We start from the raw sequence: 66,897 nt of genomic DNA, 5'->3' as shown, positions 1-66,897 counted from the left end.
GACTTATTTGTGATAAAAGGGGGGACTGTTAGGGTTTTTAATATTTTTATATTGTTTATCACTTGTGTCTGCTCTAAGTGCTTTCTTCCCCCACATGTCATAGATAAGAGAGAAGGGTGAGTTATGCTATTATCAGCAACATCTAGGGACTGGCACCAATCCTCACTCCTTTCTCTAAAATCAAGACACGTGAACCCTAACCTTTCACTCACACACACACACACACACACACACACACACACGCACGCGCACGCACACACACACACACACACACACACACACACACACACACACACACACACACACACACACACACACCTTGAATGTTGTTTGAACTGTGTGTGACCAAGCATGTATAAATAAAGAGGGAGGAGTGTTAATACTTTGTAGTTTTGCACTACAGAGTGTGACCTACCCTTGCCGCAAGTATAACTGACTCTGTGTCGTTCCTTACCTCTGAGTTAACTAAATAATACCTATCAGTTCCAAATGGTCTTACAGCGGCGAACATGTTGGTAGACGGATGACACAGTGATCTCTCTTTCATCAGCAGCAAACAAGGGTGGGTGATAGCCCAGTGAGGCCTCAAAAGGCGAACGTCCAATGGCAGAGGAGAATTTAAAGCATACTCTACCGAAGGTAGATATGCGCACCAGTCAGAAGGGTTAGTGGACATTAGACTTCGTAAGGTTGATTCTAGCTCCTGATTTAATTTTTCGGTCTGACCATTAGACTGTGGGTGGTAACCTGAAGTTAATTAAATTTTGGCTCCAAGAGCTAAACAAAACTGTTTCCAAACCTGCGAAATGAACTGTGGACCTCAGTCAGACAAAATGTCCTGTGGAATTCCATGGAGACGAAAGACGTGTTAAGTGAGGAGTTTGGCAGTTTGAAGGGCTGAAGGAAGTTTTCTGAGAGGGATGAGATGGCAGGCTTTAGAAAAACGGTCTACAATAGTGAGTTGTCATACCAGAAGAGTGGGGAAGACCAGTAACAAAATCCAAAGCTATGTGAGACCACGGACAACTTGGGATGCTAAGAAGTTGGAGAAGACCTGCAGGGGGCTGGTTACAAGACTTATTCCTAGTACAAGTAGCACAGGACTGAACAAATTCCTTCACATCTTTATGTAATGTTGTCCACCAAAACCTCATTTGAACCAATGCGATAGTTCTACTAACACCTGGATGAGCTGAAAACCTTGCTGTGTGGAGCCAGTTAATTAATCGAGCTCATACTGTAGATGGGACGTAGATACGGTTAGGTGGCCCATTTCCAGGATTGGGCTCCTGTTGTTGAGCCTTTAACACTGTGTCCTCAATCTCCCATCTAAGTGCCCCGACCGTCCAACTGGGTGGTATGATGGGTGTGGGTTCCTTCACTGAATCGTCTGTGGCAAATTGTCTGGAGAGGGCATCAGGCTTAGTATTCTTAGGTCCAGGCCTGAAAGAAATACATAAGTCGAAACGAGAGAAAAATAAGGACCAGCGAGACTGACATGGGTTTAGCCTTTTGGCTGACTGTAGGTAGGCCAAATTCTTATGATCAGTCCAAACTTGGATGGGATGTTTGGCCCCCTCAAGCCAGTGGCACCACTCCTCAAGGGCCAACTTTATTCCCAGGAGTTCCCTGTCACCCACATCGTAGTTCCTCTCTGTATTGCTGAACCTGCGAGAAAGAAAGCACAAGGATGAAGTCTTTCATCTGCAGAATTTTGCGACAGCACTGCTCCGACCCCAAAGTCCGATGCGTCGACTTCCAGGAGGAATTGTCTTGCAGAATCCAGATGGACCAAGAGAACTTCTCCTTGAGGGTACAAAAAGCCGTTTCAGCTTCGGATGACCAGGAAAAGGAGATCTTAGAAGAAGTTAGAGCTGTTAGAGGTGCAGCAATGAGACTATAGTCCTTGATGAAATGTCTGTAAAAATTGGCGAATCCCCAAAAAAACTGCAAAGATTTGTGTGAGTCCGGCACCGGCCATTCTAGTACAGCTCTTATTTTCTCTGGATCAGAACGTACCTGTCCACCCTCAAGAATGTAGCCCAGGAAAGTAACTGGTGAAACTCACACTTCGAACAGGCGGTTCTCCAGGAGATGTTGAAGAACTTGGTGAACGTGTTTGCGATGCTCCTGCATATTCTTAGAGTAAATCAGAATATCATCTAAATATGCAAAGGCAAAAATTTTCAAAAAATCCCTGAGAACGTTGACCAAAGCTTGAAAAACAGCTGGAGCATTACACAGCCCAAAAGGCATGACCAAATATTCGAAATGACCCAACGACGTTTTAAAAGTCGTCTTCCACTCATCCTCCTGGCGGATCCGGAACAAGTGTTAAGCATTACAAAGATCTAATTTAGAAAAAACCGAGGCACCATAAACGGGTTCAAAAGCAGAAGTGATGAGGGGAAGTGGGTACTTATTCTTAATGGTGATCTGATTTAAACCCGTATAGTCTATACAGGGACGCAATGAACCACCCTTCTTCCCTACAAAAAAGAAACCCGCCCCTAGTGGTGATGAGGAAGGACGAATAATACCTGCTGATAAGGAATCATTGATATAGTCTTCCATAGATTTCTGCTCAGGACGTAAAATGTTGTAGAGTCTGCTAGAGGGCAAAGGTGCGCCGGGGAGAAGGTTGATTGCACAATCATAGGGTCTGTGAGGAGGTAATGATAGAGCCTTATTCCTGCTAAACACTCCCTTCAGGTCATGGTATTCTTGAGGTACATGAGTCACACTGATTCCTTCGTCCTCACAGCTAGCCTGTGGGGGTAGATTTGGTGTGAACACTGATCTTAGACAAGATGAATGGCAGTTAGCTGACCAGGACTCTATACAACACCTTGACCAGTCTAGATGTGGATTATGTTGTTATAACCAGGGGAATCTTAAAACCAGAGAACCTTGAGATACTGGAAATACAAAAAATGATGTTTCTTCCCTATGATTGCCAGATAACTGTAGTTCCACTGGCTTGGTTAGTTGTTTTATCTGTTGTAGTCTCTTTCCATCTAAAGCTAAAACTGAACATGGTGATTCAAGGGACTCCACTGCTATTCCTGCCTGGTTTACCAAATCCAGATCTATGAGATTCTGTTCGCAGCCGGAGTCTATAAGTGCAGATACAGTCAATGTACGCTGATCCACTAAAAGAGTTGCAGGTAAACTCAATCTGGGGGCTTTACTATTCTGAGCTTGGTCCATCAACCCCCCCTTCAAAGCCGGTGGACCCTGTCTTTTAATGGCCCAGGACAGGCAGGACAGGTGTCTACGAAATGATCTGTGGAACCACAGTAAAAACGCTCAAATTGTTATTTTGATACTGAGATCGGCTTACTGAGTTATGATGGTCAGGTCGCCAGGGGTAATGAGATTCAGGATCCAGGTCTTAAGCAGGTATATCCATAGAGAGCTCACTTGGTGCTGTTCTGCGGAGCTCAGGTTACAGTAAACAAGTTCTATGTGCGGTGGCTTAAGTACTCCTCCTGGCAATCAATGGAGTAAGTCCCACCTGTCACCAGGACACCTGAGAGCTCCAGCACCACCTGAGAATAAGCACATGTAGCAAGCACAAAAACACAAACACACACCCAGATCCTGACATTGGTCACATTCTGGGATTTGATGTGATACATCAAAGAAAAGTAGAAGATATCTATAGAGTGTAAAAAGATGAAACATGATTTTTAAAATGTTTTATAAATAAAAATCTGAAAAGTGTGGTGTGTATTTGTATTCAGCCACCCCTGTGTCAATACTTCGTAGAACCACCTTCTGTTTCAATAAGAGCTGCAAGCGTCATGTTTGGTATCATGTCACTGTCAGCAACAAGAAACCATGGAGTACAGCAGGAGTTACAGAAATCATACATGGAGGGAAACAGAGGAGGAAAAAAGAGGATCTAGTAAGGACTTAAAGAAACAGGTCAGCTCAAAATACAGGGCAGGTGATTATTGGAAACCAGGACCAGATGAGTCTGATCTACTGCAGAACAACGCTAAGGGCCCAAGTGAACTTGATAAATGACGCAGAGGTATGAAATTTATACACAAAGACATGTGGTAATAACCGATAAACATCGGAAAACCACAACTAACCACATACAAACACAAAGCTAAATATAAAAAAAAGAAAAAGGCTGGGAATACCACAACTAAAGAGTAAACCAAATATGGGACTGCTAAAATGACAAACAACATCAACAGAGATCAGGACAAATTATTTTGATGTTTGTCTTTACCAGCTTTGCACATCTAGAGGCTGACATTTTTGCCCCTTCATCTTCTACAGCTTGGTTGCATGGAGAACATCTGTCAACATCAATTTTCAGGTCTTTCCATAGATTCACAATGGGATTTAGGCCTGGACTTTGACAGGGCCTTTCTAAGACATGAATATGTTCTGATTTAAAAATATCTAATATAGCTCTGGCTGTATATCTAGGATTATTGTTCTACTGGAAGGTGAACCTCTGCCCCAGTCTCAAGTCTTCAGGATGTTCTAACAGGTTTTCTTCCAGCAATGCTCTGTATTTAGCTTCATCCATCTTCCCACTGCATGCTGCTACCACCATGTTTCATCATGCAGGACATTGTACTCAAGGTGAAGGCCACTTTCACATGTTTGCTGTGTCCCCTACATAGCTTGGGGCAAACTTTAAAGGAGACTTCTTATGACTTTCTTCAACACCTGGTTTCTTCTTGCTGCTCTTCGGTAGGAGAGCATGATGGATTAAATCTCTCCTTGCTGACCTGTCAGTTTAGTTGGATCTCCAATGTCTTGGTTGGTCTGCAGTTTGTCCATCCTCTTTCCATGTTCAGATGATAGATTGAACAAAGCTCTGTAAGATTTTCAAAGCCTGGTATGTTGTTTTATAACCTAACTCTGCTTTAAACATAGCTTGGGGATATGCTGTGTTCCTCAACATGATGCTGTTTGTTCACTAATGTTCTCTAACAAACCCCTGAGACCTTCACAGAACAGCTGCATTTACACTGAGATTAAACTACACACAGGGGAACTTTACTTCCTATATTTGTGACCTCTGAATGGAAATGCTTGCACTGGGTTTTATTTTGGAGAATCCGATTAAACGGGGGCTGAATTTGAATGTACATCTAATTTTTCACAACTTTCACATTTGTAAGGAATACATCAAGAACGCTATTCCGAATGTTGAGGCCAATCTCTGATGCTCCAGATTGAAATTGTCAAGGCACACACCTTATGACTTAGCTTATAGAGGCAACTCCACCCTCTGTAGCTTTAGATCTTTATGTTCTGAATTTGTGTTTGTGTTTAATTGATGTCTGTTTTCTTTTGTCAGAACATCATGCACTGTTGTCTCATGCAGCACCGCTTTGCCAGGGGCGTACATTTCTCATTCGCAAACACAAACCGGTCTCTCCAACCTGCAAAGCCGGAATGGAGCTGAGGAAATGGAGCATGAAGAAATAATTAATTCTGATTCAAGCCTTTTTCTTCCTGTGAAGAAAATGTTAATGCAGAGAGTAAAACAAAAATGCTGTTAGTGAAAAGTGGTCATAATTGGGTCTTTCAACAGGATAATAAACCAAAATATGTTGCCATTTCAACACATAAATGGTTTAAAATACACAAAATCAACCTTCTTCCATGGCCCTGGTGAGTCTAAAGTGCAACCTGGGAACCATTTGCAACCCCTTGACTGAATTTGGGCGGCCCACAAACAGCAAAGGTACAAATTTGATGGAGGCAGCATCTATGAGGCAGCGAAGGTGGTTGATGCTGATGAAGACTTGTTATTTTTGATTAGCACAAAATTATTGCTGGGCTGCATGGTGTCGCAGTTGGTAGCACTGTTGCCTTGCAGCAGGGAGATCCTGGGTTTGAATCCCGGCCTGGGGTATTTCTGCATGGAGTCTGTATGGGTACTCCAGCTTCCTCCCACAGTCCAATAACATGAGTGTATCTTGCCTGATGACTGCTGGAAAAAGGCACCAGTTCCCCTGCAATGCTACAAGGACAAGCAGGTATAGATGATGGTAAATTACCAACAAATTAAAATGTTCTTACAATAAAAAATATTAGGTACAATATGAAGTGTCTTCTATTTGGAAAAACACACTTTTTGCAGTCTCTTTAACCTCCTAGTAAATAGGACCACATCTATCCAGTGACTATCTTTAAAATCAGACTTTGGTGCACCCAAATTGACTTTTAATTAATCTATCAAACTTGACTATATGCAGGAAGTATTTTAAAGAAAGAGTGAACCAAATCTTCTTGTTGCTAAGAATAGACAAGGATTTTTTCAATTTCTTTTTCAGTCGAACCCAGAGGAATTTGCAAACTTGATATCTAGGCAAACGTGCAAAACCCCTTTTAAGCTTTGGATGTACAATGTTTTACACATCCATTTCCTACAAAAGAATCTCACAATTTGTTTAATTAAAATAACAATATATTTTCTGTGATTTTAAATAAAAACAACATACGTATTTAAAAGTTTGGAGGGAACTGATCCAGAGAAACTATAACAAAGACCATCTAAAAACCTTATTTGTGCTCTAAATTTATAAAATATTATATTCTGTTAGAAAAAGAGGGCAGGAGTTAATAGAACACACAATATTTTGTAAAAATACTCAAAGTACTCAAATTAAAGGTTAGAGATTTCTAAAAAGTTCAGAATGAGAATATGCCACTGCAATACAAGATTAAATCATCTTTGAGGATTTTTACAACACTTTACCATGATAATGAAGCATGGAGAACATTTTGTTTTATTTATAATATTTGATTGTTTTTTTATTATTTCATTGCAACATCACAGCTGCACAAACTGAAAAAAACAGAAACAAACCATTGTTCTTATTAATTGTACAACTTGATGATTCTCTTACAAACATTACGTATCAAAACAAAATTAAACAAACTTTCACAGACAACCAATCTAAAATCCCATTAGTTAAAAAAAAACAAAAAAAAAAACAATATTAATATAATAGTAAATAGAACACATATTTACAGTCTTCTGTTGAAAGTAGAACCACAGTTATGTACACAGTCGGCGGTCAGTGCTCCCTCTTTGAGAGAGACAGGAGAACTTTCTTCCTTGGTGACAAAATAAAAGAAAAAGTAAAAGTAAAACAATCATACTGCTGAAATAACAGAAGGGGATTCACTTAATCAACCAATCAAAAAGCCAGCCTCCATCGAGTGAAACCTTCAGCTTTATTGGGATCAATCAGCGCATACGCACTCATTTCTGTGTTTTTCTACTGATTACATTTATTCTCAACTACTCATGTTTTGAGCCACTAATTTCATTGGGATCAAGATATGAAGTCAAGCAGCAGAAGATGTGGATATATAATTAAGAGTAGAAGTAACTATAAAGCTCTCAGAATTCTCAGACTCAAAAAAACCCTAAATACTCATGGACGAAGAGGTAAACTTGATGCTTGATGTGGTGGATGAACCTAAAGGCTGCTTTTCTTTTGTGTATACAGTCTTACATATTCTTCTGTTTTGTGTAATTTCTCTAAAGATAATCAAATTTTTCTGGTAATTTTTCCATACTCTTCCAGACAGAGTAGAAACCCTGAAGCTAATCTACCGCATAAAGGCGTCCTTAAAGCTGAAGAGGCCTCATCGATCAGCTAGTCATACAACTGAGTGAACGTTAACCAGCCTGAGAGTTAATTTCCTGCCACACGGTGCATTAAAACAATCAGGAAGAAAAACATGATTATATAAATGCCCCACCCGCCTGCGTCTATCTTTTCTGAGCCAAAGTGTTGAACAAATACAGGAAGCATTAGAACAAAACAAACAACAGAAAAACTAACGTTCAAGGAAAAAGGAAAGCAAACCATAAACTGTTGTCAGCCAAATCTGGTTGCCGTGGCACCAGATACAAACACTGGCAAGCGCCTCCATTCTTTGAGCTTGACAGGTATAACCTGCGCTGAAACAGGTATAATGAGTTGATGTTTAACTCCTCCTCAGATCTCGTCAGTTGGTTCCTTTTGCTTTTTTACTCTCTTTCAGGCCGTCTGCTGGGGATTTTTATCACAAGGAAGCTACAACATGGACACTCAGGATCTCGTTCAGCAAAAACAAAAGTCAAAAGTCATTCGCTGTATTCTCAAAAACAGGCGCACACACGGACATATGTACAAGTATGTACACAAGCAGGACCTGTCTCTTTAAAAAGCTCATACCTCAGAGAGCTGAAAGATGAAAACAGTCATTTTGTAGGTAAAAGATAATTTTTCCAAGATAATCAGGAGTTTGAAGTCCATTCTTGAAACCTGGAAGTGATGTTTAGTGAACATCTATCTGTAAAGAGATTAACCTGTATGTTAAAATCAGTTCACCTCAGATATTCAGTAATAGGTCCTTTGGTTCAACTCAAAGTTTTCTTTGGAGTGTTTCGATAAAAAAAAAAAAAAAAATCCAAAACCCACCAGCTGAGGTACCAGAGCCCACAGAGGTGGTTGTTATGCATGCACACTGCTCTCTATATGTGTTTGATTGTTTTCGTTTGGATCTATAGGCAGTTAGGTGCTAGTTCTGGTGGCGCTTCATGTGCAGAGCCAGGTGGTCCGAACGTGAAAAGCAGCGGCTGCAGGCCAAACACTTGAAAGGTTTGGCCCCGGTGTGCTTCCGGTAGTGCCGGGTGAGTTCATCCGACCGGGCGAAGCGCCAGTCGCAGTTGTCCCACGTGCAGCGGTACGGTTTCTCGCCTGGAAGAGAAGGGAAAACAGGAGAGCGTGGGGTCATTAGTATGCTACAGGATGCTCTGTCGTCATTACAAACTTGTAGACTAGAACAGTTAAGCACCCAGAGGGAATGCTCAGATTTGGATGCAACTTCAGACCAGTGATAGAGCTGTAAATGGACCAAAGTTTATACATTTACGCTGTGTTACAGGCAGTTACTGGAGCACCCAGTAGGCAGTCAGACCAGTGAGTAGAGCATTAGCAGAAGGTCTTAAAGATCGATGGGTGGTATGTGTAGCAAATAATGTCCAAATTGGACCATTCCCATCCCATGCTCTGTAGATCACAATAACAGTTTTACCCTCGAGTTCAAATGAAGCTACACGGATGAAGCTTCAAGAGAACTGGGTGTTCCATAAGGACAACAGTCACATCCAAACTGGTTTTAGAGTAGTAAGCTTTTACCTCAACCCTTTTCAAAAACTTAAAACTACAGACTATAAACAGTGAGCGGCACAGTGGAGGAGTTGGTGGCACTGTTGCTTTGCAGCAAAGAAGGTCCTGGGTTCGACTCCGGGCCGGGGGTCTTTCTGCGTGGAGTTGCATGTTCTCCCCATGCGTGGGTTCTCACTGGGTACTTCGGCTTCCTCTCACAGTCCAAAGACATCCCTGTTAGGTTAATCTCTCTAAATTACCCTTATGTGTGTAAATGAGTGTGTGCATGGTTGTTTGTGTGTTGCTCTGTGATGGACTGGCGACCTGTCCGCCTATAGACTGCTGGAGATAGGCACCAGCTTCCCTGTGACCCACTAAGGAAAAAGCGGTAGAAAATAACTGACTATGAATGGTGAAATATCCAGCAAATAATGAGCAGCATTCATCTTGTTAGCCAGACAATAAAAATCCGCATGTGAACAGCTTCTAATATAAAAAAAGAGAAAAATCACATGTAGCGTGTAGAACAAAGATAATTTAAAACAATATTGTCTGACTGTTGTAAAACCTTACTCTACTTTAATGCTGATTCTATGAAACAAGACACATCCCACTGGTTTTACAATAAAAAGGCTGATATGAGTAAGAAGGTATGATGACAAAGAAGCTGTGAAATGGGTTCTAAATGTAGCGGAAAAACAAGCCGAATAAATCTAAGTCGACAGTTATCCCGCCCCACCCAAAAACTGACATTTCTCTGCTGTGCCACAACGTGCCAAAACCAAACACCTGAGGTAATCATCAACAAAGAGAAGAAAAATAGCTGGTATGCACATGGCAGAGAGGAAAATATGCCATAGTCCATAGCTGTGACTGAAATTAATGTCTGGATATCAATGGAAGGCACAGAAGGGAAATAAACAAACCATAGAAGTCTACTACAGGCAGATCCCTTGGGCTTGGGACTTTCCTGCACCCAAAATCTACAAGCTCCATAACTTAAATGTTTCTAAAATGCACTTTATCTATATTTAAACCCATTATGTGTAAGTTACTCCATTAAAAAATGTAAACCGAGTTGACCCTGTTTTGTCATTAAGTGCTCATTATTAGCATAAAGCCTGATAGGTCTGATTAGATATCCTCCACTCTACAGAGCATCAATCACTTAGTGACAGCCATTATGGGTCCAAAGAGCAAACAGTGGGTGGCAAGGAACAAAAGAAGGTTTTAAAGAATTGGTTTGGTATCGTTCGGTGTAATCCAAAAATGTTTTAGCAATAATGTTTAACATTTCCAAAAGTGCCTTAAAATGCAGCATCTAAACTCTCAAACTGCACTCCAGTCTTGTGTTGTGGAGGACATCCTGACGCTAGTGTGTGTGCGAAGTTGGAAGTACAAATATCTCCATATGAAAAGCCCAGCCCCTTCAATGCCACAGGTGTATTTGGTTTTGCTCTTTCGCTGTGCACAGTCGGCTCTCTAAGACTATTATCCCCGAGAGCCAGTGAAATACAACACATACGAGTGCAGAACAAACATACTTGACTGCTATATGTTCTTCGACAAGCTGCCAAAAGGGCAGGTGAAAAGCCATCCATCTGCACCTGCTTTCATTTGTCTTCAATCCTAAGAGAAACGTGAGGTTTCCTGCAGATTAGCAACACAATTTATACAATATTTCAAAGTTAAAAAACTGTATTAAGCTAAAAAAAACAAAAAACGCAGGTATTTTCTTCTCTGGAGATAAAGGGCATCAGCTCTGAAAAGCCTTTACAGACGTTGATAAATGGAAGCAAGCAGCTGCTTGATCAGGTGGCCGATTAGAAAACGGTCAAGCTACAGTATTACTTGCCTCCCTCTTTTAGTCACAAGTACACTAATGAGTTCATGAACTTTGACCACATCATAAGCCATGATGGATGAACGGAATCACAACAAAACACACATCAGAAACGAACGGCGAGAGTGCATCAATCACTCTGAACAAAGAAAGGCTTTTAGCCTGCCGTGGACTTTATATGGAAGATACATATTTACTTTCCGATAGACTTCAGGTCTTTCTCACATTTTGAAAGTGCAGCATGAGGAATAAATAACTCATTTTCTTCCCTTTACACTTCAGTTGAATTCATACCAGTAAGATCCTGTTTGTCCTTCTCTTTAATTCATTTAGTTCAGCTCATTTCGTACATTTGGTGTTAATATATTTTGTAACTTTAAGATATTTGACTTTTTCTTACAAAATTTGCCCCATTCAAACACATTGAAGATGTTAGTAAGTTTCATGAAAACTTTACTAACTACTACAGCATACTTTCAGCTAGAGACAATATTCAACAATTACAAGACATTAGGCATTTTATATTAAATGACCTGAGCTTTTATCTTTTAAGATTTTTCTAAAATAACAGTGTAAGTTTTAGGTAATTATTTTTACTAGTAACGGAGTCTATAACATCATGTACTTTATTTTTAAAATGTTTCTGTTCCTATTAAGGAAATTTTAACATTCCTTGTATTTCTTTCTCATTGAACTTAAGATTAAAGGCTTTCAGTTTTTCTGCTATTGCTACGCTTTTCTGACTCAAACCATGCACGACTATTCACAGTCTGGTATAATACGAATCAAGTAATCATTTATTTTTACAACATCTCTGCCTGGTTTTTACAGAGTCAAAGAGCAAACACTTTCAGGCTCTCCAGGACGGCCATAAACTTCAGCTTTATCAGCTCAGTTAGTGTTTGTGAAGAGGGTTGGAGGATTACCTAATCAGGCTGATTGTATTCTTTAGGCACCAGCACAAAAGAACAACTTAAAGTCATAGTGAAGATCTCAAGTGGTCACTGTGACCATGGTCAAGGTTGACCCCTAAACCCTCCTACCCTCCTTCCTTCTTAGAGCTCTTGGGGGGGGGGGGGGGGGTTGCTGGCACAGATGATGGTGGACATTATTAACATTTTAACTCCTATGCATGCGTAAAATGGTGACTAGTGTAATTATTAACTATGATTTAGCTCTTGTTCTTAAAGGACCAACATGTGTCGTTTACCTAAGCTAAGTAAAGTGTCTTTTTAAACCTGGGCTATAGGCTTTGACCGTTACTTAAGGAGTTGTGAAAGACAAAAATCTCTCGTTTCAGTTGGATGCTGGGTAAAAACATGTCTCTTGCTAAACTGAGGCCTGTATTATGAAGAAGTACCCAATGTTTCACTGAGATAACTCAGTAACTGATTCGCTCACATGCATATTGACATATGAGAATCTGACATGATAAAATAAAAACAAAAAAGAGAGTGGTGTGCAAACAGCTTCTTATTTTTCTCCTCCTCTTCATTGACTTGCATACATACACACAAAAAAATTATCATTAGAGATATATCAGCATGAGACAAATTTGTTTAAAGTTTGTTTCTGTTCAGAATGGAAGATTTCCTGTCTTCTTATCTGAGATTAGGGGAGAAACCCAAGCATTCATCTCCTCTGCAACACTTTCCGGCTCCTTTTGGATTACTTAAAATATTTATATAGTCCCTCCACTGAGTTCTGGGTTTACTTCTGGGTCCTCTCTAAGTGGGAAATGGCTGGAAAATCTCCAAAGAGAGGCATCCAGTAGGAATCCCGATCCATTTTCCAATTCTTCCAGCTTACTCTTCTTTTTGGTATTTTTAGTAAAAAGAAAACATATAAGGATCAGGGCTGAAATTCCTTTTAAGATAACATTTATAATGCAATAAATCAATTGATTTAACAGTCTTGCAGCCATATTAATGAGATCAATAATGATGATCTTCAATTTGAAGGTAAAAAAAATCCAGAGGATTATACTGAATCTGAAAGGTGGTACAGACCTCTGGACCTTCACTGTAGGTCACTCCACATACCCCACAATAGGCATGCCTGCAAGGATGCAGCATATAAAAATAGGGCAACTGTCAATGCTGAAGTGCTGTGTTTTATCTCTAACAGCCTCACATAGTTCTTAAAGGTTTCTGAACACATTGCAAAAAGGATTTTCAAGCCTGGATCAAGACGTTTCACTGAAATCTTCCATTGCTGGAAAACAAAACAAAAAATGTCATGCCAATAACTGTAGTTACTAATGAGCCATTATTTTCTCTCATGACCAAAACAAGACAAAAATATCTCAAACAATGATTATCTGCTCCTGTCCTTGTCAGACCGGTTACATGCTGGTGACGCGACCTGTTATTTTTTTGTCAAATCTCATGAAAGCATGAAGCCAAAGGATTTCACCAGAAAAACAAAACAAATCAACTTTGGTCATATACACACACTTGCGACTTCACAAAACTAATTCGGGAAGGAAAAATCATCTAATAAATTCAAACAGACCTAAACGAGCAGTAATTGTTCGCTGCAACAATAGAAAAAAAAAGTTATCTTTTAATTAGATTTGAATATGGGTCAGATGACAATTCTGCACGGGTTACCTGGAATGTAACCCGTGCAGAGAGCTGATCTTATCAGCAAGTTGATCAATCTTTGTCCACAGAACAGAAATAGGGATGGAAAACTCACACAAAGAATGTGTTTTGAGACAATCTGGAAATAAAAAGTAAAAATAATGGCAATAGATGGAGAAGAACAATGAATCAGACTTGAAATACAAAAAGGTGGAAATTTGATGAGAAGATGAAATGGTTGATTTAGCAGTGAATCAAACAAAACAAAATTAATCATCTTCTGAAAGATAAAGAGTGAGCTACAGTCGAACATATGGAAATATGTTGCTTTTTTAGGGAAGGGAGCTAATGTGTACAGTGTTATGAATCAAGAATTCAGTGAGCCATGTGAAGCCAGCTTTTCACTGGTTCTTTGTTTCTGTGTGAAACAAAAACTGCAGCTATTTAATACTAAGCCCATACAGTTTATATAAAATACAAGAGGCCAAAAATAGAGCCTTGAGGCACTTCACAGTTCAGAGGATGCATTAAAAATATGATCCAGTGAAATCCAGTCAGTTGTGGGTTGAAGAGACAGAGATGGAGGAGTGGATTCTTATAAAGAGCTTCATATTTATCAAGATGGGAAGAAAAATGGATATAGAAGTCAAGTCCTGTCATGTTTTTCAGTAATATATATATATATATATATATAGACACATTTTTTAATGAGTAGTTGGTAGCACTGTTGCCTTGCAGCAAAACGGTCCTGGGTTCGACCTCCGGCCGGGGGTCTTTCTGCGTGGAGTTTGCATGTTTCCCCATGCATGCGTGGGTTCTTTCCAGGTTCTCTCTCTAAATTGCCCTTAGGTGTGTGAATGAGTGTGTGCATGGTTGTTTGTGTGTTGCCCTGCGATGGACTGGCGACCTGTCCAGGGTATACCCCGCCTCCCACCCATAGACTGCTGGAGATAGGCACCAGCTCCCCCGTGACCCACTATGGAATAAGTGGTAGAAAATGACTGACTGACTGATATTTTAAAGTCTGTTTGCATTGTGCTGCTGTATCCTGCTGCTTTAACAGCCAAACTTCCCCACACACATCCATAAAGTCTCATTTTATCCATTTATGGTGCGTTTCTGTTTGCCCGTCCATTTGCTCCACATTCAAACCTCGACGTTGAAGGAGCCACACAGCTTTTAAATCGCATGAGTAAACCTCTAAAACACAGGTTGAGCCAATGCCGCTGGGAATCAGCAGGTTTCACCTTACAAAAAGAAAACGTCGAGACCAGTCCGCCCCAATCCTGCAAAGCCCCTTTTACCTTCCTACTTCAGCTTATGCTGAAAAGGAACTGAAAAGCAGGAGGAACTGGTTTGGTCTTCGTTTAATCGCGTGTCTTCCCTCTTTTTTATCCTCTTTTCTTCATTTGCACTCCTCCCTCCCTTCTTTGTTCTCCCTCTCTTGGGAAGTTCAGTGGACAAGTATGAGCATGTACAAATGGGCTGAAGACAAAAAAATACTAAAGAAAACCAAAATTGCCTGTATGTCATATGCCTTTTAATTGTGTTTTTGTTCCCCATCTATTATCGTTTGAGGGCGTATCGAAACTGGGGACAAGACAAACTTGCAACATATGAATAAATAAGCTTAAAGCAGCTCAATAATATGCATAATGGCTTCAGTATGACTGAGCGGGTGTTTGCTAGGTTGAAATTAGACATGAGACAGTTGGAACAGGAAGAAAGAACTATAACGAGCAACAATAAGCAAATCTTAAAAAAGAAACCCTTTTGGATAAGCTTCTGCAATAACAACCAACATTGCAGGTTTAATGTTGATGCGAAGAACACATAATGCAAAAACAAGATTGTTCGGTCCTAAATCTTTCTCATCAAATTTATCTTGAGGTGTTTTGTAGTTTTGAGAGACATGCTGTGACTGATAAAACCAGAAAATCCAGTGGCTTGCTACTGGTGTCTCTGTAATTCAGTCTTGAACCATTCTTCAGGTCATAATATAGTATTTCAAGCAGCAAGGTGTGACTTTAAAGTTGTCCTGATAAGCTCCCCCTACTGAGCCTACTTTTGTTAGTGCTACCATCTCCAAATCGTAAATCAGCATGTCTCACCATCATTTTGTAAAACTTGCCTTTCACTATTGTAAATCATCCTGACATCTGTCTCCAACCCTCCACCCTGTCTGCACTAATTCCTGCTTTGGGTGATTGTCCACATGTCCTTAAACTCATTCTCCTTCTGCTACTCCTTCCCTGTGTCCCTCTCATTTACATACATGTTTTGTGTCCTGCTTCTACTTGCTTTCTCCAGAGCATACATTCAACCCCTGCATGCACTGCAAACAACAAGGAGCAAAGAGTTGATCTCCGATGTATCCCCATCTTGAACCTATCAGTCACATCTACCACACACCTCACCACTGTCCTTGTACCTGACATTTTGGGCCATTTGTGCCCAAATGATTCAAGTGGTACATGAGTAAAAGACCAGTCACTTTCAAGATTCCTAGAAATGTCCACAAACAAAAGTTTTTAGAGTTCTCAATCAGTTTTTGGTCTTTAAGAATAAATAAAAAAGAACAGCATGGATTTATTGAGGATATTTTTGGTGGAGGTCAGAGTTTTAAAATAAAACCTGTAAAACCTCAGGAAGGATTGAAGGAAAAAACTGAGTGAGGGTGTGAAGGAGGCAGTGAGGGAGGGTGGACGGATGGAAAGAGGATGGGAAGATATAAAGAGAAAGGAAAGAGAGAGCTTGGAAGAAAACGCCAGAAAGCAGGATGGAAGAAACATAGGGAAAGGACAGCGATAAAGAAGAAATGGAATAAATAAAGAGAAAGAATACTTGGAAAGGAATGTAGTGAGGGGACAGAGGGAGGAAGGAAGAACAGACAAAGGAAGGAAATAAAGAGAAAGGAGAGAGGGAGGGAGAAAAGGACAGTAGGATGGGAGGATAGAATGGCATGAGTAAGGAAAAGACAAAGGAAGGAAGAGTAGGTAAGAAGGATGAAAGAAAGCAAAAGAGAAGGAAGGAAGGAAGGAGAGAAGCGGAGGAAGGAGAGAAGCGGAGGAAAAGAGGTAGGGAAGGAGAAAAGCAAGAAAGAAGCAAAGATGAAAGGAAAAAACAAAAAACAAAGGACAAGAAAAGGAAAGAAGGGAAGAAACTAACATTTTACAGATTCGGTGGAACTCTTGGCTTCATAAATAAAAAAATTAAATGTTCGTCAAAAAACAGTCGGGTACCGGACAAACAAATGAGCTGCATGAGGAATTGAAGACAGAAAAAAAATACACCCACTTGCTGTTGTATCAAGTGTCTAATTCTGCTCGTTGTGTTTGGATGAGTTTTCTCACCTGTGTGTGTCCTTTGGTGTGCCTTTAGATGCGAACTCTTTGTGTAAACTTTGGTGCAACCTGTGAAGAAATTATGGAGAAGACTATGAGCAAGGCGGGCTGCAGAAACAGGCTTACAGTCTGTCCTCTAACAGCCAGCATGTGGACAAACATCAGCACACCCAATGAACCTACAAACACTCCTGTAGAATTACAACAACCTTTCAAATGAAATAGATTGTGTTTCTAATGCAAGTGCAACTTGTTTGAGGATTTTTAATAATTATGCTTAATTACTGAATTATGTTTATTTGTCGCGACCCACTATGGAAGAAGCAGTAGAAAATGGCTGACTGAGTGACTGTTTATTTGTTATAACCCATTATGACCAGAGGCTTTCCAGCTTCAACAGATTTTTCCAGAAAAACTAAAAGCTTGCAGCGAAACTTTATATTTCTCAGTTTCTGAAGGGACAAAAATCAGAAAGATAAAACCTGTTGAAGAGGTTAAACAACCTGATTATATTGTAAATTACAAACTTATTGTTCCATAAGATCTCTAAAAAAGAATGATGCAATATGTGCATTATCACTTCAAGCTGTAGATTGTGCAGACAACTTATGCTTTTTGTACTTTTTTGTATTTACATAATGCAGTTGCTCCAGATTTAAGACTTAAATTCTGCATTTAATCTTTGCTTATACAGTTAATATTACTACTAATCAGTTTCTATGGTTCTGTTGTATTATTAATAGCCTGCTGGTGATGGGGAAAATCCTTCCTGAACGATCTTGGATGTTTGTGCTCTTTTGGTTTTCTGTTTGTTTACACAACAGTCGCTTTGGCTGCAAATCGGACAAACTTGTTGGAGTGGTTGTGCTGAAACCTGCTGTTGTTAACTATTTGTTTATCAAACTGTCAAATCTGTCTGCTTGCAGGGTGCTGACTGAATAACTGTTTTTGGGCAGCATGTATTGGAAAAGTTAGTCTAGACTGAACGAGGCTGAGCTCAGAGGCTGATCCAAAGCGGCAAGTTAGTGCAGATGCAGGATCATTGACAAGCATGCTGGTTCTGCCTGAAGCTTCACACTGGCATGTTCTGGCTAGACTTATATGTGCATTTTCATAATTATTTGCATTAATACTTGGTCGGGGTTCCTTTTGCATGAAATACTGCATGTGTACAGTGTGGCATGGAGGTGATCAGCCTGTGGCTCTGCTCAGGAGTTAAGGTAGCTTAGGTTGCTTTGTTAGTGGCCATCAGCTTGTCTATGTTGATTGTTCTGGTGTCTCATATTCCTCTTGACAGTACGTCACAGATTCTCCATAAGGTTTATGTGTCACATCCTGCTTGGAAATAAAAGTACTTTAAAAGTTATTGGTAGACAGCTGCGATGACTTTGGGTTTAAATAAAACCCACTGCACCTAACACCAACAGAGGATATGGAACCCCAAATCATAACTGACTGTGGAAACTTCACATCGGATGTGAAGCAGCTTGGATTCTGTGCCTCTCCACTCTTCCTCCAGACTCTGAGACCTTGATTTACTTCAACAAACCCACTGTCATCTGGACAAAGCCAGCAGCACTGTGAGGATCATGTTCTTTGATTTCTCCAGTGCATTTAATACAATCCAACCTGATTTACTTTGTCAGTAACTCTAGAAGACTCAGGTGGAGGCCTCAACAATCTCCTGGATCAAAGACTACCTGACAAACAGACCACAGTTTGTGAGACTGAAGGGTTATGAGTCTAACCAGGTAGTCAGCAGCACAGGAGCACCACAGGGGACGGTACTCTCACCATTCCTTTTCACTCTGTACACCTCAGACTTCCAGTACAAGACAGACTCCTGTCATCTGCAGAAATACTTGGATGATTCTGCAGTCGTGGGGTGGATCAGAGATGGACAAGAAGATGAGTACAGGAAGGTGGTGGACCGCTTTGTGGCATGGTGTGGAAACAATCATCTCATTTTGAACGTGACTAAAACAAAGGAGATGATTGTAGATTTTAAGAGAAACAGGAATAAGTCAAAAACTATTTCTATCATGGGAGAAGAAGTGGAGGTGGTGGAGGAGTATAAATACCTCGGTGTTCACCTGGACAACAGACTAGAGTGGAGATGCAACTGTGAAGCCATCTACAAGAAGGGACAGAGCAGACTGTACTTCTTGAGGAAGCTTAGGTCCTTTGGTGTTTGCAGCAAGATGCTGCATATCTTCTATAAGTCTGTTGTGGAGAGTGTGATCTCTTCTACCATCATCTGCTGGGGAAGCAGCATCAGAGCCAGGGACTTAAAAAAGCTCAACAAGCTGATAAAAAAGGCTGGCTTTGTTCTGGGGACTCCTCTGGAACCTCCGGAGATCATTGTGGAAAGAAGGATTCTTCATAAAATGAAGAACATTATGGAGAACCCTGAGCATCCTCTTCATGAGACTGTCCTACAGCAACAGAGTGTCTTCAGTCAGAGGCTTCTTCAGATCTGCTGTAAGACGGAGCGCTACAGGAGATCCTTCCTGCCCAACAGCCATCAGCAACGGCTCTTTGAAGAAACCCTCATAATGAGCTACAACATTTAATTTCCTTTTGGGATTAATAAAGTATTTTTGAATTGAATTGAATTTCCAAATGAAATGCTACATTTACTTTCATCTGAAAAGAGGACTTGGGACCTCTAAGTACCAGTCCACTCTTTCTCTCCTAAGCCCAAGCAAGGTGCTATATCCTGGATATATCCTGGATATATCCTGGATATATCCTGGATATGTCTGTGTTTGTGGTCCATGCTACTTCACAATCCGCTCAAAGGTGCAGTCATCCCTTTTGCTTGTGCATACTTTTCCATTCCACTACAGTTCCTATGCATATGTTTAAATATTAAAAGCCATCTTCTTCTGTTTCACTCCGAATGAATTTACTAAATTAAATTAACTTTTGGATGATATTTTGCTTTATGGATAATAACCTATGGGCATATTTTACTCATATATACACAAACTGCCCACCTGGATAGTCACAGAAGTGGATTCTCCTCTTCTCCAGCTCTGGATTGTTCCGCCTGTTGTATTTGGGGCCGGTCAGTACGCCCTGGCCGTGTGTCATTAGAAGTGCATGGGCAGAGAGTCCCGTCACCTTCATTCCTCCCAGACGCTGCTGGTACAAAGGCGGGGGCTGCGTCCCCAGGCTGAGCAGCTCAGGCTGGCCATCCGGGCTGCCTGGCTGGGAGTTTGGAGGTGATGGCGGCAGACTGTGTGGCGCTGTGGGCTGGGATGAGTTGTTTGCAGAGGCCTGGTAGTAGCTGTGGTGCTGCTGCTGCTGCAGCTGGTGCTCGGCATGCATCATGTAGTTGCCGTTGCCCGTGGGTAAAGTGGGGGCGCCGAGGTTCAGCATGGTTCTGCCACCGGCGGAGCCCTGTGCTGCCGTGCTGCTATGGGACAAGGGGAGGTCTGAGCTGGTGATGGGCATGTGGTAGACCTGCGGCTGGGGGGGGCGGGGGTCCAATCTGCAGCTCTGTGTCTAAATGTGGCTGCTGCTGGGCTGCTGCAGAGATGGTTACACCTGCTCCAGAGCTCATATCTGGTTTGATGAAAACATTGTTGACTACAGGCGGCACGCTGAAGACTGACGTGAAGTCTGGCAGTGCCTGGGTGGTGGCTGGGATGGAGCAGGGCACCTCCAGTCCTGGTTCTGTCTTGATCTGCTGTGGCGTGAGGGTTTTGGGGTTACTGATCCTGTAGAGGCCTGTGCGGAGGTGGGTGGTGCTGGGAAGGATGAGGTTGATGTTGAGGCTGTAAGGGGCAGAAGGTTTGTCCTCTGAGAAGTACTCGTCGACCACAGACGCGCTCTCTCGTCTGTACTTCTTGTCGGTGTCAGTGGAGGCAGTCAGGAGGGGGCTGCTGACCAGGGGAAGGTATTTGTCCAGTTCTAGCTGAATCTAAAATAAAAACAACAGAAGTTGAGTTTTAGGGACTAACTTTGTAAAGATGCATTGCTTTTTAACCGGTGCTTTGTAGCCGTAACGGTTGGCAGTAGGTCTCTTTTTCTTCTACGCAATCATCAACTGCATTTGCTGCAGCATCATGTGTTTGGTTACAGCAATCCTAAAACATTTCCACAGAGATAAAAAAAAAACATCTGAAAAGAACAAATAGAGTTTGAGAAACCTTTCGTCTTTCACGACGATTCAACATTCCAGTTTCCCTCCAGAGCTCACTCAGCTGACAAATAGCCAGGAAAAAGACCAGGACCAGAGAGGGAATTCACCAACATTTCATTTTTCCCTTTTAAAGAATACAACCTGTGTTTAACACTGCTGTCTGTTACAGGACCAAAGACTAACAAATGAACTGTTCGGTGAGAAATGCATAAGTTAGAAATTTCTGCAATCACTTCTCTGTGCTTGTTTGTTGTGCTTTCATGGAAAAGGAAATCACAGGCAGGAAGTGACAGGTTTAAGTTTTCTTAAACACCCCAAGAACCTTTCCACATTTTGTCACGCCACCAACACAAACTTTATATTTTATTGGAATATTATGTGATTGGTCAACACAAGGTAGTAAATAACTCAAACACATTAAAGAAAAAACAGCTCAAGCTCAGTCAGATTTGATGGAGAGTGTTTTGTGAGAGTCAATTTCTAAGTCTTGCCAAAGATTCACAACTAGATTTAGGTCGGGACTTTGACTAGGCCATTATAACACATGAATATGCTTTGATCTGAACTGCGAACAGGGCTTCTTGAGATTTTTATTCAAAAATTAAATAAAGGGTAGATTGATGAATAATTAGTCAACAGATTATCCCACCTAAACTGTGGATCTCTGCAGCTCCTCTACAGTTTCCATGTTCAGATGATGGACTTAACAAAGCTCTGTGAGATGTTTTGGGATTTTGCTTAAGAAACTAACCCTGGTTTAAATGTCTACAAAGCTTCCTCCCTGACGTACCTGCTGTTTTTCTCGGTCTTCATGATGTCGCTAATTTGGGGTCTTCTGTCAATTGGTGGAACTGGATTTTATTGACACCTTTATGTGACAAAACAATGTGAAGTTGGGATGTGAATAAGTTTGCAAAGCGCCGTATTTGTCCTTTCATCTCAACTCTTCCTACAGCCCTACAGCTTGACGATCTGTGGCAAACACGGAGACATATTTTCAAGCAGCAAGACTGGACATGTTGAGTGAGGAGTAAAATAAATGGCAGGTATTTTCCTGTTTGACTGGGAGCCATTATCTGATCTTCATCCCTAATTAACTGGTGTGTGTCATTCAGAATCCATGAAGCGGGCAGTGCACGAGCTGTTAAGTTAAGAGTCCAGCAGCACAGACCACACACACACACACACACACACACACACACACACACACACACACACACACACTTTAAAATATGCACAAATTCTAAGAGGTCCTGCCTACATCCAGACTGTTCACACACATACACCTGCGCACTCAGACGGGTGGTGAGATAACTCCATGGGCGTGACCATTGGGTAGATGCATGAAGGAGACAAACAGTGAAAAAAAGCTCTCAGACGAACCAAAACAAAGGCAAGAGAAAGACACTGCAAAACCTAAATACCGTGGAGTAAAAATAAACCTGCCAGACAAATCCTAACCCCACAAAGACGATGGACACACGGGGAGGAGGACAACTGTGTTCAGTGTGGAAAAACACAACAGTGAGAGACAAAACTGACAGAGCTAGTATCAGAGAGCTAAACCAAGCAAGAGAAGTGTGTGATGTATGTGATGCACAAAGAAGATCCAAAATGCTGCAGCAAGAGTTCTGATTAAAATTAAAAGCAGAGGTCATATTTTCTATGAATTCTAGAATAGAATTTAAAATTCTCCTCCTCACATATAAGCCCTTAATGATCTAGCTCCATCATACATCAGAGATCTGATTGGTCCATATATTCCTAACAGAGCACTTTGTTCTCAGACTGCAGGTTTACTGGTGGTTCCTAGAGTCTCTAGAAGTAGAATGGGAGGCAGATCCTTTAGTTATCAGGCTCCTCTCCTGTGGAACCAGATCCCAGCTTTAGTCCGTGAAGCAGACACCCTGTCTACTTTTAAGACTAGGCTTAAAACTTTATTGTTAGAGTGGGTAGGTTATCCTCAGTTATTCTCTGTAGTAATGCTGCTATATGCTTAAGCTGCTGGAGGATATAATAACCATTTTCCCTCACTCTGCTACATTTTCCTACTTACGTTTTAATCTATGTTCTCTTGCTGTTTCTTCTCTTCCTAGAAGCTATATTTGGCCTGGCTCTGTGTTTAGATGCAACACCTTCCTGGATGGAGGAATCGGCTGAGCTATGGCTGCCAACAACTTAATGTTCTTCTACAGATGATAAACTTGGCCCTGCCTTTCAGTGTTTAACCTTGTCTCTCCCCTAGACATAGCTACTGGCTGAGCTTTTGCTGTGACTAACTGTATATGCTCTCTGGATTAGTGCTTCTGTGTTCTTTTGTGCATCTGCTCTGTTCTCTCAAATCCCCAGTCAGGCATGGCAACTGGCTGCTTAAATTGAGCCTGGTTCTGGTTCTGCTGGAGATTTATTTCTGGTAAAAGGGAGTTTTACTTTGTACTGTCACTACATGCATGCTCAGTAAGGGGGATTGCTGCAAAGGCAATGCAAGCAACTGCCCACTGTCTCTACATGCAATGTAATTCACTGTCTTGATGCAATTTTTTTAAACAATTTGAAAAATAAACTGAACTTTACTTCACTGGTTCATAACTAGGATTAATTAGAAAGTATGTACTTGACTTGGAATCTGTATGATTCAATTGAACTGATTTTGTAAAGTGCCTTGAGACGACGTGTTGTGAATTAGCCATATATAAATAAACTGAATTTAATTTAGTGCAGCTAATCTAACTGGGACATCAACATAAACTGAAAGTAATGAGAGAAACCTGTTGATCAGATATGTGAAGAATAAAACTTGAAACACAAAATGAACTGTTGCTGTTAAATACTTAATTACTTCACATATTTGAGTTCTGCAAAGCAGAACACTGGATGAATGACCAGTGGGGACGTGAACTTGATGAACTCTAGTATTTTGATTGCAATAGAGCCGTTTGGAACAAACAAGTGTAATGAGGCACTGATGTCCTGGAGGTTGAGAAAATTATCTGCACAAAGGAGCAGAGAGAGACTGTTTCAATGCAGGTTTTCTGCTTCGAGTGCCAACGGACACAAAAACAATCTCTTCTCTGTTGATAACCTGCAGATCTGTTTTCATCCACCAAAGTTTAGAGGTTCATTAGTTTGTTGGCACTCGGACTGAAATGGTATAGTTTGTTTGCCATTAAAGGAAATCTATTAAACACTTGAATTGTCCAACCCTCTACAGTATCAGGAAATAAAAAAAAGGATTTGGTTTGTACCAGGTCCTATCTAATTTAACCTAGCCTAAAGAGTATAGATTTATTCTAAAAATCGATTGTGTTGGCAGTTTGCTGATTCAGAGCATTCTGGTGTGTGTTAACACAATGGCAGTTCAAAGGGACATCAGCAACAACCTTAGAGAAGCAACTGTTGCCATCCATCAATCTGTGATAGGTTATAAAGCCATTCGCAAACTACAAAGCATGCCATTCTGCAGAAAAAAAATATTTACAAGTGGAAAACATTTAACACAGCTGGCACTCTTCCCTAGAGAGGATGCCCAAGCAAATTCCCCCCAAAGTCAGTTAGTGTAATACTCGATACAGAAACTGCAAAAACAAAAAGAACAAAAAACCAAAAGCTCCATCTCAGAATATTCAGGCATTTAAGGTTAAAGTTTATGACAGGACAGTTTGAAAGAGACTGATCAAGTATGGCTAGTTTGAAAAGAATCAAAAGGGACAGATGAGACCAGATCAAGAATGTGAGGCCACAATGAACTGCGCTGTATTTGGGGAAACCAAACTCAGCATATCAGCTCAAACAGTCAAGAACAGTGGTGGAGACGTCATGATGTGGGCTTGTTTTGCAGCCCTATGACTTGGGAATCTTGGTCCAATTAACTTCCCCATATACTAAGTATAATGGAACTTTAAAAGAGCTTTGCAGAAATTAATGTCTGAAAACCTCAATAACCTGAGGCAACGATGTAAAGAGCAGCCAAAAATTCCTTTACAACAATGTGAAATTGGCTCTAAAAGCAGCTAAATCATGGAGTGTACTTGGTTTTTAGAAATGCAGCTTTGTCATGTTTGCTTAATCTGTGCTATAAAACCTAACCATCCTTTTTACATGTTGCTGTTCACATATTTTCTTGTTTTTACAGCCATCTACTCGTAAATCCTGCAGTATTTGTCCTGCAGTGCCGGGTCAGATGTCCATCATCAGTCAAAGGTGAACTCACTCCGCTGTATGATCAGTGCAATCTGAGCGCCCAGTGGGAAGAAAGACTTCTGTATTTTGTGGAAAAAAGTAGAAAACAGAAATAGTCGCTTTGTTTCTTCTCAAAACTGGACAGAACCAAATTCTGTGTTATAGTGGACGCCGGCAGCAGAACCCTTGGATGTCCTTGGTCTTAAACCCTTAGTTGAGAACAGTTACAACTGTTCCTAAAACTCCAGATTTCTCTCCTGCAACATTGGATCATGCTGTTTGGTTTAAGTCCTCAATTCAAACAATTTGTGGAACGCCAACCTGAAACAGGCCTAGTTGAACTTCAGAACTCTATTGTTTCATGTGGTAAACATGGAGAATATTTTTGGGCGGGGAGCCAGTTAATAATTAGAGAAATGTACAACAGCCGTGCTATGAATCTTTCAGCCTGATAACAACAGTCTCTTATCAGCTGCTTTATGGGATATAGTGGGAGTTTCCACACTTCCGTCCACCTTCACCTCCATCCTTAAAGAAGCTTTGCTCACTTTAGCTCCAAGTGCTACATAAAGACCATCCCTCAAGTTTTAGATTTGCATTTTCACAAAGTGAACACCTGATCTGCAGGCATAATAATAGTTTCTCTGAAGGCTTTCAGCTGAATGCACAAAAACCAGGCTGCAGAAAAGACCTTTTGGTCTGGTTTTAATTGTGGATTCATATTGTTGGTGGATGCAGCTGATATTTTTTGAAAAGTCTGAAATCATCAAACTGATCAAAGCAACCTTCTAACCATTGACCAAAAAGCCTCCAAGGTAAACAAAAAAAAAAAAAAAAAAAAAAAAAAAAAGATTTACAATCTTTGCCTGTGAACTGCAAAATAAGTGGCTGAATCTGCACACAGCTTCTCCTTTATGACTTTTAGGAATGCAAAACGTTATTTGCCTTTGGATCTCCATAAAAATTGGACAAATAAATATATATATATTTGCGGTGGGGCCAAAAGGGGCTGCTTGGACCAAGATTGTCTCTGGGTCATTGGAGCTTAAACCAAACCTTTGAGACCATTTTGCAGTTTTATGGTCTCTGATAGGAAAGAGCTAAAGGAGAAATCGGTTTAGCTTCCCAAGAAAGTGACCAACAAAGGTGAGCCCTCCCTCGCTCATATTGTTTTCTGGGTTAGCAGTAAAAAATAAATTACAGATTTAGTAGATCCCACTGCATGGGAAAAACAAGCCCAGAGTTAATATTGACTCAGGACTTGTGAAATCGTTTTTTTCAGAGTTATTTTCCCTTCTCCAAAAAGCTATATGTATGTTTGACTAACTCGTTTCCATGATGATCTTTCCACATAACCCCCAATCACACCACCTCCTCGTCCCTGTCCCGGCCCAATTTCTCAAAACAGCTACAAGATGCCGATCACGCCGGGTTAGCACATGGCTCTACCACTATTATGACAGAGTCACATCACTGTGCACATCCAAGCCCTACCACCACGATAATAAACCTCCAGGAATCCATAAAAGGTTTGGTGTCCTTAATTAATCTGGAGGTAATCTAATGCATGCTGGAAAAAGTGTAGCATGCAGAGAACTGCTTAAAAATTAATAAAACGATTATAGATTACGTTACAAAACTATTTATACACTGAAAGTCCATTTCCAGTTAACTAACTTTACAACAACTACAGCTAATGCGAAAAAGGATTTGTTTGAGTGCTGATTTCTTGATTTGCATATAAACTTATTTTCCTTCTTAGAATTTTTTTTTTTTTCAGTTTCTATTGTTTAAGTTGTTTAGTTTTTACATATTTATTTATTTTTAACATTTTATTATTTACAACATTAATTTCTTTGCTTTTTTGTTAACCTTTTTAATGTATTGTATTTTTTATTATAATACGCTATTTTCATTTGTTCTTTTTTAATGTGCTATTTTTCAGAATCTTATAGTATTATTTGTGCAATATTTGAACGCTTAATTAATTTGTTCCTTTTAATGTACTATTTAATCGTTTATTTTTTTATATCTGTTTAATTGTTTTCTTTTTAATATGTAATATTTATTAATTTTTTTATTTTATCATTTGCTTCCTACTGTTACTGTTTGAGGAAACTGAAGGAGTCCATAATCTAATTACAAGTTTAGCAACAGTTGAGATTTTCAAGCCTCAATGCAAAATGATTTCACCTTTTGTTTATAGCTCTGAAAGCAATTTATACTGGTTTTCTTGATGGGCAGAAGGAAAACGGATCTGAGCTGCTCCATAAGGTGAGTGTGTGTGCAGGAAATCCAATAGAAAACAGAAGAACGTTACTGTCTGTAGGCAGAGACAGACGTGACACAGATTACTGATTACATGAATCATACAAGACATCGATCCATGGGATTGGAGATACATTGTATTTATATTTTTCTCAAAAGTTGGTCGTAAAGGAATAATTTTTTCAACAGGTCTGCAGTATGGTTGAGATGATCTTCATGGTACCAACCCCAGCAGAAAAGATTTCATATTCAAGTATCAATGGAAAGGGAGAAAATAAAAATCTTCCTAGATGACTGAAGAAATACAAATATTTCCTCTGACACGCTTCCACCTCACCCACTGCTGCGAGGTTACCAACGAACTGCAGCTTGTACTCAGCAGAAACACTCGCTTGTATTCAAATCAGCTGCATGTGTTGTCCTGAAAGTCAAATCATTAGTCAAACCACAACCATGCCAAACCTTGGCTGCATGGAGAATGTCTGTTGGTATCAAGTTGCCCGGAAAACCGGGCTGTTCAGTTTGATTACACATGGAGGACGGAACTCGTGTGGAAGAGAAGACCTAAAGAAACATCCGGTAAAAATCCAGGGTAGTAAAAAAAGCTTAGAGTATATCTGGATGCATATCTTAAGTATTGATCTTCAGGAATCAGTAGGCGTAACTGGCGACATGTTCTTGATCTGTGTGCCATGAAGTTACTCTGTAACTTATCCTGTCGTCTGCGCTCAGTCTTACAGGAAACCCACTGATGATATAACGACACAAGAATCTGGGAATAAGCGTCATACACTTTACTTGTTTTCTGTAATCCTGCTATAGAAAATGGACTGACCTGACCATGAAACAACTGCTAATATAGCAGGTACAAACACTGTTTGGAAGAAAATATATTCGATTATCCATTTAGATGAATGTAAACATTGCATCAGCATACGTAGATGTTTTGTGAATGTGACCTATTACTAGGACTTTTTCTGTAACATGTAAATCTTCATATTAATTCATTATCTGCAGCCTGTGTACACATACAATCAGAATCTTTTTCAGAATAAAGAGAAGCATTAGAAATTACAGTACATTTAATGACTACAAAAAGAAGAAACATATAAAAAATGTTATATTATTAAGTACTTGCCTTTTCATTGTTTTATGTTAACAGTGTGGATAAACTGGGAATCAAAGTTCTACTTAAATGATACCACCAAACAGTCATTCCTTATGGAGGATTTTGCTTTTTAATTGGCAACATTAAAGCAATGTAGTCAGGAACCACCAACAGCCATTAACTGGGATTTATGTTTGTATTTGTTTGTATTCCTGAGTTCCAAGTAAGAATAATCAGCTGGAAAATCGCTGGAGTCAGAATCCTGACTTGGAAAAGTAAGGGGTTTCCCACCACCTCAAAATCCAAAATGACCTATAAAAAACAGAATGATAGCTCCAGTAATGAACTTCTGATGGTTTGAATAAAATTGGTCACTAATAGCAATTTAAACATTTGGTAATGGATGTCTTGCTAGTGTGTTTAGAAGCCCTAAATACAAAGAACTCTGTTGTCAACTTGTGTTGTTAATTATAGCCTGGTCACTGAGTGGAACAACTGAAAAATCCATGAGATTTGATGTTAGCTGTGTATTTTTTAAACTTCTATCCTTCTCTATATAAGTGGAACAGAAATATGCCAACGTTTGAAGCAATGAATCATGGGAATTCCTGTAGCTTTTCCTGTACAGGTTACCAGCTTTGTGTGGCCAACGCTAGCTTGTACAGAAACAGAGGTAGCTGAAAAAAAAATGCAGACTGGGTTTCATAACAGTTTCATAACCTTACTAACGTTTTGATAGCTGCTTTTAATAAAACAATATTGCAATTGCTGTTTGTGTAACTTTCTGTTAAGTAGCTACGTATGATGATGCGCTAATCTTTAATATGACAAACAAATAAGAGCATGTCCTTCCATTAGGTGGCAACAAATCAAGTATCTTTTAAAGAAATTCATAAAAAATACTTTATTTGTGTTACTTCTTACTCAGTGTTTTCCAAATTTGTAAAAAAAAAAACCAGATTCTGTTATTTTACCATGTTGCCCTATGTATGTATGTTATTTTATTTCAGATGGAAAATATGCTTTAGAAATAAATTTGACTTGACTTTTTGAATTTGACTAGCTCTTTCAGGTTAACATTTTCAAGCTTCAGCCAGTGAATTTATTACCAAGCTGAGCAAACCTTTACAGAACCGGTGTAGCATAATATTTCTCTAAACCAAAGACAGAGCTCCCGGGGAAAATGACTTACAATGTCCCAACGGTAAGAAGTTGCAAAATAAATCTGTGTATATATCTGAACATTGTGGGTTGTTATTCTTTAGTTTCTGCATTGTTCTAAAGACTCAAAAGTTGTAACAGAAACTGCATCTGCTGCTTTGTGAATAGGCTTCAGTTTGCATAATAATGTTTGGTCAATAAAACTTTGTTTTAAGCCACAGTGCCATATTGTAAGACTAGTAGAAGCTAATCATACACCTACAGCCTTGAAAAACTTTAAAATCCTGTTTCTGATTGTCTTTTAGTTAGGCACATAGGATATAAATATCGGACTTTGAGGTGTGTTTTTCAAGGTTTAGCCAATAAATGGATGGTTAAACTGTAAAAATATATAATTTTAGGGATATTGATGAATATACCTGCCCATATTTGGGTTTATACCCCACAAACTACCTCCTGAGTTACAGAAATCCACCAACTTGAATTAGGTCTAAATAAAAGATTGCCCAAAGCGCTGCAACGGGTTTCGGCTTTGCCACAAACAACAGTTGGAAGCACTAACTTCCCTCTTTGCTGCTCCTAAGCCAAAGTGGACAACAGAATATGACATTTTTTATTCATAACTGGAATTCTGTTTGTTTTTATATTTATTTATAGGTGACTTGAGACGTTAACGATAAACTAGAATCATTTATATCAGGTGCATATATTGTGACCAATTTCCTACTCACTGTGACAAGCTTTGAAATGTTGCCACGAACCACAACAAAACATCCCTAACGTCTTTAATTTTTATTTTCCAATGCTCTCAGCTGGTTTCGCTGATGTCTGCACATGACTCCAAGGCCATTCTGATGTCGAGGTTGATGACAAGCTGGTGACAAATGCTGGGCACTAATCAGCCAAACCTAAATATTTGCTTCAGTAATTGAGGGAGGCCACACAAAGAAAGGAGCTGGGTTTCCTTTGGACCATGCTAATGATTTCCCCTGCTTCTCCTAATGCCATAATGTCATACTGAACAACAAACAAATACAGGCAACTGTGGATAATGACCACTTTTAACAGAAATATGTAATGTCTGAGGGCTTAGTACATTAAAATAAAATATTTAAACATCTAATAAAACTATTTATGTAATAGACAAGCAAAAACCTCTATGACCTGATTATTTTTTGTAAGAGTTAGGAAAACGGTATCCTGGCAGCTAATGAAAGCGGTTTGTTATGGGAATTCAGGCGAGCGCCTCATGAGCTTTGACCTCCTCATGAGGTCGGCGTACCTCGTGCTCTCTCTGGTCTCAGGGAGGATCGCAGAGATGCGGGCCCTGCTCAGACAGGTTGAGCAACATGCGGCTGTCACGACACCGCCAGCTTAAGTGCTCTTTAAAACCACCAACACAACTACACAAAGACCTGTCTGAGAGTGGAAAAAAGAAAGTTGAAAAACATGACAATGGAGGGATTTGACTTTTTTGTCCTCTCCTCTAATTTTCTGTAATACTGTTTGAGTCAAACAAGCAAAACAGATGAAAAGTACGAGCTTGTTTTGTTTTTTTTACTTTTACCGAAAGCGACCAGTTTGAGAAACAGACTGGATAAACCTCCGGTGAATTAGGAGCACATAAGGTAAACCTCCTCAATGCGGCCACTTGCAAAAAATTTGCCTGAGGGTTTTCAATTTGACTTAGCCAGATTTCTGAGTACCTGACGTGATGTTTTTGCATAAAACCAAGAATCGCAAGTTCCAGTGATGACAAACAAGCAAAGACTGACATGTATCCAAGCTATTTTACCCCAAGCAAAGCTGCAGAGTGGCCCTAAAATAACAAAAGCTATAGTTCATTACAACCTGCTTCAGAACGTTGACATCCCATAGAACCCTCAAGTCAAATTTTTGTATTATGATGCTCGAGTCAATTATTAACAGGAAAAATACAGAATTGGCCTGCCAAGGATCAGGTATTCAGCTGCAGAGCATTATGGTTCATGGAATCCCATGAACACACAAATAGGTCAGGGCTGTAAAGTGCTTCATGTTTATGGCTCACATAGAGTCCCACAGTAATCTGCAAAAAGATAGAGACCTTTTTTAAAGAAGAGGTGGAACAACTGTGATAACGAGATACGAGAAACTTGGTAAATAACTGTTTTGGATGAAATGTTTGAGTAGTTGGGCTATCGTTGACATAAAAAAAAAGAAACAGGAAAGGCTCTCTTGCTCTTTATAAACAGCTGCAGCATTTAGCTTCTTACCTTCTCTGTTTACAGAAACATCCAGGTCGCTCTGTCAATGATACTTAAGACCTGAATGTGTTGCATGCAAGTAAGAATAGCCACAGAAAAATCGAGGATTAAACACCCTCAGCAGTATACAATGCACCAAGGAGATCACATCTTTAAGGTGTAAAAGCCAACAACAAGGCTGTGCACTGCTGCCCATATGGGACCTATTTTTTTAGCCTTAGGCGTTCGGATTTGCCACCTGTTTACCAAATATCGGCCAGGTGACCAAACTCAGCAGCACAACAAAAGGTGTTCTGTTTCAGTTTGGGCCGTGCTGTGATCACGCTGGGCCTTTGTAAAGCCATGTAAATTTAATGCAGCTGCATGTTTCTGCTGTCCAGCTGTCCGGCTGTCCATGTTTATGACGGAGGCCAAAAAGGGCTTCTCAATCTCGCTGCGATGGATTGTGAGCAATAAGCTACGAGTTACTTCCTGAAATATTCAGGCACACTGTAAGCATGAATTCACTTTATAGGAGGGAAATTGTTGAGCCAGACAAAATAATAACTGCTCCTTTCCAAGCTCAACCTGGTCACTGGATGAGCTCAAACCTCCTCATGGATGATGGGTTCTTCAGGCTGGGCTGGTGAAGAGTTTGAGGAAACAGGCCACAAGGTGTGCAAGCAGCTTCTCTCCGACCAACATTAGTGTAGAGCTTGCAGAACATTTAGGGAAAGACAACTTTTATCCCAGAAAAACACGGACCATTTCCTGAAAACTGTTTTAAATGTGATGTATTGCATGTCTTTTTACCTGCATGAAACCCTAATTACTGTTTGGAATAAATGCAATAATTACAAAGTCCTTTGTGCACACATTACCACAATGTTGCAAATAAAAGTTTCAAGAAACCAACCTATGTCCACTAAAGTAAAATCTTCATACAATTTGTGTAGCCAACTGCTACTAGCTGAGGTTTATTAGTGCGTTTATACCCTATCAGGTGTCAGTTTAGGACTTTTACCTACCTGACCTTACAGTTGAGCTGCTTCTTCTGTAGCCTGATAAACAAAGGTAATTAAGTAGGTATTGAAGCTTAACTAGTTTATATTCCAACAGCGGCAGAGCCTCCATCAAATATTGTGTATAAGACCTGACAACATTGCTAGAAGGTAATAAAAACCCAGGTAGGCCGAGCCTGGAGTTCAATGGGTCGGCAGAGATTCTCACCGGGGGCTTGACGTCCTCAAAGACGGACGTGTCCTCGGCTCCTTCCGCTCCTGACATCCTCACGGGCTTCAGCTGCGTGAAAACCGCCCTTTCCTCTGTTATATGCGGCGGATTCATGGCTAATCCTACTCCCGCTGCCATTAAAAGTGACGTTTTTTTTTATAAACAAAGTGGGTTTTGTATGCGCCTTTATGACTGCTGACTTTAACTGCGTTATACTGGCGCTGAAGACGCGCGGTGTAATCCACAGTCCTCCTGATAATTGTGAGGTCTCAGGTCGACTTTACCTGAGCACAAGTATAGACCTGGATGACATGACTGACACAAGGTTCAGCCAATCAGAGAAGGACTGGCTCTACGGAAGAAGGTGGGGCTCACCTGATGAACTGCAGAAGGGAGAGAGAAAGATCTGGAGGAATGCCACCTAAACACATTTGACATCTCTCGAATGAATACGCAGATTTTCCCCCTAAATTGTTCAAAATGTGTCCTAAAAAAACAACCCATTTTATGGGTAAAATGGTAAATCGACTGAACTTATAGCACTTTTCCAGCCCTGTCAACCACTCAAAGCGCTTTACAATCTAAATACAATCAACCAATAGCACTCATATACGCGCACGCATTCATATACCGATATGCAGCTCGGTAGGCAACTTGAGGTTAAGTGCTTTGCCCAGTGGCAGGAGGACGCTGGAATTGAACCCACAACTTTCGGATTGCAAGACTACTACACCAATATTGAAAATTCATTTAGAATCTAACTCAATGACATGGCTGCCACATTGCCAAAAATATTTCAACAAATCATAATTAACCACACAGCCATGTTCAGTAAATTAGAATTTGTGTTCCAATCAGGCTCGTTTTTTACGGTTAAAGTAACTCAAAAGTAACTTTCACAAAAGTCACTTTTTTCACTAAAATTAACTTTAACTCAATTCATTTGAGTTAGTGAAATAAGTGAACTTTTTAATAAAATTCAAACTTTATTTAAAATTTTAAAGTAACACTTTTGGGCGCTTTAAAAAATTACTTTTCCCACTTCATGTAGGGCCTATTTGTGCGAAATGATAATATTCCAACCAGCTTGTATGTGAACTGGAGGTGGAGATAGGTTTTTAAATGCTGTTTTTATGTCTTTTCTTTATTTAAATAGACAAACTAAAATTCAATTAACTAATGAACAAATGTCCCACAACTGTAATATCTCATTTCAATCCTGTAAAGACTCACAATAAAAACACAAAGATGCCGATTAGAGAAGTTAAATAACAGATGTTTATTTCTTTGGCGCTCGGACCCCGGAGGAAGACATGAATGCTATGAATGACATGAACTTGAATGAATGATTTAGGACTAAGATTAGAGATGTCTTCCCCCCTGGGATCCCATACTGGTGATGGAGTGGAGGCCCGATAATAAGGGAGTTGGAAGGAGCTAGGAAGCCAGATGGTGGCGATGGGGTGGTGGAGGGTTGAAGCTCAGCGGGAGACCAGGGAGATCCATGGTTGGAAGTCCTTAAAAGTGAAGCCTTGAAGGGTGATTGGCTGAGGAGGAATGCAGACTTGACGCATGATGGAGTCATAGTACGGAGCCGGTGGTGGAGGTGAGTCTTCTAGATTGAATTTCCGTCAAAACTCCATATATGCAAAATATTAACCTTTTAGGGACTAGCTGTACTACATTAGTAAGACTGGCTTTTAAATAAACAGGAACTATTGTAGAACCATTCTATTGTATCAACAAAATTAACTGATCATCTGTGCAACAGTGCTAAGGCCAGCCTCTGTCAACAGGAAAACGTGGAGATCCGGTTTCAACTGACTTATTTATTTCTGTCCTTCTTTAAAACAATCAAAAACAACAAACAAAAAATGGACACACAATAAATGGAAATAAAATATTCCACAACTTGAATAGTTTTGTATTTTTGGCGACTAGTGCTAACACTAGCTTGTAATGAACAACAAGCAGTTATTTTTTGTCCTTGTGAAAAACCCCAAGAGGCTAATAATAAAATATCCATATACAGTTTATATATGCAACTTTCCAACATCTCGTAGCAACTGCTTCAATAATGCTAGTTTGTATGTAAGATTTGGTTTTAGCTTTGCTATTTTTTATCTTTGTCCTCCTACAACACTGATACAAATGACAACATTTTTGTTAACATTTCTGTTTATAAAAAAATTTTCAAAGTATATTATTTCTGCCTTTCTTTTGCTTTATGAAATCTGATAAAATGTGGAACATCAAACATTAAAGTCTAAGTCATCCCGGGTAACAAAAGAAGTTAACCAGAACAATAATACATAACATTTTAAGTCATTATGTCAAAAGAAGCACATTTTTAAGCAGACTTTTTGTTTGGGATTTCCATTTTAAATGGCACTGTCATCAAGCCTTGTGAAATTCCCTAAGAATTGCAAAACCGGTTATTTTATGATTTAATTACATCCTAAGGATCCATCACCTTTGTTTGCTGGTGTTGATCCGCTGAGTTATAGAAGTTCACACCCTGATGTGTACGTTTTTTTTTAACGGCAGTTAAAAATCACAATGTCCAGTTTTGTGATTTGCCTTAAATATCAGACTTGACGTTAATGCAGTAGAAAAGGGAAACCGTAAAGGAAACAGCTTGCATTTACTGCCGTGTTTGTGATTTTATGATTTGCTTAATCTACCCTGTTGCCACTGAGAAGTAAATAAAATCAAACTCCCAAACATGAAGGAGCTGCATGAGCCGTTATTTCACATAACGATGCAAATTACTTATGGGTGCATTCTCAGGAAAAAGTGAATGATTTTCCTGAGAACCTACATTCACATGCATGCGGAAAGAACTTTGAAGTGGATTACACTTTGATTCATGGGTCACTGACTTACTGTAATAACCAATAAATATTCAAAATCTTTTCTTTTTCTTCTCATAATGGTTTATATGCTGAGCTCTGAAGAAAAGGAGGTAAGAAAGGAAAAGATAACTATTAAAATACCTACTGAGAAAATAAATTAATGAATAACTATCCCTCTTCTTTGAGAAGTGGCAACGTCACCATCACATTGCATCCTTTCACTGTTTAATGTAAGGTCAAAAAAGGATAGCTTTCAAGATTGTTTGTAAAATAAAGCTTTTTTGAGCATCACTTTAAATATTTGCAGATAAGACTAGAATTGTCACACTGTTTTGATCAATGCACAAGTTGTGAAAATGTTTATTTAAGTCAGTCTAAGAATGCACAATATATAGCAAATATATTGTCTTTGCAATATCAGTGTTGACAATGTTCATATCACACGGGACTGATTGGAGTGCATGAATTGTTCCCTAATATAATCCAAGTGTTATGAACTTGCATTTTTGATGCTAACGTAATATTTAGCCAGTGGGGCAGAGTCTCACTGCAGCAGATGCTCACAGTGGACACAAATGACATTGCCCATAATGAGTTTGGGAAGCAAAATGAGAAAGAGGGGAAAGAAGAAAATAGGCATATATCACAGCTGATTCCAATATTAGAGTGCCTAAACTGGATGAAATGCCTAAAAAGAGATGAAAATCACAATGAAAATATTTTTGGTGATTTCTTGGATGTCATTCATGCTTCTATATCTCCACAATTCCATATATAGATTTTGTAGCTTTACAAATAACGGCAACACATTAGCAAATTGTACACAAATTGTACACAACTGATACTCTGATACCCTTAAGTTAAATCTAATTCAGCCAATTGCTTTTAAATGTCCCTTAATTGGTAAATAGTGTAATTTATTGATGTAATTTAATCTCAGTATAAATCTAGGAGTTCTGTGAAGGCCTCAGAGGTTTATTAGAGAGCATTATTAAACAAGCAGCATCATGAAGGCCAATGAACACAGCAGACGGAGCAGGGTTAGGTTACAAAACAATCTCCCAAGCTTAGAACATATCACAAAGCTCTGTTCAATCTGTTATCTGAAAATGGGAAGAATATTTCACAACTGCAAACCATCCACCTTAACTTAGAGAGACGTCATCAGAGGAGCAGCTAAGAGACTCAATAACACTGGAGGAGCTGCAGAGATCAACAGCTCAGGTAGGAGATTCTGTTCATAATGCTATTATTGGTACTCTCCACAAATCTAGATTTAACAGAAGACTGTTAAGAAGAAAGGGGCAAGAAAATCCCCTTTGCACTTTGTCTCAGAAACCTTTATCTGTGCTAGACAAAGGAACACATTTTATTAGCAGAGGTGAGGTTGGATGCGGTTTCCTCTCTATACGGACTGTTCGTTCCACACTCGAGGCCTGAATCATGACACACATTTGTATTAACAAGTTGCTCATGTTGCTCATCCTACCAGGAGTTCTTCCTCAGAAATCAGGAGCTAACCAGTTTGCTGTTGTGATTGCACCACAGAAACGTTATTAGAATGTTCTGTCCTTATCTGTTGAAACATACCATGACAGCTTCTAATGTCTTATTGTGCAAGTTTACAGCTTTTTAAATTTCAGGCACCTATGTGATGGCAATCTGTGGGAAAGTCTCAACCATTTGTAGCTTTTTGACACATTTTGACACATAAATCACTGAGACCAGACAATTGTGCTGGAGCTAATTTTAAATGTTCCCGTTCAGAAACGACTATTAAACTGTGCAAAAAAATCTATTTTGCAACATTAAACAGATATTTCGTAGATGAGATTCTGCCAACAGTTATACACGGTATATTGGTTGGAAATGGTCTCAGGTGGAAGTGAAAACTGCAGAATAGGTTTAAGGTAGGACAACCTTGGGTGAAATGAGGGACCCATGTGGGTCCTATATGTGTTTCACAGTAGGAAGTGACTTTCTTAAAGCCCATTTTAAATCCCAGCTAAGATTTACTCAAGGTGCCCAACTAGTGTTGCTAAAATGGAATGAAATGAGTATGGAATCGGGGGCCCTTTATTAGGGGCCATCTGGTCTCTGTACAAGCGGAGCAGGAGTTTGGTCCGCATTGCCGGCACTAAGTCGGACCTGTTCCCGGTGCAGAACTTTTATGGATAGGATTTCTAGGTGCAGCCAAGGGCCGGAAGGGGTCTCGTTTGGGGACCAGAGGATTTCGTCTCTTCTTTTTGCAGATGATGTGGTCCTGCTGGCCCACTCTAGCCAAGACCTACAGCATGCGCTGGGGCAGTTCGCAGCCAAGAGTGAAGAGGCTGGGATGAAGATCAGCTCCTCCAAGTCCGAGGCCATGGTTCTCGGCCGGAAAAGGGTGGCTTGTCCTCTTCAGGTTGGAGGGGAGTTCCTGCCTCAAGTGGAGGAGTTTAAGTATCTCGGAGTCTTGCTCACGAGTGAGGGAAGAATGGAGCGGAAGATTGACAGATGGATCGGTGCGGCTGCCGCAGTAATGGGGGCACTGTGCTGGTCCGTTGTGGTGAAGAGAGAGCTGAGCCGAAAAACAAAGCTCTCAATTTACCGGTCGGTCTACGTTCCTACCCTCACCTATGGCCATGAACTTTGGGTCATGACCGAAAGAACGAGATCCCGGATACAAGCAGCTGTAATGAGCTTCCTCCGTAGGGTGGCCGGGCACTCCCTTAGAGATAGGGTGAGGAGCTCAGCCATCTGGGAGGGGCTCGGAGTAGAGCCGCTGCTCCTCCACATCGAGACGAGCCAGTTGAGGTGGCTCGGGCATCTATACCGGATGCCTCCTGGACGCCTTCCTCGGGAGTTTTCTCTAAAATATGTTACTTTACCTCACTCGCTTTCAGAGTTACTGGGGGAACTCTTTGTTTTCAGCCTTGAGGAACACCTGAACGTTCCTAACAGCACACATGTTCGCAACACTAGGTGCATGCTTCGTCACAATGTTTTACGGCAGCTACATTAAGTGTAGCTGATATAAAACCAGAGACAGGACAGGAAACAACAGACATCAGGAGATAAGGTTTGTCATTCAAAAAAGTCATGTTCAGGACCCTAACACGTGGGAATGGATCCTTAGTTGTGATCTTAAATCATCATATTAAATACAGTACTTGACACAGTTGTAAACCATATCTCACTTCATTATACATTAGACCTAGTTGTCTTTTTTCATTAGTTTTACTTGACCATAACAGCATTTGGGATACTTGTGCTTAGAAAATAAAAAAAAGTAAACCTTTGACCTTAAAGAACTAGTTGCACAAAATAAACAGTATTTTAAAGTCATGGCCATAATTAATAGAAAAATGTATTTCGAAGGCCTGAGAGACTCACCAACCTTCATTATCACTGGAAATAACTAAAATGTGATTATTTAGGCTTTCAAGCCTAAATAATAATCTTTGATTTTTTTCATAGATTCAGCTAAAATACTGATAACAAATTGTGCCTTTGTGATTGACTGCTGGTACCAAAAATCCAATAGATCCAAGTTAAAATTGTTTTTGTTGTGCTAACGTATCTTTTATGACTTACAGCAACACAAGTTAGCAGCCAAAGTCCATAGAAAACTGCTAAAGGCCTTCTGCTGTTGTTACAAATCTTACAATATAAAAACTCACTGCATTCATCTGATCTGTTTGCATCACTTCCTGAATATAAAAGGAAATACAAGGAGAATAAAATTATATCAGTGCAATTAGCCTTGCTCAAAGTAAAACATGTGCTTGAAACTTAGATAATGCTGACTTCATCTCTGATCTGCCTCTTATTTTATTGAAGTCGAGACTAAAAGTTGGCTGCAATATAGCGGGCAAAACAACAACCAAAAGGAGGATCAAATAAAATCAAACTGCCACACTTTGCTGTCAGTTATTTTGAATGAAAAGTAATTTAGGTCGAGGATTAATCCAACAAAAAAGAACAAAAAGAGGAAGAAAGATAGAATACCAAATATGTTCAAGTGGTGCTTCATCATCGCCAACGAAACCTCCTTCAATTATAAGAAACTGGATGCACCACATTCCTTCCTGTTGTTTCTTTTCTGTCTTTGGCAACAGGCTGAGGGCACAGGAGGACATGGCATCCACACATTGGTTAACTCCCATTTACTTTTAAAGGAACACTGTAATTTAACACTTAAGTATAATTATGAAAACATTTCAAGTCACTGCAGGCTTCTCTCCAAGTCGAGTGAAATATTGAACTCTTACAATAATCCAGAAATGAGTACTAAGAGAATAATAAATTGCACAATGAATACATAATTAGAAAAAAGGGCTCTGCTGTTATGCTTGTACTTCTGATGTCTGACTTCAAAGTCTTTGTTTCTTAACCTCCAGTGGACATCTTGTTAAACTTATCTATCTGAGGCACCAATAGACCTATTTGTTAACTCTGTATGACGAGTAAATTTATGTCTCAAGCATTTTCTTTAGATGTCGAACTGCAACAAATATATCATATGGGTGCGTTTTAAACAAAAAGGTAGTTTAACACTTTTGCAGTGGCAGAACAGGGTGGTGGTCCCAGTCTTAGATAAAAAGGGGCCAAAAAGTGTTCTCAAACTATCAAGCGGCAACAAGAAAGTTCCAGGGAGTTGAAAAACAGGCTCCGACCGATTGTCGAACCTAGAATTCAGGAATAGCAGTGGGACTTTTGTTATGGCTGTGGACCCTATATTTACCCGTATGGAACTGCTTAGGTGGCCATCGGAGGGAATCTTGAGAAGGCTTATGACCATGTCACTCAAAAGATTTTGAGTGGGTTACCTAGATGGAAGGATGGACTGATTCCATTTGTAGTAATCTCAAGTCGTAGTCTTGGAGAGAAAGGTATTTGGTTTGGTAACCTTAGGCAGAGATGTTCACAAGCTCAGCTATTCAATTCCAAGTCATGTCTCAAGTCATTGAGAGCTAATCCCGCATTTACACAGCATCCATCTCAGTGCCGTCCTTCGCCAGCATTCGTTCCACTCCTTATTTACATTGAGAACGCTCTAATCAGCTCCACTGAGAAGCCCAGAGGTACAGCAAGCGCATGCGTGGATCATGCAATAAAAAGGAGTGATGAATGCAGAAGTCAGACCAAAGCAACTCATTCCTTGTTTTGCATCCAGATATACTATGTTGCCAAAGGTATTGGGTCACACCACCACAGCTTAACGAATTTGGTGTGGCCTTTAAAAAAATCTAGTCTTTCTTTAGTGAATTATTTGGAAAATGTGGATGTTGCGCTCATTCAGTTTCCTTTTGGTGCAGTGTGATCTGTGTTGGTTGACTCCGACCTGGCTCGGGCATCTGGCATGGCAAATGGTGGGAATTTGGAATTACTACTTCAGTTCTGCACAACTTTCTATACACTACAATGTTGTATTTCCAAAGTCGAGAAGGTTCACCCATTGTATTTCACAAAACAAAGAACACATGGTTTGCTATAGGTAGCTAATGGGGAAAATAAACTCTTATCCTATGTCTTATTCAAAGTTTCAGAATCAGTTCAAGAATGCGTTAATCCACTTATTACAAAAAATGACACCAATATTTCTTTCAATATATAAAATGTGTATTTTATGTCATGGTTGACATGCCTCTTCTTCTTGCGTGGCGGTCAGGGACAGTGCCCCTGGACTGGCAGACTGGAGTAGTGGTCCCCCTTCATAAGAAGGGTGACTGGAGGGTGTGTTCCAACTACGGGGGATCACACTCCTCAGCCTCCCTGGTAAAGCCTACGCCAGGGTATTGGAGAGGAGAGTGTGGCCGATAGTCGAACCTCAGGAGGAGCAGTGTGGTTTTTGTCCCGGCCGTGGAACACTGGACTAGCGCTATACCCTCTACAGGGTAATCGAGGGTTCATGGGAGTTTGCCCAACCGGTCCACATGTGTTTTGTGGACCTGGAGAAGGCATTCGACTGTGTCCAGCGTGGTGCCCTGTGGGGGTTGCTCCAGGAGTATGGAATCGGGGGCCCTTTATTAGGGGCCATGCGGTCTCTGTACAAGTGGAGCAGGAGGTTGGTCTGCATTGCCAGCACTAAGTCGGACCTGTTCCCGGTGCAGAACTTTTATGGATAGGATTTCTAGGCGCAGCCAAGGGCCGGAGGGGGTCTGGTGTGGGGAACAGTGGATTTTGTCTCTTCTTTTTGTGGATGACGTTGTCCTGCTGGCCCCCTCTAGCCAAGACCTACAGCATGCGCTGGGGCGGTTCGCAGCCGAGTGTGAAGCGGCTGGGATGAAGATCAGCTCCTCCAAATCCGAGGCCATGGTTCTCGACCGGAAAAGGGTGGCTTGTCCTCTTCGGGTTGGAGGGGAGTTCCTGCCTCAAGTGGAGGAGTTCAAGTATCTCGGGATCTTGTTCATGAGTGAGGGAAGAATAGAGCCGGAGATCAACAGATGGATCAGTGCGGCTGCCGCAGTAATGGGGGCACTGTGCCGGTCCGTTGTGGTGAAGAGAGAGCTAAGCCGAAAAGCAAAGCTCTCAATTTACTGGTCGATCTACGTTCCTACCCTCACCTATTGCCATGAATTTTGGGTCATGACCGAAAGAACGAGATCCCAGATACAAGCAGCTGAAATTAGCTTCCTCCATAGGGTTGCCGGCCACTCCCTTAGAGAATGGGTGAGGAGCTGCATCCTTCAAAGGACCTGTCTATGTGGGTTGGGTCCAGCGAAGGCCGGTAGTGATGGCCTGTGAATATGGACGGTGTAGCCTTCTCCAGCTGTTCCCGCCCTTACCACAGCATAGCTTCCGTTGTCTAGCAAATGTGACAGCACAGAGCTGTGATGGAGCCTGAAGTTTAATCCCGCTGTCTCTACTGTAAATAACTGTGCATGGTTTTTATTATTCCCCTTTACATATTCCTGATGGCTTATATTCCTTTCTTTAAAATGTTCTTATTTTATTATCTTTTCATTTTATTCTTAGCTATTTGAAATGTTGAAAACAATTTTTGTGTTCATAGATATAACAATATAACACTGTATACAAAGTACATTGATGACAAATACCATTTGTTTGATTTATTTTTGAACAACCATTACATATGAACTTTCTCGGCAAAGTTGAAAAAAATTTTTTTGAAGCAAGTAATAATAAATGAACAAAACTTTAACATTACATATCATCTGTCTGAACTATATCTGTGTTTAATTTCTACCCATTGGGGAAACCAAGCGGCAGTTTGAAAACAGAGTCGGCTGTTCTCTCCGGGTTTAGCGCGCCTCGACCACCCGGTCATCTTTGAGGCGACCAGCCTGTCGGCACAGCGGGACCAGACATGTCCGAACACATCAGAAAACCTTTGCAATCAAGCGCCATCTTAATGAAACGAGCATATACAGCACTTCAGATTTACACAACTACATTCTCAACGGGGTGACCGTTCATTTGCTGTAGCTGGTCCAAAGCTGTGGAATTCCTTACTTTCTGAATTGCGTACTATAAAAGATTTTTCTTTGTTTCAGAATCAGAATCAGAATCAGAATTAGCTTTATTGCCAAGTTCGTACATACAAACAAGGAATTTGACTCCGATACACTTTGCTCTTTTGTTCTGTTTTTGCATTACAGAATATACAAATTTACAATGTACAATATACACATATATAATAAAAAGGTGCATTTGCAACATCTGTATGCTGTTGTTTTGTACTTTATTGAATGTTCAACAGAGAAACAGCCTGGGGGAAGAAACTGTCTCTGTGGCGGCTGGTTTTAGTGAACAGTGCTCTGTAGCGGCGGCCTGAAGGTAAAGCTCTGAACCGTTTATGTGCAGGGTGTGTGGGGTCTGCAGAGATTTTAGCAGCTTTTTTCCTGACCCTAGACCTGTATAAGTCCTGGATGGAGGGAAGGTCAGCCCTGATTATTCTTTCTGCATTCCTGATTATTTGCGGGGGGATAGAACACACCCCTGGGGGGGGGGCACCAGTACTTATTGATCTGGATCGGGAGAAGATGCTCCCCAGTCTCACCTGCTGCTGTCGGTCCGTCAGGAAGCTGTTGATCCACTGACAGGTGGAGGCTGGGACGTTGAGCTGGGTGAGTTTCTGGTGGAGGATGTCTGGTATGATGGTGTTGAAGGCTGAGCTGAAGTCTACAAACAGAATCCTGATGTACGTCCCTGGGTGGTCGAGGTGTTGCAGGATGAAGTGTAGACCTAAGTTAACAGCATCATCTACCAACCTGTTTGCTCGGTAAGCAAATTGCAGGGGTTCCAGCAGGGGGCCTGTGATGTCTTTCAGGTGCTTCAACACCAACCGCTCAAAGGATTTCATGACCACAGACGTCAGGGCTACAGGCCTGTAGTCATTTAATCCTAGGATGGTGGGTTTCTTGGGCACCGGGATGATGGTGGATCGTTTGAGGCAGGAGGGGACCTCACATTTCTCCAGTGACTTGTTGAAGATCCTTGTGAAGATCGGAGCGAGTTGATTTGCAGAGGCCTTCAGGCATGATGGGGAGACGTTATCAGGTCCTCCAGCTTTCTTTGTTTTCATGCGCTGAAAGAGCCTGTTTACATCTTGTTTAAAGATAAGTTAAAAACGCATTTATTTAGAAGTGCTTTTAACACCTAACAGCCCTGTGACACTTCTATTTTTAATGTTTGCAGGATTTACTAATGCTGTTAAATTGTCTGTCATGTAAACTTGCCGATCAGAATATTATGCTAGCATCTACCTAGAGCGACTAGCCACTCAAGGCGGAAATACATCACGTTGACGTGGGGTGCACATGCGCACTCAGGTCAGTTTGCCTTATTCAGAATAACTTGATCCTGTCAAGCGTTTACATGCATGTCTATCGGACTGTCAATTGGCATAAACCACCCCTCTCAATCAGATGACAATTTCATTCTGATCCTGCTGAATCTGATCAGAATATTCCGACTGCCATGTTTACATGACACATTCTTAGTCCAATCGGCTGTTTAGTCTGATTACTTATGTCCATGTAAACGTAGCTACATGTGATACCCTCCAAGGTAGAAACATTGTGGAATAATTTAATATGTTCGTTTATTAATGAAGAAGGTCCTGATTTTAGTTGGGCTGTAGTTGCAATTCCCCTGCTTCATCAGCAGAGAGAGTTGCTCCCAGAGGTGTGTGCTGGGTGTGGCGGTTGCTGGGAGCTCAGAGCAAAGCCTGCCTGCCGACAGACCGCATCTAACATGTCGTCTGTGCTTTTTCCTGCAAAACACTGGTTAGTAGCATGGGTATGTTGGTCCCAAATCACTCCTAAGGGTTGAAGAACGCCTTTAGTTCCGAATGTGCTGACTTCTATTCCTGAAGATAAGTTATTAAATTAGAAAAGGAGACTTATTGTGTCCTGTATTAGTGAGTGTGATTTACTATTGTTGGGACCCACAGCCATGGATTTCAACATTAAACTCCGGTACGGACTTTTCTGGAACTTTCAAAATAAAGTGCATTAACCTTCTTCCGGCACAGCCAGGAAACGGGATAACTGTGGACTTCCTGTGATGCCGCTACCCAAATAAAAGCACAGCTGTTGCTACATCTGCCCTCTTTCCACACGGCCTTCGAGAAGGACCGGTCAGGGGAGGCCCAGCGCGCTGATATCTATTTGCTGGCAAAAAGACATAAACTCTTCAACTGGATCCAAGGAAGCCATACGATCATCGATCCTATGCAAAGATAAGTATGGATGAAACACTGTCTGTGTATCCGGTATTTTCATTCATGAACGGGGTAATTAAGGTACAAGCATCTATTGACTGTCTCTCCGAGCCCCGCAGACGCAAACGGTGTTCGAGAGAAGCCCCTGCAAAGACCCGGTCTCCCAGTCTAGAAGGAAGACAGCAGAGACCGCAGCGGACAGAACGAGCCCCCCAGCTACAGCTCCGGAGCTAACCTTTTTGTTCATAGAACGAACGCACCTTCTGATCGTGAGAAGCTAAGGAGGTTAGCGAGAAGCTAACCCTTTGTTCAATGTGGATACCTTCTTCAAACTTCATCGCCCCTTGGACAACATTTCCTCACCATGGTCAGAGGTTAGGTTTGGGCAGATTAACAGTTAGGATGAAATAATCTGAACGTTTTCATTTATGAAGTTTAGTTTTGTTTTTGTGAAACTCGGCTACCTTAGTGCTAGCAGGCTATCTGCAACACACGTGCCGGTTTGTGTTTTTGTATGTTTTTAAAGTTAAGACGAACTTTATTTAAAGGGTGATTTTTTAAACAGAACATTGCGCATCTGCGCTTATGCATTTTAACCCTTATATTAACCGAGGTATTTTAAAGATATGTGTTTGTTTCTGGTGCTAAGCTATCCACTTCTTTGTTAGCTCAACTGCTAACCGGTAAGAACACGTGCTTGCTACTAAAGCGTATTTAACAGGAAGGCTGTTAGTTTCAAGCTAGTGAATAATAGTCCCTGAACATCATTCACTAGATTTGATAATTAAGTAAACACCATTAAGCCCCATTTCTCCAGAAAGATTTGGCTCGTTTCCAAAATATTACCTTAATATTATTTCTTCAAATATTATTTGAATAAATGAAGGCAGCTAATGAGACACTGTTGAGAATTAGTCATCCAGAAGGTTGGTTTTATTCAGCAGATCATTATTTAAAACATTATTTTATTAAAATAATATTTTATCTGATCTTGCATTGTGAAGGGTTGTCTAAATGTTGCTGATTATTTCCTAAGTTGGTTCCAAGACTAACTTAACTTCACTTCCAGATTCTTCAAGATAATCCTTGGTTCTCAAACATAAACATTGCATGGTAATGTTGCATCACTCTTTTGGTCATGATTTCTAATCATCTTTAATCAACTTGTTTATATTGTACATAGCCCATTAGTCTTTGTTATTCTTTAATTCTGCTTGGTAGTTTAGTTGGATTGTTTTAGCATAGTAAAGAGTTTGTTGATTGAAATATGTTTGACTTTGAGTTGACTTATTTTTGTTAATAAATTCTTGTACTTTAGGAAATTGTGTGAATTCATTCCGTGTGTGTAGAGTTTATGCTGTTCAATAATGTCAGAGCTCGTCTCACACCTTTCAATTTTGTCCTAATGCCATCGCCTTAATGGGCTGGTATTCACAGGACAACCTTTAACAGACCGAAATATTATTTGATAAAATATTAAAATATTAATATTAAATATTAAATAATATTCTCAGAGTCATAATTACAACACTATTAGTGTGTATTGGTAAAGATGGCAGATCTTAGCATGTTTCATTTAGTTTAAATATGGCTCCACGACATGTGTTACTTTTAGAATATTTGATTTAATGTGAGTATCTTAATTCATGGAAGAGTCTAGGAGTTTTTGGGTAATATTGATTTCATATTTTTATGTATTGTAGCTGTGAATGTGTTTGCTGTAAACAGATGGTTTATATGTTAAGAGTTGTTCAGTAATTGGTTTAGAGGAGCAGGTAAATCATTTATATTACGTATTCTTAAGTTGTACGTTATTAGAGTGAAATAAACGCTCCAAACTTAAGTGAAAGTAAACTCTAAATGGAACCATAGTAATTTCTGTATACAAGAATGAACCAAGAAGTAACTTGGAATTTGGGAAAATGTTAAGAGGCATTAAGTATTGTGAAACTGAAGTAAGATTGAGGTGCATTGTTTATTATTGTGATTTTTCTGGTAATAAATCTGAGCAGAGCCTGCCTGCCGACAGACCGCATCTAACGTGTCGTCTGTACTTTTTCCTGCAAAACACAGGGTATTAATCTGGCTAAAACGCAGATCTCTTTTGAGGCCTGTACCATAATTTTGGTGGCCCGTATGGGGATTGGCATGCTGTGATAGATGATGCTGATCCCATAACCAAGGAACCCAAGGCTGACATCACAGACGAGGGCGAGCAACAGACGTGCAGCTGACGGAGCCACAGGTCTACAGATTGTGAAGGGACTGCGGCTACAGGAGGGACGTGCTGCTTGCTCAAGCTAACCATGCTGTTAGGAATCGCTGGCCACAGGACACAAGATGGCGACTGCTGAAAGGAAAACTCCCACATGGAAGATAAAGAAAAGTCTTCAGCAGTTGACAGCAGAAGAACTCTTTCAGGTTGCCACAAATATCACACCAGTACCAGACCTGGACCCGGCGAACATTACACAGGATGAGGAAGAGAATTGTTTTGACTATACAGGTCCTTCTCAAAATATTAGCATATTGTGATAAAGTTCATTATTTTCCATAATGTAAAGATGAAAATTTAACATTCATATATTTTAGATTCATTGCACACTAACTGAAATATTTCAGGTCTTTTATTGTCTTAATACGGATGATTTTGGCATACAGCTCATGAAAACCCAACATTCCTATCTCACAAAATTAGCATATTTCATCCGACCAATAAAAGAAAAGTGTTTTTAATACAAAAAACGTCAACCTTCAAATAATCATGTACAGTTATGCACTCAATACTTGGTCGGGAATCCTTTTACAGAAATGACTGCTTCAATGCGGCGTGGCATGGAGGCAATCAGCCTGTGGCACTGCTGAGGTCTTATGGAGGCCCAGGATGCTTCGATAGCGGCCTTTAGGTCATCCAGAGTGTTGAGTCTTGAGTCTCTCAACGTTCTCTTCACAATATCCCACAGATTCTCTATGGGGTTCAGGTCAGGAGAGTTGGCAGGCCAATTGAGCACAGTGATACCATGGTCAGTAAACCATGGTATCACCAAACCAAATTTACCAGTGGTTTTGGCACTGTGAGCAGGTGCCAGGTCGTGCTGAAAAATGAAATCTTCATCTCCATAAAGCTTTTCAGCAGATGGAAGCATGAAGTGCTCCAAAATCTCCTGATAGCTAGCTGCATTGACCCTGCCCTTGATAAAATACAGTGGACCAACACCAGCAGCTGACACGGCACCCCAGACCATCACTGACTGTGGGTACTTGACACTGGACTTCTGGCATTTTGGCATTTCCTTCTCCCCAGTCTTCCTCCAGACTCTGGCACCTTGATTTCCGAATGACATGCAGAATTTGCTTTCATCCGAAAAAAGTACTTTGGACCACTGAGCAACAGTCCAGTGCTGCTTCTCTGTAGCCCAGGTCTGGGGAATGCGGCACCTGTAGCCCATTTCCTGCACACGCGTGTGCACGGTGGCTCTGGATGTTTCTACTCCAGACTCAGTCCACTGCTTCCGCAGGTCCCCCAAGGTCTGGAATCGGCCCTTCTCCACAATCTTCCTCAGGGTCCGGTCACCTCTTCTCAGTTGTGCAGCGATTTTCTGCCACACTTTTTCCTTCCCACAGACTTCCCACTGAGGTGCCTTGATACAGCACTCTGGGAACAGCCTATTCGTTCAGAAATTTCTTTCTGTGTCTTACCCTCTTGCTTGAGGGTGTCAATAGTGGCCTTCTGGACAGCAGTCAGGTCGGCAGTCTTACCCATGATTGGGGTTTTGAGTGATGAACCAGGCTGGGAGTTTTAAAGGCCTCAGGAATCTTTTGCAGGTGTTTAGAGTTAACTCGTTGATTCAGATGATTAGGTTCATAGCTCGTTTAGAGACCCTTTTAATAATATGCTAATTTTGTGAGATAGGAATTTTGGGTTTTCATGAGCTGTATGCCAAAATCATCCGTATTAAGATAATAAAAGACCTGAAATATTTCAGTGTGCAATGAAATATATATGAATGTTAAATTTTCATCATGACATTATGGAAAATAATGAACTTTGTCACAATATGCTAATATTTTGAGAAGGAACTGTATTGTGCACACCCCTCAGATCAGAGATACACAGGTAGCTGTTCTGATTCTGGCACGTCTGCTCTACCTTGTCTCCCTGGCTGCAATCAGCAGATTAGATGCACCTGGTGGCTGCTGCAGTGTAGTGCAATCTGTGGAATGCCAAGCACCTGTGTCTTCCCTGATATATACTGACTCTGACAAGCAGACAGTGCCAGATTTTTGAAAGCCATTGTTTGAGTAGATATCCAGCGTTCCTTCCTGTCTGATCATTGTTCTTGACCTTGCCTTGCCTTTTGGATTTATGCCTCTGCCTGCTCCCTGTCGGACTATTTGGATTTTGGTTGTCGACCTTGTTTCCTGCATCTGGTTTATGCCTCTGCCTGCCCCTTGCCTGATGCTTCTTGTTCCTATCGTTGACCCTGTTTCTGTCCTTGGATTATTGAGCCAGCCTAGCCCTTGGATTATTCAGCTTGGAGTCACTTCTTACCTGTGCTGTGGAGATCACCGCCTGTCGCCCATTGAGGTTTCCCCTCTGGGTTTCAAGTTCCACTCAAGACAAAAGCAGGTTAGTGGCTTTTCTGATCCCTGCAAAATCTGGAGAGACTACAAGTCACTAATCCCTCTTTCTGCCTCAGTGATTCCTGGAAGCTGTGAGGAGTGTTACCTGTGTGACATTTTCCTGTGGCTGAATAAACCTTTTAAACTTCCAGTACTGTGTCTGGCTGAATCTTGGGTCCGCCTTTTTCTGATTAATAGCAGTAGCCACTCACAGCTCCACCAATGATTCTCACCACTCCAAGCCTGATCAGATGGTTTCCCTGAAAGACTTACCATTCCTGCAGCGTAGGGAGTTTAAAGTAAATGGGGGTCAAATTGGGGACAACACCTCTGACAGTTATCATGGACTGTGCAAGCAGATGGATGAGGGGCTGCAGGCCAAGCACACAGAGGGAGAAATCATCCAAGGTGTACTTCGTATCATCAAACCAGGACAATTTAAGGATATGCTGATCAGCAAAGATGATCTGACTGCCAGAGAACTAAAGAGCCTGCTACAATCACACTTGAGTGAAAAGAGTGGGAGTGAGTTATTTCAGGAGTTGATGAGCACAAAGCAACATGAACATGAGACCCCCCAACAGTTTCTTTACAGGTTGATTGGACTGAAACAGAAGGTAATTTTTGCTTCCAAACAAGATAACCTGGACTTTGAATATGAGCCACAAACAATTCAGAATGTATTTCTCCGCACTATTCACCAGGGCTTTCTCCCAAAGTACAGTGATATTCGAAGTGAACTTAAACCACTGCTGTCTGACCATACTGTTTCAGATGAGGCTCTAATAAGAAGAGTTAACAAAGTGTCAAGTGAGGAGGGTGAGCGACAAAGAAGACTGGGACATTTTGCTCGTCAAAAGGTAACTCATGCTCACACTGCCCAATTGAGACTGAAAGAGACGTTGAGAAAAAGGACTGGAAAGGAAAAAGCAAAAATAAAGTCATAGAAGAACTAAGTGAGAAGGTGGAAAATCTAACAAAAGTGGTGGAGTGTCTTACAGCTAAACAGACACTGGAGCCGACTTGCCAATGTATGTACCCAAAGCATAAATCCAGGAACACAATAAGACAACCAAGTTGCCCCAACTGTATTGAGAGAGGTGCCAACTCTTGCAATCACTGCTTCACCTGTGGTGAGACAGGCCATCGGGCAGTTGGATGTCTTATGAAAGGACAAAGAAAAAGCAGTTATCAGTTCTCTGCTAATGCACCCTCATTCAGTGAACGCAGGCAGCCATGCACAAACCCATCAAACATGCACACAGAAGAACTTGCCCATGTTAAGAGTAACTTGGTGAGTCCATTGCTGCAAAACAGAGAGACTGACACAGGAGACAGAGTTGCTCAGCTGGTAGGAAAGAAATGTAAAATCAAGTGTTACATTCACAGTTATGCAGTGGACTGTTTGCTTGACACAGGTGCCCAAGTGAGTCTTTTAGACCATCACTGGGTAAAAACATTTCTCCTTGATCACAAAATTCGACCTCTGTCTGAATTAGTCGGAGGTAGAGCCCTCAGTGTGCTAGCTGTGAATGGGGAGCCGCTGCCTTACGATGGCTATGTGGGTGTGATGGTTAAATCAATTTAAGCTTCTTACACAATGCAGAATAAGTCATTTTTTCACTAGTTATTCAGGGCTGAAGAAAAAAAGGTGTACTGCACTTAACTCAAGATTTCAAAACTTTCAGTTGAACCCTGCAAGATTATATGTGATTGTCAGCTCACATATAATCATCCACAATTTTCTTTACTTATCAATCAACAGTTTAGGTATGCACCTTTGAGTGTTTTCATGGGGGATATTTGTTTTATTCAAGTCCTGACATGTGCGGGACTTGAGTAATAATAAAATGTAGTAACAGGATGTCTGCCTGTGTAAAAGTTTATCTAGCAAATGTTGAAAATGAGATGGATATAAGGTAACGATATAAACAATTTTGGGTGGTTTTCTGGGAGTTTTTTTTAAAGGAAAGCAACAACCTGCAGATGCTTTCTTCCTCATCTATACACCATATATAGTGCCTTGCACAGGTATACGCTCCTTGAACTTTTGCTGTCTAAGTGTGTGTGTGTGGGGGGGGAGAAATAATGCATCTTTAAAATTCTTAGCACTTAAAAATGTGTGGTGTGTGTATTTTTCCGGCTCACTTTACTCTGATGTTATTACATAAAATCAGCTCAAGAAGATTCGTCTCATGAATTGTTATAGCCTATCTGAAAAACACAATGTAGCAGAAAACTAAACTCCCCCATTCTGAAAACAAAATCCCCATCATGACACACAGTGGTGGCAGCATCATGCTGAGGGACTGCTTCTCTTCAGCAGGGATAGGGTGCTGGCAAGAGTTGGATGGGAGAATGGATGGAGCTAAATACAGGAGAATTGTGAAAAAAACGGGCTTCAAAAAACTTGAGACAAGTGGTTGAGGTTCACCTTCCAGCAGGAGGATGACCCTAAACATAGAGCTGGAGATAAGATGGAATAGTTTATGTCAAAGCATATTCATTTGTTACAATGCCCCAGTCAAAGTCCAGACTAAAATCCTGTTGAGAATCTGTGGCAGGACCTGGAAATTGATGTTCACAGTTAATCTCCTTGCAATCTGACTGAATTTGATCTATTTTCCAAATAAGAATATGCGAACATTTCCAAGTATGGAAAGCTGGTGGAAACAGGCTTTATATGACTTGCAGCTAATTTCAACAAAAGTTGATTCTACAAAGTGACGATTGAGGGGGCTGAATACACATGGAAAAAACATAGAATGTATTAAAAACATTAACTTAAAAGGTTTTCCAAAGACTTAACTGAAAAATACCAATATTTGTAACGCAATTATTTTATTTCAACTGTGTGTAGATAAAAAGATCTAATCCAGAAATGCAGTAATTATTGTTTGTTTGAGAAAAAGTAGACTCCTTTGTTGCAAGTTTTCTTCTTGCAGACTAACAGTGCTCCTATCATCACACTCAGCATGAAACATCTTCTATTCATCTTTCAGTGCTGACGGGCCTCTGATAGCTCCTGCTGCATTACAGGACATTTGAACAAGGATGTAGGAGGGACAATGAATCAGAGGCCTTTTGAAATTTATGACATTTGTCTTTTATAGGCTATTTCCTTCTATATGGCTTAAGCTTAGTCATAAATCCATTGTTCTGTGGACACATATAGCTACGTAAGTACTCTCCTAGGTATGTTACAACAGAGGGGGGATGGAGGTTCAGGGTTTTCCATGCTGGAAAACCCTGCATTTTATACTTTATGTCTACACGTCAGCAAAAGTGTGTTTAAGATAAAAATTAAAACAGTGGTTAGCTTAGTTGAACCATGCTTGAGGGTTGTAGCAGTGAAACACCTTCAATTTTAACTATTAACATAACGAGCCTAATTGTTTTGAAGCGTCTATACAACAGATCTTGTAGATCAGCTAGATCTCTGCTTCATAGTGTTTGCCCCTTACAGAATTCTTCTGTTTATTTTGGTCACTTTTAAATGTTCAAGATCCTCCAAACCTGGAGTAAATTCAAAAAGCAGTTTTCAAACAATGATTCAATTTATTGAGGAATCAAAAAGGCAGAGGTGCGGTGTTTAGATAATTGCATTTTATGTTAACTCAGATTAATATACAGGGGTTGGACAATGAAACTGAAACACCTGGTTTTAGACCACAATAATTTATTAGTATGGTGTAGGGCCTCCTTTTGCGGCCAATACAGCGTCAATTCTTCTTGGGAATGACATATACAAGTCTTGCACAGTGGTCAGAGGGATTTTAAGCCATTCTTCTTGCAGGATAGTGGCCAGGTCACTACGTGATACTGGTGGAGGAAAACGTTTCCTGACTCGCTCCTCCAAAACACCCCAAAGTGGCTCAATAATATTTAGATCTGGTGACTGTGCAGGCCATGGGAGATGTTCAACTTCACTTTCTTGTTCATCAAACCAATCTTTCACCAGTCTTGCTGTGTGTATTGGTGCATTGTCATCCTGTTTGCAGATGACACCACTGTCATTGGACTGATCCACGACGGTGATGAGTCTGCATACAGACAGCAGGTGGATCGGCTGGTACACTGGTGCAGTCAGAACTACCTTGAACTCAACCCACTCAAGACTGTGGAAATGGTGGTGGACCTTCGGAGAACACCACCCCCATACACCCCCCCCCCAGCATCCTCAACAACACTGTATCGGCCGTGGACCACTTCAGGTTCTTAGGAACCACCATCTCTGAGGACCTGAGATGGTCTTCACACATAGACACTGTTCGAAAGAAGGCCCAGCAGCAGACTGTACTTCCTGAGGCAACTCAAGAAGTTCAACCTTCCACAGGAGCTGCTGGTCATCTTCTACACTGCCATCATTCAGTCTGTCCCGTCTTCATCCATCTCATTGTGGTTTGGCTCATCCACAAAACAGGACAGGTCCAGACTGCAACGAATAACCAGGACTGCAGAGAGAATAATCAGAGCTGACCTTCCCTCCATCCAGGACTTATACAGGTCTAGGGTCAGGAAAAGAGCTGCCAAAATCTCTGCAGACCCCACACACCCTGCACATAAACTGTTTAGAGTTTTACCTTCAGGCCGCCGCTACAGAGCACTGTTCACTAAAACCAGCTGCCACAGAGACAGTTTCTTCCCCCAGGCTGTTTCTCGGATGAACATTTAATAGAGTACAAAACAACAGCATACAGATGTTGCAAATGCACCTTTTTTATTAGATATGTGTATATTGTACATTGTAAATTGTAAAATTGTATATTCTGTAATGCAAAAACAGCACAAAAGAGCAAAATGTACCGGAGGCAAATTCCTTGTTTGTATGCACGGACTTGGCAATAACGCTGATTCTGATACACGGCACCGCCTTCAGGATACAATGTTTGAACCATTGGATGCACATGGTCCTCAAGAATGGTTCGGTAGTCCTTGGCAGTGACGCGCCCATCTAGCACAAGTATTGGGCCAAGGGAATGCCATGATATGGCAGCCCAAACCGTCACTGATCTACCACCATGCTTCACTCTGGGCATGCAGCAGTCTGGGTGGTACGCTTCTTTGGGATTCTCCATACCGTAACTCTCCCGGATGTGGGGAAAACAGTAAAGGTGGACTCATCAGACAACAATACATGTTTCACATTGTCCACAGCCCAAGATTTGCGCTCCTTGCACCATTGAAACCGATGTTTGGCATTGGCATGAGTGACCAAAGGTTTGGCTATAGCAGCCCGACCGTGTATATTGACCCTGTGGAGCTCCCGACGGACAGTTCTGGTGGAAACAGGAGAGTTGAGGTGCACATTTAATTCTGCCGTGATTTGGGCAGCCGTGGTTTGATGTTTTTTGGATACAATCCAGGTTAGCATCCGAACATCCCTTTCAGACAGCTTCCTCTTGCATCCACAGTTAATCCTGTTGGATGTGGTTCGTCCTTCTTGGTGGTATGCTGACATTACCCTGGATACCGTGGCTCTTGATACATCACAAAGACTTGCTGTCTTGGTCACAGATGCGCCAGCAAGACGTGCACCAACAATTTGTCCTATTTTGAACTCTAGTATGTCACCCATAATGTTGTGTACATTTCAATATTTTGAGCAAAACTGTGCTCTTACCCTGCTAATTGAACCTTTACACTTTGCTCTTACTGGTGCAATCAATGAAGACTGGCTACCAGGCTGGTCCAATTTAGCCATGAAACCTCCCACACTAAAATGACAAGTGTTTCAGTTTCATTGTCCAACCCCTGTATATGATCATCTTAAACATTGAAGTGAGACAGAAACAGAAGAAATCTCCAAGGGGGCAAATGCTTTTTCACAGCACTGTTATTAAACACTGTTCTTGCCCCAATTAGCATCACATAGTAGAAAATATATCTAATGTCTTCCTAATGACTTCCTTAATGAATTGAATACCATTTTTTACCTGGAAAACGTGAACTAGCAACGTTTAATGTAATTATATTGAGGTGTAAATAACAGCAGCCTGCTCCAGACAGGTCAGTTCGGATCTTGGCTTACAGGCATGGCATAGAAGCTGTATCATAAGGAAAAAGGAATTCCCCATGAAAATTATTCTCTGTAACTACTGTACATCTATTTAAAGCTGAAATAACAGAGCAGATGAGCATTGTAATTTAGCATTCTGTGATAAAATTACGATTGGGTTACAGTAGCGCACAAAACCCATGTTTCTTTAAAAGTAAATGTGATTGAAAATATAGTGATTATTGATCTTTACATTGTGTGTGTGTGGGTGTGAGTGTTTTTATGTGTACGCATGAGGGTGAGAATGTGTGATTGTGACTGTGTGTGCCCGTTTTTTGTGTCAGGTTGGGTCTTGGGCTGCTCCCTGTCCTGGATCAGTTTATGCCCCCCATCAAATGTGGGGCCTATTCCCTCTCCGCCATACTACCTGCCGATGGTTGGTGTCTCTGCCCGCCAGTGTACTTGTGGTTCTCGGTATCCGGGGCTGGGTGCTTTGGTGTTTGGTGTCTGTTGGGCCTCTGCTTGGGGAGTGATATGTCCCGGGGTCTCGGGGCTCTGGGTCCATGCCTGGATCTGCTCGGGCGTAGACAGCTGCCAGCGGGGCCTGTGGGCTCGTCGCTGCAGCTCCCTGGGGCTTCTGCACTGTGGCTGCTGGTTGGTTCCCCTGGGACTCTCGCCTGCTCTTCTCTGGAGGGGTTGCGGTAGTCCCAGCAGTGGTTCTCCTGGGGTTCCTGTGCTCTGGGGGGCCTTTAGACGTCTGTGGCTCGGATCTCCTCCGTAGCTGTCCCGGGTCCAGGGGGGCAGTTCTGGGGCTCCTCACACTCACTATTGCATATTTTTATGGAGAAACCTTGTATGCACAAGTGCGCTCACACTCAGACCCACTGGTGTTTAGATTCAGGTGTTACCAGATACACAAATGTTCTACACTCACCAGCCACTTTATTAGGTACACCTGTCCAACTGCTCTTTAACGCAAATTTCTAATCAGCCAGTCACATGGCAGCAACTCAATGCATTTAGGCATGTAGACATGGTCAAGACGATCTGCTGCAGTTCACACTGAGCATCAGAATGGGGAAGAAAGGTGATTTAGGTGACTTTGAACGTGGCATGGTTGTTATTGCCAGATGGGCTAGGCTGAGTATTTCAGAAACTGCTGATCTACTGGGATTTTCATGCACTACCATCTCTAGGGTTTACAGGGAATGGTCAGAAAAAGAGAAAATATCCAGTGAGCGGCAGTTCTGTGGGTGCAAATGCCTTGTTGATGCCAGAGGTCAGAGGAGAATGGCCAGACTGGTTGGAGCTGATAGAAAGGCAAGAGTAACTCAAATAAGCACTCGTTACAACCAAGGCATGCAGAAGAGCATCTCTGAACAGACAACACGTCAAACCTTGAGATGGATGGGCTACAGAAGCAGAAGACCACCGGGTGCCACTCCAGCCAACAAATCTGCAGCATCTGTGTGATGCTATCATGTCAAACATGGACCAAACTCTCTGAGGAATGTTTCCAATACCTTGTTGAATCTATGCCACGAAGGATTAAAGCAGTTCTGAAGGCAAACGGGGGTCCAACCCGGTACTAGCAAGGTGTACCTAATAAATTGGCCGGTGATTGTATATTGAGCGCCATTTACCACTAAATACATCTTGCATTCATAAGTACCATGCTGGTAATATGAACGTTTCTGCAGGTGTAGAAGCAAGCTTGTATTCTCTTCATCCGTCTTTCTTTCCTCCATTCTATTCTCCTTCACTCCCCTTTTCCTTTTTGCCCCCCCCTTTCTCTCTTTCGTGCTTCTTTTTTTTTCCCTTTTTATTTCTGTCTCTGTGTTCGTAACAACTGAAATAATCCCAAAGCAGTTTCTAATAAAGTTTCTTTTTATAAATATCAAGCAGAGCTTTAAAACGTTAGCTGTAATGCTCCACTTGTGAAAGTAAATCTGTTGGGCTCTTTCTTGTCACTCAGACAACAATTCTGAGCACTACTCTGCCGGACAGGACACGGTTAAAAAAGAAAATATAATGATTAGTAATAAATTAAGACTTTTGTGTCCGACAACAAAATCAAACAGCTATGTAAAGTAATTGAGCAGTGGCAGATGATGGCCTGGTCTCATTTTGGCCTGGTGGATGTGCACCACTCACATGGGGAACAGATGACAGAGGTCCTCTGATGCTTTGGGCACTGTTCTTGCCTTTATTTGACACCTACCTACCTTGCTGCAGACCTTGTATATCCTTTAATAGACAGGGTATTCCTTGATAGTTTGGCCCTTTTCAGCAGGATAATGCGCCATGCCAAAAAGCAACCATGGTCAAAGAAAGGTTTGGGAGAGCAAAGTCAACAGTTGGAGATGTTGACCTGGCCTCCAAATTCCCCAAGTCTCAAATAAAGCCACCATCTGTGACATGTGATGTACAACTAAATCAGACCGTTGGAGGGCCACCTTGTCTCTCTTAGGACTGAAATCTTATGTTGCAAAAATCTTGGTGCCATTTGCTTGAAGTAAGTCTCCGAAATTTAATTATTATTATTATTATTTTTTTTTTTTATTAAATCTAGTAATACACATATCTACCTATTCAAAATGGGCATTTATCAATCTCAAATGACTGATTAATTTAATTTGTTACAACGTTTTTAAAACAAAGATGGTTGCATTTTATTCTGTTACCAGCAGTTACCAAAACTCATGTGACATCTAAAAAGAATTTTTAAAAGAAACTCTTTATTTTGATGGAATGGTTGATTATTTGTTCAAATAACTAATATTATAGGACCAAACAATCCCTATAAACCGAAATTGCATTTTTCGAACAGATCCAAAGGTGAATTTATAGTTTAGGACCTAAAGCTATTATTAATATTTTATTAATATTTATTTTTAATATTAAAAGTTAATATAGGAATTAACTTTAGCATGCTGATGCTAATTTTAGCATCCAAATGCTAATTTTAGCATCCAAATGCTAACGTTGCAATAATGTTATTGTTGGCATGCTAATGTCATTCTACTATTAATGTTAGCATGCAAACTCAAACATCCACATTCTAAAATGTGCAAATATTAGACTTTTTGAAAACACCAAAGCAGAACAAAACCATGAACTTCAATCCAGTTTTTATCTGTGTGAGCTGAGTTCTGAACTGGTTTTGGTGCAGCATTTTAAACAATAAATGTCCCCTAATGTAAAAAACAAGAGATCACAAACCAGGTGTTATGACAACGATGACTAACACTGATTGTGATAGTAGTGAGGTGAGTATTTATCTCACTTCTCTCTGTGAATTGGAGTGTGATGAAACAAAGCATCTGATTGGCTGTTTGAGGCCTCCTGTTGACTGAAGGAGGAACCTGTGAACAAGTGACTGATTATTCTCAAGAAGGATGCCTCCAGTGGAAGTCTGTTTGCCTTTCTTTAAAGAAAGCTCAGGAATTGATCTGAGTAAACTCGGAGCTGCTGTGCTTCATTACGTCAGGTATGAGCAGTGTGTACAAAGGTGAGACCTTTTCAAGTTCAAGTCGGTGGGAAGATGAGTTCAGACAAGAGAAGGCGAAGAAATATGGACTTTTTGTTTTTCTCTGGATTTGTTGGACAGAAAAGCAGACAGACAGAAAAGCCACCAGAAGTTGTTTTTTTTTCCAATCCTTCAGCTACATCATAACTTGTCGCTTACAAGTGAAGTCAAACATCTTATGAGTGCAGCCTTCTCATAGAAACTAGAAACTCCAACTTGTTATTCATGTCATCTTACTTTGACATCTACAATCAACCTAAACATTGTAGTAGACCAAATGCACACCCATGTGGCAACGGCACTGAGCAGAGGCTCCACCCTGCAGGACAATGGTCCACCATTTTACTTTTAAAACTGTTTAAAAACAAAGAGAACAAGATGTAGATTCAACATCTAAGCTTATTAAACAGAATGAGCCACACCACAATACACAAGACCCAAATAACCCAACATCTCAGTGGTAGGCTCAATCAGAAAAACATGTTCGTCAAGTACCAAAGTGTCCAAAAAGGTGTGATTATGAAAGTGTTTATTAGTCTATACATTTTTTTTTTTTTTACCTCTGACACAGAAAGAAAATGACCCTGAAAAATTTGACCCTCTTGGTTTAAAACCTAAGGCAGTAATCTTTGAGGAAATGGCTCCTATATACTTTTAATATCTAAAAAATGTTTTTGTTTTGTCTTAACTTCATTCAAAGCAGAAAATCTTAAGCAATAAATTTAGAATTTAAGGCATTTCTAAATTTTGATCTCAAAGATCTTGGTCTCACTCCAAATAATGACCAAAATCACAGGTGGTCATGAAGTTTTTTTGGGTATAGTTTTCGTCGTTTTCGAAATTAATGAGATGAAAACTAAAAACACTCTCAGAATGACCAAAACTATGAGAAAGAAGAATGCCATTTTTTTCAGCTAATAGAGTAAAAAAAGTGTTGGAAGGAAATGCAATCCAATCAGGTCTATTTTGGGTTCGGTGGAACAAAGTGTAAATATAATCAAAAAAAAAAAAAAGTTTATAAAAATAATACAGGGAATTTCAGGCTTCAGGGACCCAGACAGTCTGTGGGAACCGGGTACTTGCATCCTTCTCAAAACCCAAGCACTCTGCTCTAACCACCAAACCACCACTTTCCTCATTTGATGAATGCATTTAATTGGCAGCACCTAGCTTCTACTTCCTGTCTTATCGTGTCTTGCAAAAGTATTCACATTTCTTGAAATTTTTTACATTTTGTCACAGTGAAACTACAAACTGAAATGTTTATTTGGGACTTTATGAGACAGACCAACACAAATTAGTGCAAAATTGTGACGTTGGAGGGAAAATAATAGTCTTTAAACTTCTTAACATACAAGGCTGACATCCATTTATCTTCCACTTTTCTGTTCTACCTCTAAAAAAAGTCCAATAGAGCCAAATGTCCTAAGAAGTCAGATAATTAGTAGAGTCCACCTGTGTGTAATTAAATCCAGGTGTTCAGCGAAGGCCTAGAGGTTTGTTAGAGAGCATTAGTGAACAAACAGCATCATGAAGACCAAGGAACACAGCAGGCGAGTCAGGGAAAAAGTTCAGTAGAAGTTTAAAGCCGGGTTAGTTTCTAAACCAATATTCTTAGCTTTGAACATCTCACAGAGCTCTGTTCAATCCATCATCTGAAGATGGAAAGAGTATGGCACACTTGCAGATCCATCAAGACATGGCCTTCCACATAAACTGACAGGCTGCGTAAAGATGGCTTTAATCAGAGAAGCAGCCAAGAGGCCCATGGTAACTCTGGAGGAGCTGCAGAGATCCATGACTCAGGTGGGGAATCTGCCAACGTTGCAAGTTTTAGTCTTGTATTTGTCAAATTTGGCCTTCATGGATGAGTGGCAAGAAGAAAGACACTGTTAAACGAAAGTCAAAGGAAGTGCTGTTTAAAGTTCAGCACCAGCCACGTAGAAGACACTGCAAACATGTGGAAGATGCTCTGGCCAGATGAGACCAAAATGTAGCATTTTATGGTGGTTTTTCTTCAGCAGGGGCAGGAGGCTGGTCAGAATTGATGGGAAGATGGATGTAGCTATATAAAGGACAATCTCAGAAGAAAGCCATAAGATGCTGGAAAAGAACTGAGACTGGGGTGGGGGTTCACCTTTCAGCAGGATAACAACCCTAAACATAAACCAGAGATACAGTTAAATGGTTTTGGTCAAAGTATGCTAGTGAATTACAACAGCCTAGTCAAAGCCCAGACTTAGTCCAACTGAGAATATGTGGCAAGGCTTGAAAATTGATGTTTGAATATTCTCTCCATCTGATTTCATTAAGCATGAGATATCTTGCAAAGAAGAATGAGCAGAATAATCAGTCTGTAGATTTGTAAAGGTGGTGGCGTCATATCCACAGACTGGGTGCTGTGTGGTAGTGTGCCTTGTTTCTCTTTTCCCCTCCTCTCTGCACAGGTTGTGACGGCCAGGTGCTGCCGCACAGCTGATCTCCATTAGAGTGCAATCAGTGGAGCTTTAAAAGGAGTTGGAACCTGGAGGGAAACGTCAGCCCATTGTCGCTATCTGCGTGGTAACTGACCGAACTCTGCTGCTCAGCTTAGATTTGAAAACATTTCTGACCTCCTCTGTTTTTGCTTTGTCCTGCAGACCGTGTTAAAAGAGCTGTTCGGGATTGTGGAGTCCCAGCTACTTGTGTTTGCTCAGTTGAGCTTAAGACTCTTGCCAGACGCCCTGCCGTAAGTTTCCACTCCGGATCCGACCTACACAGCCCTGCTGCCCCGTGCAGCGTTGAAGATCTGCGCACCTGCCTGTCCACCCTCCAACCTCACTCCCTCGACCGCTGAGAGGATTTCTCCTTGGATGGATACTACCAAGCTGCTGCACTTGCACATCTGCCCACTGCCGGTCCCAGCTCCGTGGTAAAGACATGCCCCCTCCCAGGAGTTCCAGTCACTGCTCCATGAAGATCCTGATTCCCCCGCTGATCCTGCCCGGGCTCAAACCTGCTGTTTGTGATCTACAACAATCAACTGTTTAAAACTTTTCTCTATAGTCCTCGTGATTGTGTCCCCATAAAGAGTCTCAGAAAAGCCGTTATGACAGAACGAGCTGACCAAACTGACTCTGGGGTACAGCTATGGGGTGCCGTCTCTCACCAGGGCATCCTGCTGGGGCAGCACGACACCATACTCCAGTCTCCAGCCCAGCAACAGACCCAGATCCAGCAGGCGGTAACCGCCCTAACTTATCAGTTCCAGGAATTGATTTCAAAATTTCCTGTTTCTCCACCTAATCCAGTACCCATCCAGTTTCTTCTGCCCAGGCCAGCTCCAGCCCCGCTCCAGTGCGGTACACTGCCCGGGAGATTACTCCTCCTCCTCCTGAACCGCCCAGTCTCTTGGCACAAAAAAAACAGAAAAGACTTAGGGCAGGCCAGTGCTTGTATTGTGGAGCGTCAGGTCATTTTCGCCTCAATTGTCTGGTGCGCCCAAAAGAGCAAGCCTGCCAGTGATACAGGGGGCGCTGGCGGGTGGAAGTCAACAAATCAACCATCCCCGTTTTCATCTTCAGACAACTCTGTGTACCAATCAGGAATAGATTCCTCTAATGGCTCTCATAGATTCAGGCTCTGAACAAAACTTAATCAGCCCTGACCTGGTCCAAAAATACAACCTTCCTGTTTTAGATTTGGAGGCTCCGAGTTATCGCCTTGATGGGAGGCCGCTTAACTCGGTCTCCCAGAAAACTCAACCACTCGAACTGGTTACATCGGGCAATCACCACGAAACTATTTCTTTCCTGCTATTTCCCACTAATGATACTCCTCTGGTGCTGGGTCACCCATGGCTACAGAGGCACAATCCTTACATTAATTAGGCAAATTTCCGCATTGAAGCCTGGAGTTTGGGTTGTCACGCCACCTGTCTCCGTTCTGCCGTTCCTACACCATTGTTCTCACCAACATTCCACTGGCTCCAGATCTATCCAATGTTCCCACAGAATATTATGATCTTCCTAGAGTTCTCAGCTAAGATCTGGCGCTGACCCTCCTGCCTCCCTGCCCTTACGACTGCACAATAGATCTCCTACCTGGAGCACCATTACCATCGGGAAGGCTTTTTTGTTTATCTGGTTCAGAGCAGGAGGCCATGGAGAAGTACATCAATGACTCACTTAAAGCTGGGATAATTTGTCTATTGTCCTCGCCTGTGGGGGCAGGGTTTTTCTTTGTTTCTAAGAAGGATGGAACCCTGAGGCCCTGTATTGGTTATCGGGCTCTGAATGACATAACTATTAAAAGCAAGTACTCTCTTCCTCTGCTCACTTCTGCCTTTAAATCAGTCCAGGGAGCGACCATCTTTTCAAAATTGGATCTGCGCAATGCCTATCATCAGAATAAGAGTCAGAATAAGGGAGGGTGATGAGTGGAAGACCTCTTGCAAGACCCTTATCGGGCACTTCGAGTACCTGGTCATGCCTTTTGGTTTAACCAATGCTCTTGCTATTTTTCAGCCCCTCATTAACGACTTCCTCAGAGATTTTATTAACGCCTTTGTCTACCTAGATGACATCCTGGTTTTCTATAAGGACCCACAGGAACATTCCAGACATGTTCGACTAGTCCTCCAAAGACTCCTGGAGAACCGTCTGTTTGCCAAGGCAGAGAAGTGCGAATTCCACGTCCCATCTGTGACATTCTTGGGCTTCATCTTTGAGGGTGAACAGGTGAAGCCAGACCCAAAGAAAATCTCAGCAGTGGTGGACTGGCCTACTCCAACGGATAGAAAACAGCTACAACGTTTCCTGGGGTTTCCAAACTTTTATCGCCATTTCATTCACCATTATAGTACCCTTGCTTCTCCACTCACAACTCTCACCTCCCTCAAGCTACGATTCTCTACAGCTCCTGTTCTCAAACACCCCGACACAAGAGAACAGTTCACCATGGAGGTGGACGCATCCGACAAAGGGGTTGGACCTGAACTGGGATGTCATGAGTTTTGTTTCGGCCTGAACAACCTGTGCCAGAAACAAATCTTCTAGTAGGCCCCCAACCGGGTTACTCCAGCCTCTGACCATTCCTAGTGGTCCCTTATAGCCTTGGACTTCGTAACCGGTCTACCTCCCTCAAACCATAAGACCGTTATCTTAACCATTATTGACCGGTTTTCTAAAGCATGTCACCTCCTGGCTCTGACTAGACTCCCCTCGGCCGCTGAGACTGTTAGGCTGCTTATAAACCATGTTTTCCGCCTTCATGGTATTCCGTCGGAGATTGTTTCCTACAGAGGACCCCAGTTTGTAGCCTGAGTGTGGCGGGATTTCTGTTCGGCCCTAGAGGCTAAGCCCTGTCTGTCCTCAGGCTTTCACCCCCAGACCAATGGGCAGTGTGAAAGACTGAACCAAGAATTAGAGAACGTTCTTAGGTGCCTGTGTGAAAATAATCCCACCTTCTGGAGCAAACACCTAGCTTGGGTAGAATTTGGTCACAATATTCATGTCTCAGCCGCCACTGGACTATCTCCTTTTGAAGCCTCCCTGGGCTGGAGGCATACCCTAAAGAACTTGCTGCTCCAATTGGAATGAAAGATGGCCGTACAAAGTAACAACTCAGAGGTCTGACTACAAATACAGTCCACACTTTGTCGAAAACCATGTATTGTTATCCATCCACTTCAAAATTATGTGTTGCTTTGTGGTAGTATGTCACATAAAATACTCTTTATAGTTTTCATGTAACAAAGCAGGAAAAGGTTTAACATGAATACTTTTACTAGGCAAATATATAGTTAGATCTTCCCATTAATGTAACAGTCACGGAAACTTTGTTTTTCCAATTGCTGTAGGTTGCCAGGGTGATGTAGCCAGGTCAAAAAAGGACCTTGAACATCATAATGAAACTTACTTTCAGCTCAGCAACACTCACAAAACTGTTAACTTTGCTATTGAGGTTGGACTCCTCCCACTTGCAGCAAAGCAGTCTCCCTACCCATATTTATATGGAGTTAAAAAGTTCTGTGCTACTGTGAAATCTGACAGGTTTTCATTGTTTCATGGGAATTCATGACGGTAACACCTCTATCACCCCTTTACCCCTTTTAAAGTAGCAACAGTGGATCACAGCACCAGTAAAGTTCACCACTTTGTGTTCATCTGAATGATTAGAAACAATTTCTTCTGTTTAAAATGTTTATCTAATTGATTTTATTAGACAAAACAACAATCTAAAATATTCTATGCTTATTCAACCTCACTTCCTGTGACTCTAAACAGTCACTGTTTTAGAGCTCTTATCTCTCACACAGCTAATTTGATATTGCGTAACAATTTCAAGACAAGTCTTACAGTTTATAGCTTTGACCCTGTCTAACTGAATTCCACAATGAGAACTATAAAACGTACTTGCACATTAGTCACTACTAGAATACTCATATGATTACGTACAGTACGGACCAAATGTTTGGACACACCTCTCATTCAAAGAGTTTTATTTATTTTCACGACTATGAATATTGTAGATTCACACTGAAGGCATCAAAACTATGAATTAACACATGTGGAATTATATACTGAACAAAAAACTGTGAAACAACTGGCGTTGTAGGGAGGTCATACAGGCACGTGGAGGCCACACACAATACTGAGCCTCATTTTGACTTGTTTTAAGGACATTACATCAAAGTTGGATCAGCCTGTAGTGTGTTTTTCCACTTTAATTTTGTATGTGACTCCGAATCCAGGCCTCTATTGGTTAATACATTTGATTTCCATTGATGATTTTTGTGGTATTTTGTTGTCAGCATTTTCAACTTTGTACAGAACAAAGTATTCAATGAGAATATTTCATTCATTCAGATCTAGGATGTGTTATTTGAGTGTTCCATTTATTTTTTTGAGCATTGTATATATATGTGCCAATCAAACTGTAAAAGAGATAAGACCCCAGCAGAGACTGAATGCAGAGATTTCTAAATCCATGTTCAG

At 41.1% G+C, this 66,897-nt stretch overlaps 1 protein-coding gene across 1 annotated transcript; it reads right to left on the bottom strand.

The window, feature by feature from the left end:
- Positions 1 to 6,768: 6,768 nt before the first annotated feature.
- klf5l (Kruppel-like factor 5 like) lies at positions 6,769 to 33,492 on the bottom strand. Its single transcript, XM_047379978.1, has 5 exons — positions 33,243 to 33,492; positions 20,472 to 20,849; positions 19,921 to 20,425; positions 16,931 to 16,990; positions 6,769 to 8,738 (listed from the first exon to the last, which is right to left on the bottom strand). The coding sequence occupies exons 1-5, from the start codon at positions 33,381 to 33,383 to the stop codon at positions 8,560 to 8,562; spliced, it is 1,263 nt and encodes a 420-aa protein (XP_047235934.1). The 5' UTR covers positions 33,384 to 33,492; the 3' UTR covers positions 6,769 to 8,559.
- Positions 33,493 to 66,897: the final 33,405 nt, after the last annotated feature.

The sequence above is a fragment of the Girardinichthys multiradiatus genome, chromosome 11, assembly GCF_021462225.1.
Source record: "Girardinichthys multiradiatus isolate DD_20200921_A chromosome 11, DD_fGirMul_XY1, whole genome shotgun sequence".
Taxonomy (NCBI): Eukaryota; Metazoa; Chordata; class Actinopteri; order Cyprinodontiformes; family Goodeidae; genus Girardinichthys; species Girardinichthys multiradiatus.
The sequence above is the reverse complement of the archived record's forward strand: the minus strand, read 5'-3'. Positions and strand labels throughout refer to the sequence as shown.

Coding starts and splice junctions, on each gene's coding strand:
- klf5l (XM_047379978.1), bottom strand. CDS start 33,383: ATGGCAGCGGGAGTAGGATTAGCCATGAATCCGCCGCATATAACAGAG. Junction 20,850..33,242: donor TTGAGGACGTCAAGCCCCCG/GTGAGAATCTCT, acceptor TTTTTATTTTAG/ATTCAGCTAGAACTGGACAA. Junction 16,991..19,920: donor CCACTTCTGTGACTATCCAG/GTGGGCAGTTTG, acceptor ATTTCTTCACAG/GTTGCACCAAAGTTTACACA.